General features: G+C 41.9%; 3 protein-coding genes across 4 annotated transcripts; 1 reads left to right on the top strand and 2 right to left on the bottom strand.

The window, feature by feature from the left end:
• The first annotated feature begins 14,635 nt into the window (after nt 1-14,635).
• LOC120739421 (uncharacterized protein KIAA0895-like) lies at nt 14,636-32,408 on the top strand. 2 transcript variants are annotated; one of them, XM_040041166.1, is made up of 7 exons: nt 14,636-14,945; nt 15,528-16,283; nt 16,373-16,516; nt 16,799-16,931; nt 19,108-19,413; nt 28,428-28,525; nt 30,173-32,408. In XM_040041166.1, exons 2-7 carry the CDS (start codon nt 15,576-15,578, stop codon nt 30,332-30,334), a joined length of 1,551 nt encoding a protein of 516 aa, XP_039897100.1. In that variant the 5' UTR covers nt 14,636-14,945; nt 15,528-15,575; the 3' UTR covers nt 30,335-32,408. The 2 variants fall into 2 exon arrangements, with proteins under 2 accessions (XP_039897100.1, XP_039897105.1); XM_040041171.1 differs by having other exon boundaries at nt 15,531-16,283.
• Nucleotides 32,409-36,152: 3,744 nt separating this feature from the next.
• On the bottom strand, nt 36,153-53,816 carry LOC120739439 (casein kinase II subunit alpha'-like). The gene is made up of 13 exons (XM_040041178.1): nt 53,549-53,816; nt 46,853-47,229; nt 46,641-46,752; nt 41,573-41,674; nt 41,401-41,451; nt 41,177-41,236; nt 40,509-40,592; nt 39,834-39,944; nt 39,648-39,749; nt 39,051-39,151; nt 38,795-38,943; nt 37,660-37,747; nt 36,153-36,598 (listed from the first exon to the last, which is right to left on the bottom strand). Exons 2-12 carry the CDS (start codon nt 46,957-46,959, stop codon nt 37,674-37,676), a joined length of 1,053 nt encoding a protein of 350 aa, XP_039897112.1. The 5' UTR covers nt 46,960-47,229; nt 53,549-53,816; the 3' UTR covers nt 36,153-36,598; nt 37,660-37,673.
• A 1,500-nt stretch (nt 53,817-55,316) lies between these two features.
• Nucleotides 55,317-60,329, bottom strand: LOC120739410 (zinc finger protein 319-like). The gene is made up of 2 exons (XM_040041159.1): nt 59,776-60,329; nt 55,317-58,789 (listed from the first exon to the last, which is right to left on the bottom strand). The coding sequence occupies exon 2, from the start codon at nt 58,619-58,621 to the stop codon at nt 56,861-56,863; it is 1,761 nt and encodes a 586-aa protein (XP_039897093.1). The 5' UTR covers nt 58,622-58,789; nt 59,776-60,329; the 3' UTR covers nt 55,317-56,860.
• Between the last annotated feature and the right edge of the window lie 4,101 nt (nt 60,330-64,430).

Consider the following 64,430-nt stretch of genomic DNA (forward strand, 5'->3'; position numbering starts at 1 on the left):
GTTTCTATGAAAATTGAGCGCCAGATATTTGTTTAAAATTTTGACAGAACAGTAGCAGCATAATGTCCTTGTAAGTGGATATCAGGCCCTTGTAGAGCAAAATTCAGTATTTTGGTCTAAATAACCCAAAATGTGATTTCCACATATGTGGACGCCAGGTCCTAGGAGGTTAATATTACTTTGTACACCAGGATCCTTTTCTACGTAACTGACGGCTGGTAACTGTGCAGGGGCGGATCTAGCAAAGTTTAGCCAGGGGGGCAGGTAGGGCATTAACAGGAAAAGGGGGCACAAAGACATACGTTTCTTTCTTATTCTCATTTAAAATGTCTAGCTTTTATTAAATAATTATCTGAATCTTACACCCAAAGTTTTAATCTCATGTAAAAGGTATAGAAGTCCATTACTGTATATAGTAACTGTTAAGTCTAATATACCCTAGTAAGCTATAGTACTTTTTCCATCTGTGCAGTCTGTAATTTTGTTGAAGATGTTGAATCTATTTAATTATTCTTGAAAAATATTTTATTTCTGTGCATTTTTTCCCCACACTGCATCAAATTAAAGTTGATTACGTCGATTAAGCATCATGAGGTGGAGGGTGGGGGGTGGTTCCCTATTTTTTTTTTTTTGCTGGGAGTTTGCAGCCCTATTAGTTAGGTTGCTTAATATTAATAAAAACCAGAATAGGGAGGATGGAGTAGGTTTAAGTTTATTAGATTGATCAGTATTGTTGAACTATGAAATATTTTGGGTGCAGTGTGTTTTTTACATACAGATATAACAGAATAGCTTTAGTGTTGTTGTTTATTTAAACTTGAGCATGAACTTATACAAAATGCAGCAATATATTAAAAGAACAGTTTTATTGATTAAAAAATACACTATATCAGATTCATATCGGTATCGGCAGATATCCAAATTTATGATATCGGAAATAAAAAAAGTGGTATCGTGCCATCTCTAGTGGTGCCTGTGTAAACTGTAACTGTATTCAATAAAAAGGCTGCAAGGAAGGCTGTTTATTTGAAGTTGGCTAGGAAACAGGTGAGGCGCACTCAGCTCCAAGAGCCTGGTTCTGACCAGCCTCCCTTGCTAGCAAGTAAAATCGATCGATTGCTGTTCGTCTTGCTTCGTTAACGGGAATAAGTCTCTAAACCAGCGGGGCCTGTGGAAGCACAGTGGGGTTTAGTGGGGGGGTTTAAACTTGAGTATGAACTTACACAAAATGCAGCAATATATTAAAAAAACCGTTTTATTGATTAAAAAATACACTATATCGGATTCATATCGGTATCGGCAGATATCCAAATTTATGATATCGGTATCTGTATCAGACATAAAAAATGTCCATCTCTAGTACACACACACACACACACATACACATAGACACACATAAGAATACGGACATAGTTTCAGCTGTGCAAGTTGCATATAATAATCAGAGAAAACCCTGCAGACGGAAGTAAGATACCTATTTAAAAGGTTTTTACTTTTCTTTCTTTGTAAATGTTATTTTAAATCAAGATCAACAAGATTTAAACCTTAAAGTCAGTTATGATTGTTAATTATGTGGCTACAACTAGCTTTATTTAGCGTTTCCTCTCCAGCTAACACAGTTAGTGTTCTTGTTATTTGCATGAAGTCTACCTGTTGTAAACACATAGAGATACAAACCCTGTTCACTGTGTCACCTTAAGCAAAACAGAAAACAAATTTCAAATTTGTTGACTTTGTTCAGTTTCATTTGGAATATATACATTTTCTGAGGCAGAGTAGTGTTTATCAGTGAAAGGCACACATTGGAGAACAGGTTGCAAAGTGCTTGTAAGCAATACAAGGAAAAGTCTCGAAGTCAGTGTGAGAGTGGTCTGAGTGATGGGGCTTACTCAGATCGTGGCTCAGATTGGTGAGGTTGGTGGGCAGGGGTGGGATAGTGTTTATTCTGAATAGCCCAGAGGAAGAAGCTGTTTGTGAATCTGGAGGTGATTGACCTCCAGAAGGCTGCCCTCAGGTCAGCGTCTGCGTAATGGTGGCACGCACAGATGCAGCAGCTTACAGCAGCTCTCCCTATTTGTGCTATTTTTGTCTATTTGTGTGTTTATCGTGTGTTGTACGTTCGTCTACCTACACTACTGTACGTTACAGTTGTCTGGACATATTGGACATCGGTTCCCAAATGAACATGACCATCTTCTGAGACTTTCATCGCACACACAACATTCCGGACAAGATAGCGAGACCAACGGGATCTCCATGGATTGTTGTCGGGTCGAACAGGCGACGCAGATGGTGAAGAGAGAGGAAACAAAAGCGAGGCTGCAGGGCTGGACTACTGGCTAGGCTGAGGAAGCAGCTAGAGGAGGGCGATATCACCTAAAATATTTATTACGATATACATTTGAAAATTTGCGATTATATTGTCTAGTGACGACATAATTGACACGAGACAAAATACTTTACAATTCCACAACTTTATTAGTGCAAAAACGCATCATGTATTTTCACTTAAATAAGCAGCTGTTTATGTGCATTAAAGTTATATAAAAATTTAACAGTGCAAATGCAAATTCCTTGCTGACAGTTTAACCAAAAGGCATTTCCAGTGGAAACTGGCCGACAGCATAACCATGTATAATATCCACAAAACTTAAAAAGAGGTTATACACACACAATACGGTAATATTATGTTGAAGCACAGTACGTATCACTCCGCAAGGCTCCTGCCTACGATAGCCGTAATGCTCCGACAATCCATCAAGCGGTGCGGCTTCGTAGCTTAGCAAAGTTGTACTAAAACGTTTGACAGATTTTTGTGCGCCGTGTACATAAAATCGTTTCGAGGTCAGTAAACACAACCAGAATTCATACATAAAGCACACGGGATTATAAGGGGCACTGTCGACTTTCAGAAAAATCAAAGGATTGATTTTAAGTGTGCCGTATTTTCCAAAAAACACGGTAATAACGACGGCCCGCTAGCATGCGCTACCAAAAATAGTGCTTTGTGGTGTATCTGACGGACGAAAGCTAAACCAGTTCCACACCACTAAAGTTGCAGCATTTTTACAAACCAGTACTGGTTCATCCGTTTCATTCAACGATCCACTTTCGCTCTTCTCATTCTGCGTCGCCGCCATGTGCATATGTAAACAAAGGCACTGTGCATGCGTGTTTTACCCATATTCTATCGCGATATTTCATTTTCCTATCGTTGCCCAACATTACACCGGTATTACCGTGAACGGTATGATATAGCCCAGCCCTAGAAGGAGCCACTCAAACCCCCGCTGCCGAGCCTCTACTTACAAACACTAGGTCCATGGTACACAAGACAGACGATTTAGATATACAGCTACGATTAGATATGCAGCTCGTTATGTTTGGGACTGCTGCGTCCTTATCATCACAGAGACATGGCTACCTACACAAATCCCAGATGCCACGTTGCAGCTTGCAGGCCACATACTACACAGATGGGACAGGAATGGTGACTTCGGGAAGAATAGAGGAGGGAGGGCTATGCATCTACGAGAAGGTTGGTATAACAACACTCTCCTGACCTGGAGTTCATGATGGTGAGGTGCAGACACTTTTTCTTGCCCAGAGAGCTAAGAGCTGCAATAATCACGGCAGTCTATATAGCACTGGACGCTAACATAAACACAGCTTTCCCTCTGCTGCTAAATGCCATCACTTTTCACCAGCGTGTCCACCCTAATGGCGTCCACATCATAGCAGGGGATTTTAATAAGGCAGACCGGAAGAGACTGCAGAGGGTGGTGAACACAGCACAAAGAATCATCGGCTGCCCCCTGCCCTCCTTGTCTGCCATCTACAACTCTCAGCAGGGCCACAAACATCTTGAAGGACATTAACTTCCAGCGCCGCTCCGAGCTGGCAGCCAGTATCAGCGGCTCCGACCTGACCGAGTCCTTTTTCTCTTTCTTTGTTGTTATTGTGTTTCTTGTTCTTGTTTTTCTGTTGTGGACTGTACTACTCCACAATGGACAATTTTGTTTTTTATCACATTTTTTACAGCATCTGTGTCCGGAGAGTGCGTGAAGGTCCGACCTCCCATTGTTTACAGCAGGGATCAACTGTTAGCCCTCGGGGCCTTCACTGTTCTGCCTACCGCCGAGTGAGCCAACATCCCCCACGAGGTGAGGAGGAAGAGAGGTGGCACTCGGGCTGGGATCGGGCGTTGCAGTAAGGTTAGGAGGTACCAGCCAGCGATTCCATCTGTTATTATGGGCAACGTGAGATCTCTCCCCAATAAAGTGGCTGAATTCGCAGCTCTAACCCGACATCAGAGGAGATACAGGGAGTGCAGCGTGATGTGCTTCACCGAGTCGTGGCTAACTGCGCTATCTCCAGACTCACACATAAACATCGACGGTTTACATTTGATCCGGGCCGACAGAACAACGGAGAGTGGTACGAAGAGAGGAGGGGGTCTGGCTGTGTTTGTGAATGATAGATGGTGTAACTCTGGGCATTTATCTATCAAAGAGACGCTATGCTGTAAGGACATTGAGCTGCTAGCAGTTAGCATGAGACCGTACTATCTACCGCGAGAGTTTACACACGTGATTATGATAGCTGTGTATGTCCCGCCCTCTGCTAACGCTGCAGCTGCCTGTGAGGTCCTGCGCACTGTAACCAGCAGACTCCAAACACAGCACCCTCAGGCCCTTTTCCTGATCTCTGGGGACTTTAATCACATCTCCTTGTCCTCCACTCTCCCCACCTTCACCCAGTACATCACCTGCCACACCAGAGACAATAAAACATTGGACTTATTGTATGCCAACAGCAAGGAGGCATACAACTCATCACCTCTACCTCCCCTGGGGGGCTCAGATCACAACTAGGGATGGTATCGTTTAGGTTTTATCCGATACCGGTGTCAAACCGGTACTTTAGAACTGGTGCCGGTGCTTAAACAGTGCTTGAACCAGTGCTTAAAGAATGGAGAACACAAACTTTGTCCAAAAACCTCTTATGTTTTTATTTTTAGCAGTCTCTTTATTTCTGCAACACGATAACCAAGTTAGCCTTTTCTGTTGATGCAACATACCTCCTTTGGTTGGAACCGGTGCTTTAACAATGGGAAACACAAACTTTATCCTAAAACCTCTCATGTTTAGCTGTTTTTTTTGTAAAAAGTTAACAATGTTAGCCTTTTCTGCAGCTATAGGGCATAGATGATATCACTCTTGGCTGGAATCAGTGCTTAAACAATGGAAAAAACACAAACTTTGTCCAAAAACCTCTCATGTTTAGCTGTTTTTTTGCAAAAAGGTAATCATATTAGCCTTCTCTGGAGCGGCATCGCTCTTGGCTGATGGCATGCCCAGCACAAGAGAAAACTCTTTCAGAAGGCGTTGAGGCTGGGACACACAAGTATTTTTCTGATAGGGCAGATAATTTGGGGAGTGTGTCCCTCTTATTCCACCACCAGGCCACAGGGTCTTGTCCAGAGGGAATTCCTGGCAGTGCTTTGTATATTTCAAGCTCCTTCTGTACCTGCTCTGTGATGGAGGGGACTCTACCTGCTTGAGAAGCAGCCTGTTGAAACTCTGTCCTGTTTCTGGACCTTTCTTAGCTGAAAAACGAAAAAAGAAGTGTGAGGTTTGCAAAATAAATAAAGATCAATTTTAGAATGTAGTGGTAGTGGTTGTGTTAGAAAAACTCTGAAATTACATATTTTTCTGGCTTGTCCATGTCAGCATCATCCACCTCGCTGTGTGCTTTGGGGTCCTCGGTGGGAGGCTATGGACACACAGATAGTAAAAGAGCATTCCTTCAACATAGAAACTACGTCATGATGCAAAAGGACAAGATTGTACACATGCAGTGAAAATACTGTGCAACTGCTGCTGTGGCATTTGCAACTGCTGCTTTCTCCAACCTGTCCCAGATGTCAGTAGCTGCCTCACCATCTAGCCTGCCTTTAAAACGTGGGTCCATCATCGTGGCCTCCTTCAGAAATTTCTGAAGGTTTTCATCCTTTAAGTAAAACAAGATATAACATAGGAGCTGATACTGAAAAAGGTGCCCCTATTTTTCATGCGCATTGATATTGTCTGCAAATACCTGATATCTGTTCTGCAGAATACCCCAGACTTTCTCTTTTATTGAAGAGGTGAAAACACTGTCTTCATCACATCGTCTGAAATGTGCCTCCAGCTTGGCCAGGATGGGGATGATTTGGCTGCATGTGGGAGACTTGTCACTTGGCACACACATGGTTGACGTGTACAGGACTTTCATGCACTTAATAAACTTCTCTGCCTTGAAAAATATTCACAATGTTAAAGGTAACTGACGTAATTTAGCTCTTACAAGTGATGCTGATGTCATTCACTCACTTGTCCTTCTCCATAGGCTTCCTCAGCCGGTGATCCAGAGCAGCTGCCTGGATTGCATCAAACTGCTCCATAAATCTCTCCACCATCAAGAAGAGAGAATTCCAGCGTGTCTTAACTTCAAGAATGATATTATGCTCTGGCAAATCTAAAGCACAGATAGACACAAACATATTTTAAATTACTAAAAAAAAGGTCATATGAATAACAATACTTCTTGATATGTAACTGCATGTGCTACTTACTCGGGATTGTGTGGCAGCAATTATTTTCCCTCCCAAGTGAAATTGCTCCACAACGTTTGATATTTCTTTAGCCACAACTGGACCTGTTTGTGACTCATAAACTGCTTCAGTGCTGAGCACATTCTGCTTCATTTTGCCTTTGTAGATGTAGTGAACAGTGACTGTGAGGAAATGGTCCTGAGCAACACTGGTCCATCCATCACAGGTGATAGCGACCTTGTGCCAAATTCTGGATGAGGTTGCTTTTCTCCACGGAATACCAAGCAGGTATAAGTGTGTTGGATAGATCATCCCTGGATGGGGGCTGATACCTGGGATTAAGGGCAGTGGACATCTCCCTGAATTAAAAAAAATAAAAACTAAATTTATAAAAAGAAAGTGTTTTTGACTTGAAATTTAATTCTTTTTTCCACATAAAATAAATAAAACATATAACCCATCTCCCTGAATAAACAGAAAATACATTTGAATTTGAATTCAATTTTTTTTCTTCCAGATAAAAAAGAAAAAGTAAAAACATATAGCTCACACTTTATTCAAATATAGTTTACCTATAAACACCTACATCAGTCTGCCCCAGGGCAGCTGTGGCTACAACTGTAGCTTGCCTCCACCAGTGTGTGAATGTGTGTGTGAATGGGTTGATGACTGGGTGTGTAAAGCGCTTTGGGGTCCCTAGGGGGGCTAGTAAAAGCGCTATACAAATAAAGGCCATTTACCATTTACTGACATATTTACACCAATAATTTAGAAAAGACTTACAAAGCTAAGCAGCTATGAACATATTAACTTATACAGTATTATACAGTCTAGAAGATACTATTTTTTATGTCAGAGTAATACAACATTTTTCACCTGAATGATGGTGACTACTCCGTTGAAAATGGATGGGGATCTTTGACTATAAATTTTGTCACTGCCCTATGAATTTTATCCACTTTTTCTTTGGTCATTTTAGCCTTTTTGGCCAGGGTGAAGGGAGCATCTGCCATCAAACAAGAAGACAGCCGCATGTAACTATGACGGTGTTTGCTAGTTCACCTTACGTGCATTAATTTAATAACGTGGTTAGCCTACTCAACGTAAATTACACATGAACAACATTAAGCTACTCACCCAGAGAAGAACGGCTGCTGCTGCTGCCATCTTCATCCGTCATCATTTCTGCTACACTGGCAGGGCTAGGGGCCAGGACTCTACTCTTCAGGTTCTTGGGGGATGTTGCTAACTCCGGGTCCGATAACCAAAGATGGACCAGTCTGTCGGATCAAAGCAGTCCTGTAGCTGGAGGATAGCATCATCTGGAGGGGTTTGTTTCCTTCCTTAGGGTAGGGAGGGATGAGGAGCAGGTGAGGTGGTCATATTGTCTCAGGTGGGGGAGGGGTGTTGCTCTGTAGGTCTGTTTGATGTTGCACATGGTCCAGTGTCCTGTCCCCCCTGATAGAACATGTTGGTGGAATTTGGGGAGTCCCCAGCAATAATATGGACTTCCTCCAGGAGCTTTCTCTGCTGTTTACTAATGGACGTGGCCTCTAGATCTGGTGGCCTTTAGGTCTGATTAGGGATGGGTATTGATAAGATTTTCACGATTCCGATTCTATTTTCGATTCTGTTTAACGATTCGATTCTTTATCGATTCTCTTATCGATTCTTTTGAAAAAAGGAGAACACTAAGGTCGAAAAGCTTAGAACTTTGTTTTATATCTTCTCTTTGAACAAGATAGAAATTTAGGAGTAACATGACCTTACAAACCCAACAGTGAGATCTTAAGAGATCCAGCCTACGGCTCTTCAATGGGGTGTTACAGGGTCCCCAGGAAAAGAAATTGTAAATGTAAAATAATAAAATAAATATTCTTCTGTAGCAATAACAAAGTATAACATAAATTATTCTGTAGCAATTACACAAGAATATCCAGTAATGTCCCTGCCTACAATTAAACACATTCACTTACCGAAAATCGGGGCATCTGCTGTGGCAAATGGGTGCAAGCCTTTTACCACAAACTTAGTCACTGCTCGTGACATTTGTCTATCCTGGCCTGAGAGGAGACGCTACCGGTAGACTGCAGCGAGAACTGCCAGCATCTGAGCCAGACTCTGTCTGTCTCTCTCATCATGGTCACCTAAACGCACAGTAATGGCAGGTTTTGTAATAAGGCAGATCGCGCTAACATAATATGCACTGTTAGTTAGTTACCGCTGCTGCTGGGTTGAGATTCACGAGTCCGGAGCGGAATTAAAAACACGACATTCATTTAAGGTCATCGTGTGTTTTGTGAGCAAATGCTTTTGCATATTCGTAGTGTTTCCTCCCTTAAATGAAATATCTACTTTGCAAGTATTGCAAGTTGCCCTGTTGTCATCCGTTCTCGTAAAGTATAATCAAACTTTTGAGCGTTTGAGCCGCCATGTTTCCTGCCAGGTAAATGATGCTCCGCAACGTGGTGACGTCTTTCGGGGTGACTGGAATCGATAAGGGAATCGTTTGCAAAAATGGCAAACAATTCCAAGGAATTGAAACAGTGGGAACCGGTTCTCAACAAGAACCGGTTTTCGATACCCATCCCTAGGTTTGGTGAGCAGTGACTGTCTATAATTCTACTGTTATGGGACCTGTCCTGAAGCACATAAGCACAGAGCCCACCACCGTTTTCCTTATGGCAGGGGTGGGCAACTCCATTCCTCAAGGGCCAGTGTCCTGCAGGTTCTAGATATCACCCTGGGTTAACAGGGTTAACCTGAATCACCTGAATTATTTTATTACCAGGCCTCTGGAGAACTTCAAGACGTGTTGAGGAGGTAATTTAGCCATTTAAATCAGCTGTGTTGGACCAAGGACACATCTAAAACCTGCAGGACTCCAGGACACTGGCGAGTTGGCCACCCTTGCCTTACAGAGACTTTTGGAGTCCTGCTAACTCCACTGAGGCATCAGGGATGTTTGGATGGAGCCAGGATTCAGTAACAATCAGTAGACAACACCGCTGTCTGCATCGCTTGCTGATCAAAGCGTTGCAGGAAGACACAACGAAAAAGAATAAAAAGCACAAAAAAGATGCACCGTAGTTGGAAGCGCTGTGCTGCCTCATGTGTCCATACGCATCACTATCTTATAAAAATAAATAAATAAAAACAAATAACAAAGTTTTACAGTTGAGAGAAAAATTATCATCATTTATGATTAATTTCTGTAATATTCTGGATATTTATAATTGAGCTATTTGTATATATTAAAGCAATTTCTTACATTTTGTAACTCTGTAATATATTTGCTTAATTTAAATTAGTTCAGTCTGTTACTGTTCTTAATGTCTTGGAGCTTGTGTAACCTTACTTAGGGAACTTAGGGAATAGTAAACCTGGTGTTACTATTGACTTTGGACGCTCATGTTAAATCTCTGGTCCACTCCTGTTTTTATCACTTGAGAAACATTGCTAAGCTGAGTTCCATTGTATCGCGCTCCGAATTAGAAATTGTCATTCATGCATTTGTTTCACCTCGTCTGGATTATTATAATTCTTTATTTACTTGTTTATGTAAAGCCTCTTTGAAACATCTGCAAGTTGTTCAGAATGCTGCTGCAACGCTTCTGACCAAGTCAATGTTCCCTCTAATTTTTCACGTGTCTGAGCGAACACACAAACTCCCTGAGTGGTCCCTTTGACCACTGTGAGCGACATCAGACGTGTGCACTGTGGTCACGCCGGCATCTTATCCAAACATGGTTTATTAAAATAATCAAATTACAGTATTTACATTTATGTTAGACTACTTTTAATGCTTTAGCCCACTTACAGTAAAAATTAATAAATAAATCTTGTTCATGAGCTGTGTAGTATGTTAACACTATTGGAAGTAAAAATAACTGAACTCCAATTTCGAAAACACAACTTACTTTTTTTTATTATTTTTTTTTATAAAGCTCTGACTTGTTTTATGATGATAATAATAATAATAATGGATTGCGTTTATATAGTGCTTTTCAAGAACCTCTCACATTCACACACTGGTGGAGGCAGCTACAGTTGTAGCCACAGCTGCCCTGGGGCAGACTGACAGAGGCGAGGCTGCCATATCGCGCCATCGGCCACTCTGGCCATCACCAGTAGGCGGTAGGTGAAGTGTCTTGCCCAAGGACACAATGACTGAGCAGGGCTCTAGACTAACTTTTTGCCATGGGCGTACCGGTACGCCTAACTTTTTAAAGTTAGGCGTACCGGCACAAAAGTTAGGCGCACACAAATTTTATAATAATTTATATAATATAATGTGTTTTTCTGGATACACTGTGCTTTTTCAGCATTCAAAGATTGATGACACCGTGTCAGAGCACTGGCTATGAATTTCAGAAGGATCAGGCCTTAACAGAAAAGTTAGCAATAGTTCTTTTCCTATTACAGCTACATCCACTTCTGTCGTGCCTAGGCTGCTCACTAGGGCTGGGTATCATCACTGATTTCTATAATCCATTCGATTCCGGTTTTCAAAGTCCCGATTCGATTCAACTTAGCCTCAGACAGTCAGAAATATTATAATTCTGATCATTTATCAGTACTGACTTCATCAGAATTGTGAACATCACAGCAGAGGCCTTTGTGTGAAAGTAACTGAGAATAAAACACAGAAAAACATGAAGGAGATTTTCCTGGTCTGGCTTTTTATAGCAGATAACCTTAAAAATATTCTACAATGTTCTGCATATAAAGTTTAAATTTCTTCAGTATTGAACAACAGAAAAAAATAGGCTTTCTTGTCCGAGGTCATTTAAGTGAAAAAAAGAAAAGAAAAAGACAGCAGCCGACAGCGCTGTAAACAACGGTAGACTGGTGGGTAATAAGTGAATGAATAATACAGAAAACAGAGATAGGAGACGGGAAACTGTTCTTGAAGTACAGAGAGAGAGAGAGAGAGAGCTAGCTGTGCATGAAGTGTGATTTTAATAGTCGTGGAAGCAAAACAGCAAAATTCATGACGACATTGATCAAATGTGAAGCGCAGTTTGCTGCTTCTTTTGCTGCTGGCTCAGCGAAATTTGGTTGGAGAGAGACAAAACCTGCAGCTCAGAATCAGCACAAAAAGACGCAATCACAGCGCGGACCGGACGCATCAGGATCGCTAAGCTCCGACAGCGTGTCCGTCTACGGGCCGTCGGGTGAGAAAGCCGAGAAAGACAAAGTTGATTCTGATGCGTCGGTCCATTCTGTGTTTACGTCTTTGTGTGGAATCTGTGTACCTGCTCTCATTTGCTGTTTGGTTGTTGTTGAAATGGTTTTGTGAGCTTTAATCTGAGAATCTGGCGTTTCTGGCAAAACACAGTTATATTTAAAAGTCGATTCAGGATTTAATGAATTGATATCGCTTTATTCAAGCTACTCACCTCCCACTTCCACCTGCACTTTCAACTGGACCACGGCCAATCAGAGAGGTCCCGCCCCATACTATCTCTGATTGGTTTAGTCCACGATAGGGGCATAATGTGTGTCTGTTGTTGACCACAGGGAAGGTTGCAGATTTTTTTTTTTTTTTTTTTTTGCTACCCGAACAGTTGGTCGCACAGGTGCAACCAAATATTTTTTTTTAGTCGCACCACTGAAAAATTTGGTCGCATTTGCGACCAAATTGGTCGCACTCTAGAGCCCTGCCGAGACTGTCCAAGCCGGGGCTCGAACTGGCAACCATACAATCGTATGAGTATGAGTCTGTGGTCTGGGAGAGAGTCTGTAACTCTCTGTCTGCAAAACACAGTATATAATGACCAATTTTGGGCAATTAATTATATAGTTACTTCTTCAAAAAAGTAACTCAGTTTGGCAAATAAAGTTTTTTGCAGCTATTTTTTTAAACGCAGCCAATGCGTTTTTAAATAAACATTTCAAACTATTTATAGAACAATCAGCTGTTCTGCATCAAATTTGATGTCACACAAATTATTTGTGCCACTCCAAAAAATATTTCTGTCCACTATGAGATAAAGGAGAGCAACAGCCTGATACCTGCAGGCCTGACAACAGGAGATGTATCACTGCTGTAACACCTGTAACATTCAGAAATTGCCTCATTGTTCTGACGCACACAACAAAACTATTGCCTACACTACACACTGACTACACAAGATTTGCGCTAAATGTCTCAAATCTCTCACATCTCAAAACACCGCCGTCACTCCTAAAACTTCCCCCCGTTTCTTAACAATTAGATGCCACGTCACCATATCATTTTTTGATTTGTTGACATGGTACTTTTTTTGGACCAATAGGAAAGGTGGGGGGTGGGGTTTGTTTTTGCTCACAGGCTTTCGAGCCTTTTTTCTTATAAAACGCCATTTTTACCGTTTCTTCCTGCAGTAAATATAAACAACGACAGTATTCAGGAAGAAAACCAAACATTGCATATTTTTATCACAACTCTGGTTTTACGTGGCCGATCAACACAATTTAAAAGCTGGTATAAAGTCCACACTTTTTCCGTCAATTGTTACGTCTGTCCTGCTCACATCTCCAATGGTTGTACACGTTGTCATTAACGTGGCTTCACTCCACATCAGGCACGCCACTTTGCTAGCTAAAACACCGGTGTCGGCACATAAGGACGCTGTCATAGCCTGTCAATGACGTTGATTCGCTGTGTATATATGCATCGGCTGAACTATGGGAAAAGGTGGCATCATTCTAATCGCATATGGGAGCAGCCAGTCACTTACTGACTAACACTGCAAAACATGATTGTTGAAGTATTAATTTTAATTTCAATTCAGGTTAGATTTTTTTTGTGTGCAACGCAGATTTTCTGTGCCCAGAAACCGTGCCAACAGTGCGCAATTGCGCACGTGCGCAGCTTAGAGGGAAAATTGGACCAAGTCCTCCAAGTACTCCCATGTCACACCCCTGCTGATCCAGCTGCACTGGCTCCCTACTAAATTCAGAATCCACTTAAAGGTTTTGACCTTGACTTTTAGGGCTCTGCATTGACAAGCACCACCATACATCAGTGAACTTTTACATCCATACATTCCCAGCAGGTCCCTGAGGTCATGTAATCAGGGCTTGCTGGTTGTCCAACACACGAGGCTGAAAACAAAAGGCGACAGAGCTTTGGCAACTGTGGCCCCCAGACTGTGGAACTCTCTCCCTGTGAGCCTGAGATCTGTGGACTCAGTGGTCGCTTTTAAAAAACAGCTAAAAACTCATCTTTTTAAACTTGCATTTGGTTGATTTTGATTTTTATGTTTTAGCTTCTGTGAAGCACTTTGTGATTTTTATCTTGAAAGGTGCTATATAAATCACATTTTACTTACTTACATACTTTAAAGTATTCTGATTAAGATTCTTCTCTGGAATAGGAGTGTGACAACTGATTTTTCCTCAAATCTATTATCAAGTTCTTGCTGTTTTTTCTTTTTTATAGGACGAGTATATATTTTCTCTGATTTTAATCTAATTAATTAGGTGCTTCCAAAAGTCTTCCTTTGTTTAAAAGGCTTTGGGATGGCCTGTTGGGCTGTGTTTAAATCCATTCAGTAGTGGCTGTAGCAGTAATTGATATAATCCTCCTGTTGTGTTAATTCCTCCAATATATTAGATATAGTAGATTATAGACAAACTCCAGTATTTACTTGTCAAAAATTACATATAGTTTAGTTTTCTCTCAGTGCCTTGATGAATCTCCTCCTCAGAGTAACATCTTAGGATGCCTCTGATCCAATGTGGATCAAACGTCCAAAACAAAAAGCTGCACCTCCACAGAGCCCCTGGAAGTCTTGGAAAGTGGCAGTTTTCCTTACATTATCTTTTTGAAGGACTTTACTATCTAATTTGTGAGGTCACAGTGCCTGTCACCATCTTTCATATACAGTCTATGGATAAGTAGCTTTGTTTTTGCTTGTTGTTGTATTTTCACTTATTCTTCGTTGTTATTGTTTTTAAACTGAATACCGTTATTATTTGTGTGAAGACAGCTTTCGCTATGTAGCTCATGGCTAAGGCTAATGGTGCTTAGTTGTCATAGTTGAGGTAGCTTGATAGCTAATTTGTCAGTGGATTCCATCTGGTTCCCGTCCCGTCCCTCTCCGCTTTGTACGTAATGACGCAGGAGAGCGTCATGGACGGCGTACACTGCGTGACGCGTCAAATCTTCCAACTCAACCGCCGCTTCCTGGCCGGCCCAGGCAGCCGCCTCAGGCCCCGCTCCTCACTGAACCGCTATCCGCTTATTATTGTTATCACACCGACTGAAGAGAGCTCCGCTCCGGCTGCGTGGAGCTGCCGCCGGGATGAGTGGACGGAAAGGCTAAAATTTGCACATCCTCCGCAGAAGTCTCGCCGCTTGGTTAGTGTTTGACTTCTTTTTATTTGTTTGGGTAGTTAAAGGCTTGCAGGGAACTGATTTTTTGTATTTGTCTTCCTCCAATAAGAAACGTTACTGTAAAACTCTAATGGCAGCTAACTCCACGGAGAAGCTCTAAACTGCTTATCACAAGTTTTATTGTCGCAGGAGCTGAGCGCTGCCGTTTTCTGTTTTTATTTTTTGTGTGTGCACGGATATCATCTGCTGCCACTCATTGGATCAACTCTCACAGCCCCATTTTCCTGTCCTTTCACACCCAGCAACATGAACACACAGTGGTACACTCACACATTTATCAGTCTCAATGAAGAAGCTGGAAACCTTCGTTACATTTGTTTTAAAGGAGTTTAGATACATGATGATGGGATTTTTGAGTGGTTGGTTTATTGGCTCTTAGTAATAAAATTGGGAATTTATGTTATTTCATTTCATGTTTCCAAATATTATTTTTCCATATATATGGATTTATATGTCCGTATATAGGCTTTATTATATGCTTGTCTATAATAAGAATAATACGTCTAATAAAATGAGTGGTGTGCATTAATCTTGCTATTGTTACAGCAGCGCGGGGCTGAGCGAGGTGCAGCCTGAGGAGCAGCTGCTGTGGTGATGGTGTTGGACTTGGGCGCAGTCTTCATGGATCGGGTCGAGGGTGAAAGAAGTGCTGGGGACCTGTTGAAAACAGACGCTCGAGAAGATCCACCCAAAGCTGTTAAAAGGTGCGGCGTCACAAAAAGGGAGACTGTGTCACACAACGGGCTCGCAGCCCCGACGAGCTGCAGCAGCCAGGTAGTACAGAGAAGATCATCAACATCATCGTCTTCAAAATGTGGGACTGCATCCAGAACGCCACTCCGGAGGCCCCTCAGCCTGGAGGTGACATCCCAGCGCATGAGAGGGTCTCAGGAGCAGATGGTGGACCGGAGGATCCTACAGCCTCCTTGGCGCAGTGGTACGGCTGCCCCCTCCCCCCCGGCTCGTAGCCTGACCAGCCCCAGCCTGGGAGTGAGTGGCTGGATGCGCCGTAGTGAAAGCACCTGCTCCGTGAACTACTCCCTGGGGCTGCGGGGCAGTAAGGGGCAAATGCGACCGGCCACCTCCCTCCCTCATATTGCTAAAGGAGTGGGTGGTTCAACACTCCCTACAGCCACCAGGCCCTGCCTGCTCGTTGCCCTCAGACCTCTAAACTTGGAGCAGGAGAAGCAGGCTTTCTTCCAGTCTGACTACAAGTATGAGCCTCAGTTTGAGTATGCGCAGCCTGAGCCCAGGAGCGTGCTGGACAAGTACAGAGAAGGCTCGGGTCTCTTTCTTGAACAGGTGTGTCACATTCAACCAGTCTAACAGTCAGCTCTGAGCTCATGAGATCATGAGGATGATGATAATGATGATGATGTGTTTAACTGCAGGCAGTTGGGATCATGGAGTGCGTCCTGAGGAAGTTTGGCTCCTATGAGAACTTTGAGGAGGTGACTGGTGGCAGCGTTCTGCCTAAAAGTCAGGTGTGGGCTGCTGTGCGCAAATACCTGCAGAAAGAGGGCTGTGTGGGGGAGGTGAGTGCAGTAGCCAGATTTCAGTATATCTCTGCAGGAAAGACTATAATGTGTCCATTGGCTGAATGCTGAAAATGCTGAAAAAGCAAACAACCCCCCCCCCCCCAGAAGTGTTTTTGGTGAGACAGTAATGTGACAGAACAGCTGCAGAAGTGACAAGCTAACAGTAAACCTACATCTACAGGATTACTTGAACCCTGTGACTGATTTAGCTGAATGACTTTCCACAAAGCAACCGATGAGCAAAATCTGATGATTTTGTGTGCGTGTTTGTGTCTCCAGGTTGTTGTGCGTCTATCTGAAGAGCTGCTGTCTCAGGCTGTGATGGTGGTGGAAAGCTGTCGTCCTACTCTGACCATTAACCTATCTGGGGCTCGACAGCACTGGCTGGAGGGAATGCTGAGACATGAGATCGGTGAGCAGATAATAATACGTAAGCTTGGTAGGAGTCTTTCCACATGGTTTCTATTCCCCATAGCAGTTGTGACACAAAGAGGTAATTGATTATTATTATTGTTATTGTTAATATGGCTGACATCATTTATGGTTTATAACAGTGGTCCCCAAATCCCGAGCCATGGAACAGTACCGGGTCTCTGAGTAGTTTGGTACCGGTCCGCGAGAGTTGAGGCTCGGGTGTGAAATTTATGGTTTTCAAACTTTTCATGGTTTTTATCGTTAACTCGGTTTCCCTGGGTCTTTCCCGTGTTGTAGCTGTGCATCTTATTTTGAAAGAAATATTTATGCGTTACCATAGCGACCGGAGAACATTAAGGCGCAGAGAGGAGGATGTAACTCTCAGTGTTGTTGTCAGGAGGACGCTGCTAATAAAGTTACACATTTACACAGTGAATTCATGTTTATTATTATATTTACAAACTACCACAAGTTTTTGTCTCGGTCGTATCATTTTATTTTGCTGTATTTATCTGCCACACCGGTCCGTGGCACAAAAAAGGTTGGGGACCGCTGGTTTATTATAAGCTCTAGTCAAATGATTTGATTGAGCTTGAGTTGCAGCTCCCAGAGCAGAAAAATGAAGACTGTTCTAACGTGTCAGAAACTGCCACCAGAGCCTAGCCACGAAAGTGAGTCGGTCCTTAAAGACTCCTGTGTTAAAACACCCAGCCTTACAGGAGAATTAAACATGTGTACACCAATCTATATTTTGGTGTTTATAACAAATTTTCAACTTCATGACAACAGCACGGGGCTGCGTTTTCATACAGTTAGCCTGGCGGTGTCAGAATGGTAGACAACAAACTGACAAATGGTGTCATGCTGGCTATACTTTAATAAATGTCTGTGGTTGAATCAGCAGTCAGTTGCTAAACTTCAAGTGGCCTTGAGGTTTCCATTGATGAAGAATGGACCCACTATCTGTGTACCCCATATACCACACCAAACCATCACTTTTGTTGTTCCAACAGTCTTGGAGGGATCCATCCAATGTGGGTTAGTGTCAGACCAATAGCGGTGGTTTTGTTGGTTAACTTCACCATTCACATAAAAGTTTGCCTCATCACTGAACAAAATCTTTTGCGTGAACTGAGGGTCCTGTTCCAATTTTTGTTTTACCCATTCTGCAAATTCTGTGCGCCGACAGTTTTCTTGCGTCCACATTTTGGCAAATCCAACACTGAACCAGTTTCACGAAACTTAGCAAGCAGTTTGCTAACTGTAGCATGGGAGATGGGTGGTCTCGTAGGGTGTCTTGTATTGAAATCTGCTGCAATGACCCGGTTACTGCGTTCACCAGATATCAACACAATTTCGATCCGCTCCTCACGTGTTAACCTCTTCGACATGTCAATGACTGTGAACAAAGAGAAACTTGTAAATAACTCATGAAAGAATAAAGTTACGTTGAAACCGAGCACACCATTGTTTTTCTTGTGACATTACCAATAAGTTTGATGTGTCACATGGCCCTCTTCCTATTGGAAAAAACAAAAGTTGTATCCAAGATGGCCGACTTCTAAATGGCCACCATGGTCACCACCCATCTTGAGGAGTTTGCCCCCTCACATATACTAATGTGCCACAAACAGGACTTTAATATCACCAACCATTCCCATGTTATTACGGTGTATCCATATAAATAGCCCACCCTGTATATGTATACAAGTGTGCACATAGCACTGCAGCAGACTGCTGAGGATCTGATTGTTAATAAAGTTGTATGTTCTCTATGTCAAATAAAGTTTGAATTGATGGAGCCTGTGATATTGGGAGTTACAGTGTGCCTGCTCCATACCCACCCATGTCTGTTCAGAGATTTCCTGCTGTTATGAGAATCTGTTCTTCTCACCGGTCTGCACCTTCGTGCTGATTCCTGAAAGAACCAGATTTTTGCCAGATTACAAATTAATCTGCGGGAGAGTTCAGTGTAATGCCCTCATCAGCCCTGGGCTAAAAAAATCACTGTTACTGTATGCCAGTTAGCATGCTGATAGCATTTGGGTCAAACCACAGTGGTACATCTGACAGAGTGGTTTTTAGATATGTGTTTTATCAAACTACAGTGTGAAGCATGTGCAGACAGCATGGAGGGGCAGCAAAGTGACTGCAGCCGCTTTCCTTCCTCTCAGGCACACATTATCTGCGAGGTGTGAACAACAGCGTGCAGCCATGGGCCACCGCCGAAGGCAGGAAGCAGTTTGGACTTAAACCAGCTAATCCCACAGAGGAGGGCCTGGCCAGCCTGCACAGTGTGCTGCTACGGAAACAGCCCTACCTGTGGCGCGCGGCTCTGCTCTACTACACAGTGTACCACGCCACCAGCATGAGCTTCAGCCAGCTCTTCAGCCACATAGCACGGTTCGTCCAGGACCCGGACGTCCGCTGGGAGTACTGCCTGCGAGCCAAGAGGGGACAGACGGACACCTCGCAGCCCGGTGAGCGTGCACGCACAAACACACACAAAAAACATGCAAAATTAATAGACTTGGCATTTTCCTAGGCAAAACCTATAAGATTGAATGCAATGAAATGTAACAGTATCAGGTTAGGATTTCATGCAGTGATTAACTTTGACTATTTAGGATTTTTTTTCTTCTATAATGAGTCTCTCCTGAGTGGGGAAAAAGTCTAAAATAACCTGTAATATAATAATATGAACACCGAAACATAAAGCCTGTAATCCAAAAAATGATCCCAGCGAAAAACTGTGAAAACGTATTTTCATGATGTTTGTCATATTGAAATGTTTCAGATGATCAAACAAATTTAAATAGTAGACAAAGATAACACAAATAAACACAAATTACAACATCAAGTAACTGTGGTGTATCGCATCTTTGGAAGCATTTACGAGTTCAGTTTCCCAGCCACACCCAGGCCTGATTATCGCCACACCTGTTCACAAACAAGCCCGGCTATAAAAGGTTATAAAGCCACGTCTAAAGCTGCCAGATAACATTCTGCTGATCCCCGAGACTTTTGGGAAAATTACTCTGTAGACTGATGAGACAAAAGCATGAATTTTGCTGTTTGCCAAAAAATACTCGTAAATACTCTAGGAATTACAAGTAAGCTTGCAGTCTGAGAGCAAAGAGCTCTAACGGGGTGGCACGGTTAGATACGGCCTGATTATTCAAGACCTTGTATGTGGGAAGCCAATACAGGAGAAATCTGCTCTCTCTTTCTAGTCCCTGTCAGGACTCTTGCTGCAGCATTTTGGATTAACTGAAGGCTTTTCAGGGAGTTTGTAGGACTTCCTGATAGTATAAATGCACAAACTAGTTTTTTAACATCACTCTGAGACAGGAAGTTTCTAATTTTACATGTTACAAGAAAAATGTTTTTATTTCTTTCAGTGCCACTCCCTATATAGGTTTGGACTTTCCCCTTGATAATAAACACGTTCATTTAGGAACTACATTTAGTGTTTACTTGTGTTAGCATTGTCTAATATTTAAATTTGTCTGATTATCTGAAACATTTAAGTGTGACAAACATACAAAAAAAATAGGAAATCAGAAAGGGAGCGCACACTTTTTTTACACCACTGTAACTTAACACAGCTAATTACTAGTGCTGTCAGCGTTACTCTCGTTAAAATGACGTTAATGCCATAACCGCATTAACGCGGCAAATCTCCGTTAGCGAGTCGCCCCGTGCTGCATGCTGTCAACGCGTTAGTGTGGTTAGCTTGTTAATGCGGTTATGGCGTTAAGATCTTTTTAACAAGAGTAACGCTGACAGCACTAGTGATTAGCTGTCAAGTGTCAGTGTAGCACTCAAATACACCATGCCTCTGTGGACTGTGGTGGTGGTTTTTTGGTTTCATTAATATCAGTTTAGGGTTCTTTTTCAGCAGAGATAAATGATAAAATGAGAATTATGAAAACCTCAACTTCAATGTTCAGATTGTTCACATTTAAATTTTGGAAATATGTGCAAATTGGCTAATATGTAGATATTATTAAAATCCTATTTCTGAAAACCTAATATCCCATAATAGTCTTAACTCTTTAGTCCTTGAAAGGCATCCATCCATTTGCTTCCGCTTATCCTTTTTAGGGTCGTGGGGGGGCTGGAGCATATCCCAGCGGTCTTAGGGAGAGGCGGGGCACACCCTGGATAGGTCGCCAGTCTGTCACAGGGCTAACACACAGACAACCAATCACACTCACATTTACACCTATGGGCAATTAACCTATCCACACTAACTGCATGTCTTTGGACTGTGGGAGGAAACCAGAGCACCAGGGGAGAACCCACGCAAACACGCGGCGAACATGCAAACCTCACACAGAAACATGCCGGCCTGATGGTGGAATTGAACCCAGGAGCTTCTTGCTGTGAGGCAACAGTGCTAACCACCAAGCCTACTTGGAATAACCCTTGAAGTAGAGCAGGGCGATATGACCAAAAATATTTATCACGATATACATTTGAAAATTTGCGATAACGATATAACTGGCGATATAATTGACACGAGACAAAATACTTTACAACTCCACAACTTTATTAGTGTGAAAAACCCCATCAATGTATTTTCACTTAAACAAGCAGCTGTTTTTTATGTGCATTAAAGTTATATAAAAATTTAACAGTGCAAATGCAAATTCCTTGCTGACAGTTTAACCAAAAGGCATTTCCAGTGGAAACTGGCTGACATATCCTCAGCGTAACCATGTATAATATGTATAAAAAACAATAATTGCTATAAGAAATTTAATTTGTAGTAAATTCTAAATGCATTTAGGACATTTTTTACTCACTTTGTCTCTTCAACGATGTTATTTCTATCTCCAACAACGTAGGTTACAATTACATTAGCATGACCTATTATGCAAATTAGGCAATTACGTCATTTGGCGACTTCTAGCGACTTTTTGGACAGCCAATAGCGATTTTCCTTACTGAGGAGTTGCCAACACTCTAGACTACGGTAGCCGTAATGCTCTGGCAATCCATCAAGCAGTGCGCCTTCATAGCTTACCAAAGTCGTACTAAAACATTTTTTGACAGATTTCTGTGCGCCATGTACCACATAAAATCGGTTCGCGGTCAGTAAGCACAACCAGAATTCATACACAAGGCACTCTCGATTTTTGAGAAAATTAAAGGATTTTAAGTGCACCTTGTAGTGTGTAAAATACATTATACAGAAGAAAAGAATATATCGCGATATATATCGTTACCGCACATGCTTCAAATTATACCGTGATATGGATTTTAAGCCATATCGCCCAGCCCTAGTGCCATAGGGCTCCTTCCATTTCTGAATGATCGCTTGAACAGTGCTCCGTGGGATGTTCAAGGCTTGGGAAATCTTTTTGTAGCCGAAGCCTGCTTTAAATTTCTCAATAACTTTATCCCTGACCTGTCTGGTGTGTTCTTTGGACTTCATGGTCCAAAGAATGTTGCTCCCAATATTCTCTTTGGCAACCTCTGAGGCCGTGACAGAGCAGCTGTATTTGTACTGACATTAGATTACACACAGGTGCACTCTATTTAGTCATTAGTACTCATCAGGCAATGTCTATGGGCAACTGACTGCACTCAGTCCAAAGGGGCCTGAATAATTACGCACACCCCACTTTGCAGTTATTTATTTGTAAAAAATGTTTGGAATCATGTAGGGCAGGGCGATATGGCCAAAAATATATATCATACGGTGGCCCTGAGAGGCCAAACGGACTGCAACTTCAGAAAACACTTGCAAAAAGAAAAACGCTGCAAAAAGAAAAACGCTGCAAAAGCACACACAACACAATGGAAATGTTTCTGGGGAGACAATAACCGGACGGACCAGTTGCACGAACCAAAACATGTATGTACGGCTGTATCAAAATTCAGCCTTCTGCAGCCTTAAAGTACGCAGCCTTAACGGTCCTCAAGGGCCGCGTACTCAAAGACCGCTGAGGCCGGAAGTGCGAGGCTTGTAGGCTTGTGAAATGGGATGGTCTAGCCTCCGTCGCGCTGCCCAGGTTGCCTAGCAACCATGATACTAACAGCTGGAAACGTTTTATACAGCTTTGTTTGACAGAAATGAAGGAGAACATATTTTGTACATTTGTTTCTACATGAGCTCTGTGTGATTTGATAAGTATCTGAGGCTGAGACCACAGGACTGTAAAACATGATTTTTGGGCTTCATTTCTGTACTGAACAGTCATTTAAGATTAGCTAGTAAATAACAATTAGCTAATGTTGTTCATGAGACTAAAGTCATCTCACTTTGGTAATGTAAATATAATATGGCCAATATGATAGTTATTATATTAATCATTATTAGTTATTACAGCAGTGAACATGAACTCTGAGCTTCAGTAAAGATTCAAGTTGCATTTATTTATATTTCCTATCACCTTAAATCTTCACTTAAAGACAAGTGTATCTATAGATGTATTATATATAAGAGACAAATATTGTTCTTTTAATATGTTGGCATTATTAAATTTGGCTCAATGCTTATATATGTGTGGAAAAAGCAAATGTGCGAGCTGTGATAACTGTTTCTGATAACATGAAGAGTAGACTGATATATGAAATATTCCTTTATTGGGTGAGAAAATCAGACCATGTCATAACTGCTTTAAGTCATACAGAATAGATGTCAGAGCCTTAAACAGGCTGACTTCTGCCAAACACATAACATCCTTATAGAATATGATGTAACACTATAGATCAACTTACCTCAAAATATATAAAGCATATAAACAATTACAGCAATATGATGCAACAAACACAGCAGTGCTACTGATCCAAAATACTCAAAGCTTCATAGAACTGAAACAAACATTTATTTTTAGCTCCATTCTGCTGCTGATACATACTTTAGGTTTCTGAACATTAAACTTGTTGCTGCCTTTCATAGTGTGTAACTTGAAGGCCCTGAGTACTTTCTCCCACACTGAAAACACTGGGATGATAAAATTATTTGAACATTACCTAATAAGACTGATTCAGGACAGACAATTAGTTATGTTAAACTTTCCTAGCAGTCCTTCACAAACAGGGAACAGTCTGTCTATTCTCTCCATCTGTCAGCTGCTGCTGGCTCTTCCTCCTCCTCTTCCTCACACACTGCTGAGTTTGTCGTGGTGGATCATCAGGGGTGCAAAGCCTCACACATGATGTGCAGCAGTGGGTCCCTCAGTCTGTCCTCACTCTGGACACTTGCAGTTGTCACACATGGAAATCAAGTGTGTGATAAGCTGCAGGATTCAAACACAAGTGTAACTTATAAACACATGTTCATACTTTTATTACACAATCAGAGAGAAAGAAAAAGAGAGAGAGTGCAGGACAGACAGACAGGTGACAGTCTCAGGTGTACACACTGCTACACAACAGCACCAGAGAAGCAGGATTTAGTGTTTGTGTTATTACGAGTGCTAAACAAGAAGAGTCCCCAGATGGTGCAGTGGACACACGTGTGACTCCTGTGATTAAAGCATCTTTCTTTCAGCTTAACGAGTGAACCGTCAGCTCATTCAAACACACGTTAAAGTCCGTTTGGCTCGACACCACCGAACAGAGGCAGCAATATAACATAGCTAACATTAACAGTGCAGTGAATCCTGCTTGTGCCGTGATATTCAGGACTGCAAACCGAGCAGCATTCACTGACTTTCAGCTTGTTGTGTTTGTGGATATATGACTGACTCCACAAAATCATCAGATTCTCTGTAAGATTAAGGTCGACTATCTAACGGCGTATAAAGTAAAGGCTTTAAAACAAAGTAAACACTGAAAGTACAAACATCGCTAATGTCACATAACTTTGCCGGCATGTGGCCAACAGTAATGTTTTAATGTTCTTCATTATTAAACATTTGCACATAAATAAGTGACATCATATTCAGAACTTACTTTTGAAAGTTTACTCTTTGGCCGCTCCACTTCCACTTTGAAGTGTCTCCCAGTCCCAGTGCACTTGTTAGCATGTTTTGGTTCGTGCAACTGGTCCGTCCGGTTATTGTCTCCCCAGAAACATTTCTGTTGTGTTGTGTGTGCTTTTGCAGCGTTTTTCTTTTTGCGGCGTTTTTCTTTTTGCAAGTGTTTTTCTTTTTGCAGGTGTTTTTCTTTTTGCAAGTGTTTTCTGAAGTTGCAGTCTGTTTGGCCTCTCAGGGCCACCGTAATATCACGATATATATTTGAAAATTTGTGATAACGATATAACTGACGATATAATTTCTGCGAGACAAAATACAACTCCACAACTTTACTAGCACAAAAAATCACATTTCTTTTTGTTGCATGTTGAAGCTGTACTTGGAACCTTGTTAAGATCTAAACATGCAAAATATGATTTTTTTTAAAATATTTTTTCTACATTTTTCAAGTGTGAATTGAATTGGGACTGTATTACAGGTACTGCGCTGCAGTGGTTTGTATCATATCTATCTAATAGACTCCAATTTGTTCATGTAAATGGAGAGTCCTCTTCACTCACTGAGGTTAATTATGGAGTTCCACAGGGTTCAGTGCTAGGACCAGTTCTGTTTACACTACACATGCTTCCCTTAGGCAGCATCATTAGAAGACATAGCATACATTTACACAGCTATGCAGATGACACCCAGCTCCATCTATCCATGAAGCCAGGTAACACACACCAATTAGTTAAACTGCAGGAATGTCTTAAAGACATAAAGACCTGGGTGGCCTCAAAGTTTTGGTCATCTTTGCTGCTAAATTCAGATAAAACTGTGTAGGGCTGCAACAATTTGAGTAATTCAAATTATTTAAGTTAAAAAAATTCTCCACCCAAATTCTTAGCTTCAATGCTTCGTTAAATCCGCGGCTGTGTAGTGCACCATTGTGTTAAACACAAGTGAGACCTGCAATAGAAACATATTTAGGAGCAACACATGAATAAAAAGTTTGACAACATTAAGTCCACGCAGCCCTCAGTTTTAAACAAGCAGCAGCTTTCCTGTAACCACCATTAAAACTTTACTGGGAAAAAGCTCGAAGGAGTTCTTTGTTATTTTACTCAGCCCTAAAAAATCTCTGAAATATGGTGCTTTTAATGGGGCTTACACTGGATAGCATTACTTTGTCCCCCAGTAACACTGCGAAGGATCAATCAATCAATCAATCAATCAATCTTTATTTATAAAGCACTTTTCATACAAAAAAAAATGTAGTACAAAGTGCTTTACATGGTTAAAAGCAGCCCACCCCACCTTCCAACTCACTCCCCACACTCTCATTAACATAAACGATGTGAATACACGCATAATCCCCCCCCCCCACACACACACACACACGCACACGCACACGCACACTTAAAGAGTAAAATTGGGCTGGGTTCGCATGTGCCAAGTGAAGAAACACTATAACAGGGAGCCGTCTGCACCGGGAGCCGGTCACAGACCGCAGCCTCCAGGCTGGGCACACAGCAGGAGGGAGGCAAAGAAGCCCCCCAACCAGGCTGAGAGGACCCCCAGAGCCCCAGCAGCCACGGTCGATCACAGCCCCGGTGCAGAGAGCGCCCTCCGAGGAAACACTGGAGATATGACACAATAGGATATGTACAGGGTAAAACGATAAAATAAATAAGAACGGGATACAATATAAATAGAGTAAGAAGATTAAAAAATTAATAAGAATAAAATCAATAAACATTAGGTAAAGCCTAAATTAATAATAGAATAACCGGATAGAATAAATAAGCATAAAATAAATAAACGTTAAGTAAAAGCTAAATTAAAAACGTGGGTCTTGAGCCTGTTCTTAAAAACATGTACGTTCTCTGTGGCCCTGAGCTCCTCCGGCAGGCTGTTCCACAGACGAGGACCATACCACTGAAAAGCTGCCTCTCCGTGAGTATGTGTCCTGACTTTAGGGGCAATCAAAAGGCCAGTACCAGAGGACCTCAGGGTCCGCGAGGGTTCATATGGTAAAAGCAGATCTGAGAGATAAGAAGGCCCAAGACCATTAAGACATTTAAAAACCAATAAAAGAACTTTAAAATCGATCCTGAAACACACGGGGAGCCAATGCAGCGATTCTAAAACCGGTGTAATGTGGGCCCGCCCTCTGGTCTTCGTCAGCACACGAGCTGCCGAGTTTTGTAAAAGTTGTAAAGTTGAAATATTCTTTTTAGGAAGACCAGAGAGCAGGGCATTACAGTAATCAATGCGACTGGTAATAAAAGCATGCATCAACATCTCCGTGTTGGCCCGAGAGAGAATAGGGCGGACTCTGGCTATATTTTTTAGATGATAAAATCCAATTTTGGTTACATGTTTAATATGTGGGATAAAACCAAGCTCAGAGTCAAAAATAACACCCAGGTTTTTCACTTGTAGCGAAGGACATAGTGAAAATGCCTCTAATTTAGACAAGAGTTTCTCTCTCTGAGCCTCAGGACCGACGATTAAAACTTCAGTTTTGTCCTGGTTAAGCTGTAAAAAGTTTTCTGCCATCCAAGATCGTATATCTAAGATACAGTTAAAAAGGGCATCCATTGGTCCGGTGTCATCAGGAGACACAGAGATGTACAGCTGCGTGTCATCAGCGTAACTGTGGAAGTTCACTCCATGCCTCCTGATGACACTACCGAGAGGGAGCATATACAAATTAAAAAGTACGGGGACGTGGTGTGCCCTTGAGGCACACCACATGTCATTTTATGGATCTTAGAGGAGCATGTATCCATACTCACCATAAAAGTTCTGTCTGAGAGATAGAAAGTGAACCAGTTGTGTACATCACCAGAGAGGCCCACCATGTGTTTCAGTCTGTTTAAAAGAATAGCGTGGTCTACTGTATCAAAGGCTGCGCTTAGATCCAGTTGCACCAGGACTGAGAGCTTTTGGGAGTCCCAGTTACATCTAAGATCATTTAAAACCTTTAGGAGAGCAGTCTCTGTGCTGTGGTTCACCCTAAATCCAGACTGGAATATCTCCAGGATCTGTCTATCATTGAGAAAATCAGTAATCTGAGTAAAAACAAGTTTTTCCAAGATTTTACTTAAAAAAATCTTAGAAAAACTTGGAAAAACTTAGAAAATCTTAGAACTCTTGGAGTTCTTTCTGACCAGGATATTTTCTCAAGTGTGTGTATCAAACAAATATGTAACTGCTTTCTTCCATTTTATGGAATATCTCTAAAATGAGAAACATCCTGTCTCAGAGTGACGCTAAGTCTTTACCTTACAATATAAGTACGTTGAGGCAACTGTTGTGGTTTGGTGCTATATAAACAAAATTGAATTGAATTGGAAAAAATATTTAATTGTGCAACATGACAAATAATCGTAATTGAAAAGTTAGAGGCTATTTAAATCCTGTAAGCATCATTTTACAAGCTCTTCTGTTAATCTCGCTAAATTAAAGAGCTAAACAATCAGAAGTGTCAGTTGACCTTTAAATGAGCAAATCAAAGTGAACTCAAAACTGTAATCTGTAACTTTGATTATTATTTTTGTATATTTCTGTCTTAGGTTGCTTCAGCAAAGATCAGGTGTATCTGGACGGGATCCTGCGGATTCTTCGGCATCGAAGGACAATTGACTTCAAAATGTTAACTTCTTTAGGCAAGGTCAGTCAGACTACCCACAAAAAAGACTTAGAATTAGATTTAGAAGTATTAAATTAAATCATAGATGGCATTGAGCTCCCTTCATTGTGTTGCAATATGTGATAATATGTACACTCTCTGCCCTCCACATGGTTTCTACAGTTTGGTCAGAAGTATTGAATAAATGTAAAACTCAAGGACTGGGTACATGAGTTGGAGTTTATGTTGAATGTGGTTCCCCATCTGTTTTGGGGATAACCACCTCAACAGCTACCAACCACCATGCTCCTTGCAGCAGCCTGGAACCCTGCAGAACTAGGCACCAACTCTTTATCCTCTCAAGGATATTTGAGGGTGCATGGCAGTTTGCACATTCAGTTCACATATGTTCTGTGGACTTGGAGAAAGCATTCAACCACATCCCTCGGAGTGTCCTGTGGGGGGTTCTTTGGGAGTATGGGGTGTCTGGCCCGATGCTTTGAGCCATTTGTTCTCTGTATAACCATTGCTCCCCTTTGTCACTGATTCTGTTCATAGTTTTTATGGACATAATCTTTAGGCACAGCAAGGTGTTTGAAGGTTTCTGCTTTGGTGGCTTGGGCAGTACGGTGGCATGGTGGTTAGCACTGTTGCCTCACAGAAGGGCGTGAGTTCGGTTCTACTATCAGGCCGGGAGCTTTCTGTGTGGAGTTTGCATGTTTCTTCCCCGTGTTTGTGTGGGTTTTCCCGGGTACTCCGGCTTCCTCCCACAGTCCAAAGTGGGGATAGGTTAATTGGTAACTCTAAATTGCCCATAGGTGTGAATGGTTGTCTGTGTCTATGTGTTAGCCCTGCAACAGACTGGCGACCTGTCCAGAGTGCACCCTGCCTCTCACCTTTAGACAGCCGGGATGGGCTTTAGCCCTCCCACAACCCTGAAATAGATGCTATGGTGCCTTCAGAATCTCATGTCTGCTTTTTGCAAGTGATGTGGTGCTGTTGGCTTCATCAGGTGGTGGCCTCCAGCTCACACTGCAGCGGTTCAAAGTCTTAGGCCATGGTTCTCAGTTACAAAAGGGTGGAGTGTCTACTCATTGCAGGGATAAATTGCTGCCCCAAATGGAGTAAGCTTTTTATCCATTGAACAACCAGCTTTGATGCATGGTTGGGATCATTGTTTTGTGGAACATCCTGTTGTTTACAAGAGTCAATCACGTAGCTGCAGATCTGAGGTGAAGTTCAAGAAGTGGGTGGTAGTCCTACTCCTTCATTATATCATCCTCTTTATGCAGTGTACCACTGTCAGCAAAATAGCTCCAGAGCATAATGCTACCACCACCCAGTGCAATGTTCTTAGGTTTGAAAGCCTCGCTTTGCTCTTCCAAATATATCTCTCGTCATTGTTGGCAAATAACTCGGTCTTTGTATCGTCTGACCATAAAACGTTTCCCCAGTAGGTATTTGGCTCGTCCATGTGGGCAGCTGCAAATTTCTATGTAAAACTTGCTTCACTGTGGACAGCGATCCTGGTTTTCCACCAGTTTCCAGTTAATGGTAGGCTTGAGCCTGTGTTGTTCATGAACATACTAACCAGTTTTCAGTCATTTGAGGGTACATATTGAAAAAAGTGTGGGAGCAGTGCTTTATGTTTGGACGGTTCATGAGTCCTTTCTCCCTTGACATTTGTAGGTGTCTTATGAAGATGTGGAGAGACTCCGACATCTGGCAGTGCTCTCCAAAACTAGAATCCCGCATTTCATGCGAGACCAGGAGCGGTACCTGCAACATCTGGACCACATCATCACCATCAATGAGCTCGAGGATTCAACTCTGGAGCACCTTCTACCGTGACCATCCCACCCAAAGAGAAGAGGAACTGGAGGATCTTCAGACTCTACCATGTGGTGACCCAATTCTTGCTTAAGAGATCCAGTATTACTGATGCTTTATTGGAGCAATTTTGTTTTCTTAAAACTTGAATGACATGAACAAAAGGGACATACACACTAACACCTCTATCTACATTTCACCTGTGTCCAATGCATGTTTGTGTGGCTTTTCCACAGAGCCAAGTACAGTTTCTGTGCGCCGTCGCCTTTACTGCTATTATGAAATTACCTCAGTACTAAAACTTTATGATGTAATCAACTTTATATATGTAAACTCACTCATAATCACAGAAATGTTCACAATCACATGCTTTATTTATGCAATTATTTAAGTTTTTCTTTTTTTTACTTTGAGAAAACAGACTGAATGTTTCTGGTATTAGCTTTATACGTTCTTTTTTTAGACTGCGTTGTTTTTATGCCTTTGATTATTTGCATTTTAAAAAGAAGACACCAAGGACACATTTCAAAACTGAGACCATGAATCTTAAAGATATCAAGTGCCAGCAGACTCAGTCTGACCTTCCACCAGGGATAATTAAAATATCAGTGTTATTAAGAAGATAATCAGCTCTTTTATCACTGTCTTAACAGTGTCCTTGGTGGTCTTTGATTATCAGTATGCTACTGTGATGTGTGCCTGAGACCCTGACCCCAACTCCACCCCACTGCGCAACAACCAAATTTTCCTTTGAAATGTCGGAGGAACGGTTGAACATTTTGGGTTGCTTACGTTTATTGAATAACTTGCAGAGTTATATTACGATTTATAGGATTGTCATGTCTTTGTAGTTAAACCGCTTCTATGCTTGTGTTAAAGAAGGCAAATAAGGGTTTGCTTACCCTGAGCTGAGTCTGTCTAAAAATACTTTATTTCATTACTTGGCACATCAGCCTCGTCAGTCTGGTTTTTGCTATGTGCTAAAATTACAGTCTTTTCTAAACAAACAGTAAAAACGTCCTGGCTGGAAAAATGAAGTCACTGCAGAACTTGTGACAATAGGTCTCTGTTTTGACCTCTGCAAACACTTTGCTGCTGAGCTGATGGGCTCAGTCACTCGTTTGGGGTCATAAATGCAAACTAATTAGGTCTGTAAATCTTGGTCATACCATAAAAATCTATATCAAGTGAGTCATGACAACAAAGTCCCTGATATTTCAGTTGAGCTTTGCAATGCTGCTTAATACCTTAATGACTCATAGTTAGTCCTGTGGCCAGGAATCACGATCTTTATTCCCGTTGTAGCAGTGAAACTGAAGCTCAGTTCTCTCGGTGCAAACAAAGAGTCACACAAAAAATTACATTTAAGTTACAGTTCCAGCCAGGCTAAACGTTCCCTGATTAGTGTGTCGCTGTTGGTGGCCTTTAGCTGTGGCTTTATATTTAACTGAGTCTTTTCTGTGATGGAATCAGTCTCTTATGACTCTGCAAGAGAGCAAATGTAGGTATTTCCCCTAAAAGTCTGTCTTTATTGGAAAATGTGCTGAAGTAACATTTTTAATACTGTGTTGGGCTTTTTGAGACAGTCTCATCCAGACTGAGTCTCTTGTTAAGGAGGAAACAGGGGTGTAGTGGGTGTGCCTTTAATGGGTGTAGCGCTCATCTGCTGTAGCTAGCCATGTGTTTTGTAAGCTGCTTTTATTGTGTTTGACACTTCAAACTTTAGATGTGAGTCATTTTGGGCCAAGCTGTCAGTCAGCACAGAGAAACCAGAAGAACCAGGTCACAGCAGCATCACGACACTAGCCTTGAGTTTTTAACTTGAAGATGAAAAGACCGGGCCAACATGTGAACTCTACGAACACGGTGCATTTTAAACACTTGGATTTGAAGATCAACATGTAACCCAATTATATTCTGCTGTGTTTACGGTTTTAGCCACGTGATAAGCTGATATTTAAGATCTGACCTTAACGGCAGCCTGGTTTCACCTAAACGAATGCACCGATTTATAAACGCACGAATGTTGCAGAAGTGTTATTTTGTGGAAAACAACTTGAATTTCCAGTTTATTTATTAAAATGTACATACACTGTTTCTGGTCTGTTTCATGTTGCACATCACTCACCAGGACAAACCAAACTCTAATCAGGATTTTTAATTCAATTCAATTCAATTCAATTCAATTTCTTTATTGTCCCACAAGGGGAAATTAGTTTAGCAGCAGGATATAAATAAACAGAACAATACTATAAAATAATAATGACAATAATAGTGATAGAAATCCAAGGACAGTTATTTGCCATTGAGGAGACAAGATGCAGTGGGGATAAAAGAGACCTGGAGTCTTTTAGTCTTCCTCACAGGTACTCTAAAACGGCGGCCGGAAGGCAACAACTCAAACTCACTGTGAAGTGGATGGTTCAAACAATTAATAATAGAATGAGCCTTTCTAAGCACATTTCTATTGTAAATGGCCAAAAGTCCATCTTGCCAGCGCCCTGAAATTTTGCTAGCAGTTTTTAGCAGAAGTCCCAACCGATTCTTATTCTTCACCGTCAGGTTACCAAACCAGGCAGCGATACAAAAGGACATCACAGATTCGATAAAACTTCTATAAAACAAGGACAACATCTCAGATGAGACATTAAAAGATCTCATTTTCCTTAAAAAGAACAGTCTTTGTTGAACTTTTTTAGTAGTGGCATCAGCATGAGATTCAAAACACAGTTTATGGTCAAGTACCACACCTAGATATTTATAACTCTCAACGATCCCAATATCAGCGGTTTTAATTATAGTGGGTGATGAGCTATAAGAGGACTTCCTAAAATCAATAATCATGTCTTTAGTTTTTGACACATTAAGTGAAAGGAAGGACTCATCACACCAATTCACAAAATCATCTACAACCTGTCCATGGCCTGACTCGCCCCCACAAGAAGACTGACGATTACTGTGTCATCACCAAACTTCAGGATGTGTCTGTTCGTGAAATTGCTGCAACACTCACTCGTGTACAGAATGAACAGAAGGGCAGAGAGGCAGCATGCTGGGGTGATGCAGTAGAGGAGGAGAGCACATCAGAAAACACATGATTCACCATCACGCATTGTGACCTATTAGTCAGAAAGTCTGTCACCCAGCCGACCAGACTAGTGTCAAGCTTGAAATGATTGTAAAGCCTGTCAGCAAGTAAGAAGGGTTGAATTGTATTGAATGCCGATGAAAAGTCAGCAAATAATAATCTTGCATGGGTGTGAGGGGCCTCAAGATGCTTATACAAGAGATGCAGGAGTGTGACAGCAGCATCCTCCACACCTCTCCCTGCTCTACAGGCGAACTGGAAGGGGTCAAGATGGTGTTCAACATGCATTAAAATCTCCTTCTTAATTATCTTCTCAAATGACTTCATCACTAAAGAAGTCAGAGCCACGGGCCTGAAATCATTCAGTACCTTAGGAGAACTGCCCTCAGCAACAGGAACAATGACAGCATGTTTCCAAATCTTAGGTACCGTCTGTAGCTCTAAAGAAAGTGAGAAGATATGGTGAAAAATCCCACTCAGCTGATCAGCACAAGTTCTCAGTACCTGTCCACAGATGTTGTCAGGTCCAGGACTCTTACTTTTAGTGTGTCTAAAGAGATTAGCTACCCCCTCTCATCAATACAAATAGATGGGGGAGTGATAGTCTTTTCCCTCAGTGTGCTGGTCTGCCTAGAACAGTCAAAGTTCTCAAAATGAAGGTTAAAAACTGTTAAGACTGTCTGCCAGATGTTTGTCAGAGGTAAACCCCTCTAAGGTAATATTACTTTTACCTTTCGTCTGTAGCCTTGCCATTGTTTTCATACCAACCCAAGCTCTTTTGAGGTTTTTACTGCTGAGTTCTGCCTCAATCTTATTTCTATACCTCATCTTGGCAATCTTTATTGCAGCCCTCACCTCCTTCCTCAATATTCTCATAGTGGGAACGTCTCCCTCGTTAAAAGCAATTTTCCTTTTAAGAATCAGATCCTTAATATCTTTAGAGAGCCACGGTTTGTTATTAGGGAAAGTCTTAAATTCTCTGACTGGAACCACAGAGTCTTTGCAAAAAGAGATGTAGCTACACACCACATCAGTGAGTTCATCCAAATCAGAAGTGCTCTCTTGAAACAAGGACCAATCAGTGCAATCAAAACACCCCTGAAGGGCAACACAACTGTCTTTTGTCCAGACATTAGTCCGCTTCACACAGGCCTTCTCCCTCCTAATCACAGATCTGTAAGCAGGGAGGAGGTGAATAACATTGTGATCCGAAGAACCTAGCGCAGGTCCGGCCACAGACTTGTATGCCCCCTTAATTGGTCCATAACACAAATCCAGCGTTTTGTTTTGCCTTGTAGGACAAGTGACATATTGAAAGAAATTGTTCAGTGATTTCTTAAGATTACAATTGTTAAAATCACCAAGAATAAAATTAGGAGCATCCGGTGAGAGTCTGCAGATTGTGTACCACTTTAAAAATGGCATCGGCAGCAACTTTAACGTCAGCTTTAGGATGAATGTAAACAACAGTGGCAAAAATTTGAGGGAACTCCCTCGGTAAGTAAAATAGCCTGACAGATACTGAAAGTCGGGAAGACACAACCGCTCCCGCACAGTAAAGTTATTACACCAGCCCTGGTTGATATACAAACATAGCCCTCCTCCGTGGGATTTGCGTGTTACTCCACAGTTCCGATCCAATCTGACAGGGGTCCCAAAGCTGCTGATTTGCAGTGAAGTGTCACTGTCCATATCGGTCAGCCACGTCTTGGTAAGCGCCATCAGACAAGCCTCCCTGTATTCCCGTACATGAAGCACATTTCCTTGTAATTCATCCGTTTTGTTTCTAAGAGATTGGACATTGGCCAGAATCATAGAAGGCAGAGGAACACGATTCTTCCTCTTCGGAGGAAGAATCGGGACTAACTTTTTAGTTAGTCAAGATTAGTCTTAGCGTTTCTTATAAACAGTTATTTTAGTTGTCACGTCAGGACTCTGTGCAGTCCTGTGAGAAACAAAAATAAGGTACAGTAGCCTCCAAGGACTGAGTTAGTTACTGGCTACTGGGGCTGTTCGATATAACGATATATATCGGATGATGATATAAAAACGTCTATCGTTTCATTTTATGCTATCGTTTGTTTCGTGGTGTCATAAAATAAACTGTTTACAGCAATATTTTTTCATGGTTTTGATGGTCACTGTACTGGCTATATTAATTTATTAAAGTTCTCTCTTTCTCTTATATTTAATATAACCACACTATGGACGACAAGCGCTAGTCATTGTTGCGTTAGCGTGGCTCTGCTGTCCGCTTGTTTGTTTTCCATGTAAACCTTTCACAATAAAGCTCAAGATCCTGTTGACTTTTCAAAATAAACTGAATCAAGTGAAAGAGTATGCAGAGAGTTTATGGATGAGAAGAGAAAAAAAAAGAGCCGTCAGGTGCTAAAAAATAAACCTTAGACTCAAAATTTGTAACGGCCACCGTTTTCTTTCAACTTACGTCTAAAAATGTATAGTTTCATGCATCGGTTAAAACACTAGAGTCCAGCTACACGACGCCCAGCTGGAAACACTTCACGCAAGGTAAGTTGCCCAAGATTCATAGAATTGACAGAAAATATTACATTTTGTGATTTATATCGTTGTCAGGACGATAAATGTCTTATATCGGGATATTAGATTTTTGTCATATCGCACAGCCCTACTGGCTACACTAAACTTTAGAAACCAGGTCTGAGCGATGTGGACCATAGTGTTTGAAGATAAATTTCTGTTCAGAGACAATAAAAGTCCAAAAGACACACCTTTAAATAAAAATGGTTTATTCTCTTTTAATATAGCTTTTGTTCTATCCATAGCAGAAAAGAGCCTCCACGCCACTCAGTGCTTAAAACCTGCAACTGGATCTGAAGTCGTCGCTGCAATAACCGACAAAGGTCTTCACAGCAATAACACCAGCTTGATACCCATCCAACAAGTCACGTTGCTCATTTTAAAAACAAGTGGAGATGTTGGCAGGTAGGAAGAGGAGGAGGAAGAGGAGGGTGAAGGGGTCAGATCTGATTCCAGATCTGATTTATTTGTGACTCAGACCAAGCAGCGCAGATTCCCAGGGTTTTGTTGGGAGGAGTTTATTCCGTGCGTGTTTGTTTGTGCTGCAAAATTGACATCTTGCTCCAGTATGGCTGTTGATGTGGAGGCAGAGGTTTCTGCCACGAAAAGGTCACAAGTTGAGGTAATAAAGATTCTTCCTGAATGGACAGAAAAACAAATACTGAAAACTCATCCTGTAATCACAGAGGTGTGAGCAAGCAGAACACAAGCAAAAGGATACTATTTGATATTCATAACAGGCCGGCTTTGTCCAAGCAGGTTCTGTTGCAGCAAATATTTCATACTGAGCCTGTCTACAAATGCTGATGCACAGCTGCTGCTTTTTATTTTAAGGAACAATAACTTTGGCTCGTGAAGGATTTTATTTTGAGTCAGGTAGTTTAAAGTCACCCTAAAATTTTCCAGTAATGTTCCGCAGTCTTTCCCGGGTCACCACAGGGTGTCTGAGTAAATAAAGAAGCTCCATTTAAGACCACCAGAGTTGTCTCAAATTTGAGACAACTCTGGTTGTCTTAAATGGAGTGCGTGAAGGTGCCGGGTGAAGAGGAAAGATAACAGTGATGGTCAACATGAGGAGCAAGAGGTGAACGAAATCATCAGATTTCAAAACAACAGTGTAGACAGGCTGTTGGCTGCAGTTTCAGTTTACAGTGTTTGAATCTTGGTCTCAGGCCTTATGCCAGCTCACAGAGTGAACAGGCTGAGGTGCACCTTCCTCCACTGCTTCCTTTCTACTCTTCACTGCGCTCGCTGATTAAAATGTCTCTGTGGCGGGGCGTGGCCTGCGGTGCCGTGCAGATGAGGCGGACGCACCTACACGGCACCGCAGGCCACGCCCCGCCACAGTCTCCAAAAATAAAAAACATTAGTTGTACATCACCCCAAAGTAGTTGTTTTGTCTTTATTGATTACTGTGCTCACTGTGGTAGGAAATAAACTAAAGGAACACAAGAACATACATCGGCACCCCTGGTGATGCAACATGTTCTAATACTGCCCCCTGGTGACAACAAACTGCTACCACATGCAGAAAACAGCCTGAAGCACAAATGCACGACCACGTTACGTGCTGCTAGATAAAAATTCAGGTCCCTTCATTCGCACACGCATTGGCATGGCATGTAAAGTGGCACATCCAAGCTTTTGCATACCTCTACATCTCTACATATTATAAATAGAGTATTGTTGTGTGTCTTACCTGTTCTCTGGGTATCATGTTGCATTGGAGCTGCTTATTGCCTTTGAGCCATCTGTGTTGGCATTTGCTTGTTCCTTCACCACAGGATCTGAGACATAAACACAAAATGTTTTCCGTGAGCTTTCTTGTCGTTTGTTTAGGCCGTCTTCAGGCAGGAGGACAGAGAGAGGGAGAGAAAGCAGACGCAGATGTGGCCAAACACAACTTTCTGACATGACTTCTGTAAACTCTGCTGATGAGTGCACGGGCTGTCACTTGTTATGGGTCACGTTAAATTTTTAAAAATGACGTCATGTTTAAAAACAGCACTTCCTCATCACAACCTGATTACCAGTGGCCAAAATACCTGGAACAACATCAATCTTTTATCCTGCCTACAGACACAGAAAGAGCAGAAGCTGAGAGACGGAAAGAGACGTGAGAGAAACCATAACTCTAAGTCACTGTAGCTTTCTGTGTTGATGGATTTTTCTAACCCAGTTATTATTCTCTTTTTTACTTTTGTCCTTGTTTTCAAATTGCACCATCTTTCTTAATGTTTTTATAATGAATTCAGATGATGTCACCCCTTATTTATCCCCCCCCCCCCTTTTTATGTATAATTTATGACCCAGGTAAGAGTGCAGATGTGTAAGGATGAAAAAGGAAACCCTGGATGTGAAAAGCTGTACTAATAATCACGCAGTGCACATGCATCTGTAGTCAGTACACATAACAGACAGCTTTGATGTGGACTGAGACATTTTGCTTTTTATCTTTTAAAAAGCAAACTGAAAAGTGAATTTCTACATGATCAAAAAAAGAATTCTCCTGATTTTAAGCAATGATTCTGGAGGACGAGTAAAGTATTTTAATATAAATGTTGCTTTGTCAGCATCATAAGGAGTATCAGCTGATCGAGTGAAAATATCAGATCAGGTCTACAAGGCTGAAGACGAACGGCCTGCTGGTGCTTCAGGTTACTGTGTGTTTGGCCACTGTGGTCACACATCGCTGCTTTATATTTGGTGAATGGAGTTAACTGATAAAATGGAAGAAGAGCTTGTATAATCTTGAGAGTGAAATCAGATTTGTGACTCATTATTTCAGCAGGCAGCTGTTGTTGCAGACGTGCTGCGGCTCGCGCGGTACTAACAGAAGTACGGGTGCTGCATGGCCTCGGCCGCCGTCAGCCTCTGCTGGTGGTCGTAGCGCAGCAGCTTGTCCAGCAGGTCCAGAGCCTCTGGACTCACCAGGTGCTGGTTCTCTGATTGGATGAACTGCTCCCAGCGTTTCCGTGTTTGCCTGGAAACAAGTGACTATTAACATCTAGTTAAGCTGCCTGGGTGTGAGCTGCTTTCAATACATTTGAATATGTTTCAGCAGTTTTACGGGAAGTCAGCGATACTCACTGCCCCAGCATGTCTTTGAAGCGAGTGTCCAGTTCTATGTGATATTTGTGCAGGTAGCCAAAGAGCTCATCGGTGCCGAGAACCTTAGCGATGCGGACCAGCTGGAAAACAAGATGTATACCACGTCAGTGCGCCCCCTAATGGCTCAAATATGTCAGTGCACTGTCACAGCAGAAGACACTGTTTATGAAAGCAGAAACAAAGACAACACAGTCAGTCAGTGGCTTTTTACATCACTGTTCATCGAGACCTGAACTCTGACCTTTTAAAAATAAAATGTTATCTGTTGGCCGTTTTATCCTAATTGAGTGAACTGTTGTTACAGTTAGTGTAGAAGTTTGAGTTACAGCTTTCAGAGCATGAAGTGGAGGCTGACACAACAAGCTGTCACTCCTTTTAAAGCAGCTCCTTCGACTCACTGCTGTCTGGATTTTTCTTAGAAAACACACGGCTTATATTCAGGTCACTACTATGTATTATTATTGGCTTACAATTTATTATAGTTCAAAAGCATAAGTATAACCCACCAAAGCATTTTTGTGTCTGACCTGCAGGATCACACATTTCTGAAAAACCACTTCATGTTGTCTCTCTCACCTGGTCATAGTTGTCCTGGCCATGAAAAAACGGTTCCTTCAGGAAAATCATACTGGCCAACATGCAGCCGAGACTCCACATGTCCAAACTGTAATCATACATCTGAAAGAACAACACACAACTAAAAATGAGCTCAGAGAAAGCTGAGACGGGCAGGTGACCGTGTTCTGCTGAGTGGAAGCATACCTGATAGTCCACTAGCAGCTCGGGGCCTTTGAAATAGCGCGAGGCCACCCTGACGTTATATTCCTGAGCGGGATGGTAAAATTCAGCCAAACCCCAATCTATAAGACGCAGCTGTCACACACAAACAGAAATGACAACATTACACACAGTGTCTTGTTGAACCATTCTGAAGGTTCACATTGTGGTTTGACAAAGTTACAGCTCAAGTATTAGCCGTTCTCCCACTAGTACCTACTCACTTCAGCTCGGCAGTGCTCGACATGGTTTTTAGGGTTTTCTATTAGGGGCCAGTATCTGGTACTTTTATAGTACCCACTTGGCCGGGGTTCCAAGCGATCAACAGACAGCATGTGTTTGACTGGTTGGTCAGTTATGTCACTCGACGGGGTATGGGAGTGTTTCCTTCACGAAAATGAAAACCGCCATTTTTTTAAGGACTCGGAAACGATGGAAAGCCTCACAAAAATGAACCCGTCACCCAAAAACTCCACAGACTGAGCAGCAGGTGTAACATCGCCTAGACTACAAATGACGTCTTGTGGCTAGCACTCGATTGTAATGGAAAATGAGTTGAGCCGAGTACGTCCTAATGGAAAAAGGGCTACAAGTGTTTGCAGACACACAACTCGCCAACATTCCAGCATACAAAACAACCCATAGAAGCGTCAGTAGCACCTTCCTCAGCTGGTGGTCAATCATCACATTGTGCGGCTTCACGTCCCTGTGCATGATCCCCATACTGTGACAGAAGTCCAGAGCCTGGAAGAACACACAGAACAGGCTTAGTGAGCTGCTTATCGTGGTGGCGTTCCATTCAAATGTACCTCCAAAAGTCACTTTTCCCCTCCAGGTCCGTCCCATTCAAATGCAAAGGTTGTGCGCATTCAACATTTTCATAGATAGCATTAATAAAAGCACTGAGGCCACTGCTTTGTCTGCTAATGCTCAGGACAGCTTATCTGAATGAATGTTTAACGACGTTCTATCATCAGTGAGTATTCCCGGAGCAGTCCATATGGACTCGTATGTTATCATGTGACGGTGCAGGCTGTTTAACACTTACAAACTTTGCTTTCGTTTTTATTAAACTAAAGTGTTCAGCAGTCGTTTTATAACTTTACTTAAAACGTCCTGCATAAACTGTCCCAAGGATGCTTTCATATTTGACTCGTGCTGTGTCATTAGATATAATCCTGGCTCTGCTGCTGGCCCCTTGTGGCGACAGATTCACACTCTGAATTAGGAAGTCCCTCAGTGACCGCAGCACATTTGAAGAGTGGTACTCTGCACTTCCACTTTGAAAAGTGAGGATCAGTTTACATGTGAAAACAAAGTAATATTACCTTTAGAAGCTCATACATGTAGTAACGGATATCGTAGTCTGTCAGCTTCTGGTAAAGCTCCTGTGGACCGCACGAGAGACATCAATGTATAAAAAGTGTTCTGATGTGAGCAGCTGGCCTCTACACATGTGGAGCAATAACTGGAGGGTTATGCATGTTATTAATAATGGACATCAACGTGTTTGCATGGATGGTAACCCTGCTGGTAGTCCAAACTTGAGTACCTTAAAATCTGTGTTATTGATGTACTCAAAGACTAGCGCTGGTGTTCTGGACTGCAAAGAGAGGACAACACATGGCTTCACTGAGGAGAACAGCAGGTATCACTGAGTTACAAGCATGACTGGATTACATGGCTCACACGCACGCATGCAGCTGCCGGTTTTCACAACTCACCACCGGGTCTTTGACCGTGTCCACCAGGCGGATGATGTTGGTTCCTCCTCGCAAGTTTTCAAGAATTTTGATTTCCCGTTTGATCTTCTTCTTCTTGACAGGCTGAGTAGAGATGGACACTCACAGTCAGCACAATGGAAATAAGTGGAAATGAAAATAGGGCGCTGCTGAGAGAATCCATCTTTGGGCATCCAAACACACACACACACACACACACACACACACACACACACACACACACACACACACACACACACACACACACACACACCAACAGTATTTCCAACATTATGCTGCTCATTTAAAATGTTTAAATGTTCTGTGGATGACAGAAATAGTTACAATAAAGCTGCTACAATAACCATAAAGTGATACCACATAAACACTAAACTTACCTTCATTTGCATCATGTGTTAATAAAAGCTTGTCACGGCACAAAAATATCTACTTATTAAATATTCCTGCTGATTTTTTCTAGATCTTCAACAGCTTCTTTATGTTCTTTAGCTTCTTTACCTTTATATTCTACTTAAGGGTTTCTGTAGCATTAACTGCATAGTTATTTGGTAGGGGTGCAACAATACTCGTATCGATATTGAACCGTTCGATACAGTGCTTTCGGTTCGGTACGCATATGTATCGAACAATACAACATTTTTAATTTATTTGATCAACTTTCCTTCTGACGATGCTGTCTGTGTTGAGAGCTCAGTGGATCTGCATTCGACTACTCCGCCTAGGCTGCACTGTCGAGCACAGATCCACTGAGCACAGCGCAAGCTAGCAAGACAGAAGCTAAGCTTGTTGCAACATGGCAAATTGAACCTCCCCCACCCTCATTCAGATCTGGCCTTTGGAACTATTTTGGTTTTCATGTGACGTATGACCCTGAAGGTAAGCGCGTCATGGACAAAAGTAAAACAGTATGTTGGATGTGCCACGCAATGCTCAATTACATGGGTGGGAACTAGAGATGGCACGATACCACTTTTTTATGTCCGATACCGATACCGATATCATAAATTTGGATATCTGCCGATACCGATATGAATCCGATATAGTGTTTTTTAATCAACAAAACTGTTTTTTAAATATCTTGCTGCATTTTGTATAAGTTCATACTCAAGTTTAAAACAACAACTACACTAAAGCTATTCTGTTATACCTGTATGCAAAAAAAAAAAAAAATTTCATAGTTCAGCAATACTGATCAATCTAATAAACTTAAACCTACACCATCCTCCCTATTCTGGTATTTTAAAGAGTACTTAGCATAAATATTAAGCAACCTAACTAACAGGGTTCCAACTCCCAGCAACAACAAAAATAAATAAATAAAAAATAGGGAACCACCCCTCACGCTCCACCTCATGATGCTTAATCGACGTAATCAACCTTAATTTGATGCAGTGTGAAAAAAAATGCACAGAAATCAATTATTTTTCAAGAAATATTAAATAGATTCAACATCTTTCTTCAACAAAATTGCAGACTGCACAGATGGTACCTTCCCAAAGGAAAAAGTACTACAGCTTACTAGGGTATATTAGACTTAACAGTTACTATATACAGTAATGGACTTCTATTCATTTTGCATCAAATTAAAACTTTGGGTGTCAGATAATTATTTATTAAAAGCTAGACATTTTAAATGAGAATAAGAAAGAAAAGTATGTCTTTGTGCCCCCTTTTCCCTGTTAATGCCCTATCGGCCCCCCTGGCTAAACTTTGCTAGATCCGCCCCTGCACAGTTACCAGCCGTCAGCTACGTAGAAAAAGATCCTCGAGTAGAAAGTAATATTAAATAAATTCTAACAACAGCTGATCAAGCTTGAACGTGCTGCTGTTGTTCAGCTGCTGGTTTCCTCTTTCTGGTGCAAAGTGGGCCAAAGACAAACAAGAAAGACTGACTCGTGACAGAAAAGCCGATCAGCTGATCGTTAAGCAGTTTCATGATTGAAGTAGCAGCAAGAAGAGGCAGTCGCTCCATATATCGTTTGTTAAGCTTAACAAACATTCAGAGATGGACTTACACACTTGCTTTACTTCTCTCGGGGATAACTTTGTCGGAGATGAAATACCGGGTTGCTAGCGAAGCTCCAAATGCTATCCAGACCACCGACAGGTCCCGCATGCCACAGCCGCTCTATCACGTGATGCATACTGCTCCTACGTGCTAACGTTCTGAGGTGAGTTACGGCGTGTTGCAAGTTTTGTGAGGTGCTTTCGTGATATTTAATGGATCGGATTACATTTTTTATTTTTCTCCGATATCCGATCCAGTAATTTAGGTCAGTATCGGACCGATACCGATACGTAATATCGGATCGGTCCATCTCTAGTGGGAACTAGTGCGTTAGCGCAGTTAGCTCATTAACGTGTTGACGCCGTCCAGCCCCACGCACGGGACGATCCGCGGTAGCTCGTTAACGGAGATTTGCCGTGTTGTGGCGTTAACATCATTTAAGATTAACGCTGACAGCACTAGTGAGAACACAACGAATATGACTGCACGTTTATGCCGACATCATACTAGTGCAAAGACAAGTGGAAGCAGACAAAAGCAACAAGCACGCATGCTACAAACTTTACCCGAGTCATTTAGACAGCCGTTAGCACATGATTCTCCTTATGGGGACCTGATATGTTTAATATGCTGCTGAGAATATAGCCCAGAAGAAGCGTATAGTATAGCTTTTATTTTGGAAAGAGCCATTTCTCTGTAATAAACTCTCTTTTCCAAAGATGAGTGATTTCTCGATCAGATAGATTTATTATTTTATCCCTTTGTTGTTTCAGCAACATTAAATTTAAAAACTGTACGTTTGAGTTAAAATATATATTTATAATTTTAATAAATGACAAATTAAAAAAGCATGAACATTTTTTGTATCGAAAGTATTGAACCGAACCGAACCGTGAATTTTGTGTATCGTTGCACCCCTATTATTTGGTAAAGTGTTGGGTATCTCATTCACTTGGCTGTTGATGCCACAGCCTTTTTTTTTTTGTTAACTCCTGTCCTGTCTGGCAGCTTATGCAACCAGAGTTATGATCTGAATGCACTGTTGAGCCAAACAACTTGTTTTTCCAAGATCAGCTCTATAAATTCTCTATAGGCTCCTCTGGTATACAGTTTGATAATGTATAAGACAGGACAGGTAGTAGAAAGGGAAAAAAATGGGGTGGGGTGTAATAAAACGACAGGGTACAAACAGAAATGCACAATGCATCGCCAGTTAATGCACCTTAAAACAAAAACAATAATACAGCACCTGGAACAAAATCTTGAAAATCCACAGGTAAATGGTAAATGGCCTGTATTTGTATAGCGCTTTACTAGTCCCTAAGGACCCCAAAGCGCTTTACACAACCAGTCATCCACACATTCACACACTGGTGATGGCAAGCTACATTGTAGCCACAGCCACCCTGGGGCGCACTGACAGAGGCGAGGCTGCCGGACACTGGCGCCACCGGGCCCTCTGACCACCACCAGTAGGCAACGGGTGAAGTGTCTTGCCCAAGGACACAACGACCGAGACTGTCCAAGCCGGGGCTCAAACCGGCAACCTTCCGATTACAAGGCGAACTCCCAACTCTTGAGCCACCATCACCCCGGTACATAAATCAATCTTTCTTTGGTGTGTGTGTGTGTGTGTGTGTGTGTGTGTGTGTGTGTGTGTGTGTGTGTGTGTGTATAAGAGCGTGAAAGTTTGTGAGTGCGTATGTGTCACAAAATACACTTGAAAAGAGTGTGAGAAGCAATACTACCCCCCAGCAGGGGTGGGAGTCCAGGACCAGAGGCGATGGGCAGCCAATCCCACTAGAGGCCTGCCACCCCGGTGTGAGTTCAGGATCCCAAAGCAACAGCAACGTCCAGTGGAGAGTGGTAGGGGAGGTGAACCCCTTCCTCCATGACCAGGCTCAGCAAATCCACCCATATGACTGCTCTACTCACTGTGACACTGTATGAACAATGTGCCGTATGAGGGAGTGCTGGGATATGCAAGACCACGAAGGACTAGAGCACTAGCCCAGAAGGAGAGAAGCAGCAAACAAGTGGCTCAGTGTGCACCCCATTTCCCACGCCCCACCACAGGGGTGTGCAGATGAGCCCAAAGAGATCACTCAATTACAACAGACACACAGCAAAAGGGACATGGCAAACTCTCATCTGGGTCTTGGACGAGCTGCACCCAGCAACGGTTGCTCCCCTCACACCTGGACACCCTACCCCACCCAATGGGCTTGTAGTTACCCACGAGCCCCATGGTGCAGACCGGACATCCCAACGTGTGCTAACACACACTACACTGCAAGGCAGTCAACGGGGTGCAGACCAACCCTGTGCAAGAAGGTACTCAGCCGGACACCAGGCAACCCCGGACACCTGGGCAGCCACCCAGCCTGGGATCAGGACCCGCCACCACAAGGACCCCAGGCCCCATACCCTAAGATTGCTAGGCAGCACCCACCCCAGTCCCCACCGCTACCAACTGAGGCAGAGACCCAGACACCCCAAAACAGCAACTGCAGCTCCCAGGGAGATGCCAGATCCCAGTAGTCCCAGAGACCGCCTTCATCCTGCTGCAAGTCATACAGGGAAACAGGACTACAACCGACCATCCCCACTAAGTAATGGAACTGATCAGTGGGAACCAGAGAGAAACACATTCATCCAGCTGGTTTTCTGAGGGGGAGGCATTCTCTCCAGACTGATGGGATCCAGAAGTAAATTGATGCCACAGTCTGTTCATAAACCATTTGACCAATAGATGATGCCAGAGTACAATGTAAGGTTTGACAGGATTAAAGAAAGTAATCTGACAAAGAAAAGTCAGCAAGTGCCAAGAAAAGCTTTAACAGAAGACATTTTAAAAATGTTTGTGGATTTGATGAGGTTTTCAGAAATGGATAACTGCCAAAGCGAGAAGACTCATGTTACCACAATACAAATTAGAGATTGTAGGTATAAAAGGTAAAAAACAGACACACACACACACACACACACACACACACACACACACACACACAGCCCTAGCAAAAAAGTCAGTCTAGTGCTTACCTTGAGGATTTTCACCACCACTTTCTCGTTATTGGTCACATTTATGGCCTCAAACACTTCACTGTACTTCCCTCTGCCCAGTTTACGCACCAGCTGATAGTTGTCTTGATTACTGAGAAAAGCAAAAACGCAAAAAAGCAAAAACACTTTGGCAGTGATTAAAAATTCATTAAAAAATCATGCTCTCACGAAGAAAACATGTATATATATACCTCCAGTTTGGCACATGAGCATCATAGTCCCAGTACTCTCTGTTCTTCTGTGTATTAACGTCGGTGTAAACCCGAGCTTTGCTGAGGGTCGGTGTGGGGCCAGGCATTGCTAGCTTTGAGGATCCGAGTCGAGGACCTTCACCTCCTTCTAAATACTTGCTGGCTCGATACTGGAAGGCAGCGCACCGACTCTCCAGAATATGCGGCTCTAAGGTCCCCGAGCCGTGCTTACCATTGGCTTTGGCTGCTCGTGGCCTCTGATGAAAGCTGTCAGGCTGGTCTGACACAGTCGCCGTGCAGACTGACAGAGCTACAATGACTGACTGAGTGAAGCCCCTGAGCAAGGTGTTCAGTAGGATGGGATGAAGAGCCGCCAGCTGCAGGAAGACAGGAGAGGAGCATAACTATGGGTCAATGTCTTTCTTCAAAGTAAAGCTCAGACTCTTTGGAAATGTATGAACATTTCCATGTGGTGGCAGATAGCTGCATAACATTAAGAACACAATAATACAGGTCAACAGGTCAAAGTCATCAGAGATAAGTTTATGTGGGTTTTTCATGCCGATTTCAAATCTGTGTTTAGTTTTTTTTAAGCGCGTAGCTTCTGTGATGATAGTTGGAATAATTAACCATAAGCGTATTGCCAGATTTAATGACAGTTCCCTGTGTTTTATGTTACAGACTGAATTAACTGTGATTGATTTCAGTTGTTACCATGCATAGAAATTGTATCAATCATCCAGACAGTTTCTGTTACGTGCAGTTCATTCACAACGTCGCCCAATTACCACAGACCTTAAGAAGATGTACAAGTTGTACTTTATCCACTGGGTGACCAGGATAAATCTTGGGCTCCACATGTCATCTGCAACAGTTATTCCAATGGACTGCGTGACAGCCTAAATCTGCGAAATGCCACTTGCAATCCCGATGGTGTGGCGGGAACAGTGAGATCATCTCAGCGATTCCTATCTTTGCCGCGTGAATACAACAGGATTCTCAAAAAATTGTATATCCCAGTCTGGAATCTGCAATAAGCCTGTTCCTCATGATGACTTACTGCCTGTTCCTGTACTGGCATATGATGGATTAGCTTCTGTAGAAGGTGACGAGGAACACGGTCAAGCTGGATCTGGTTACAATCCAGAGTCATCAGCTCCTGATTACATGGCCAGCGATTCTTTTACACAAGAAGAGCTGAACGATCTTGTTTGTGCTCTAAACCTGTCGAAAGACAAAGCAGAACTTCTTGCTTCGAGGTTTAAGCAGAAGGATTTGCTTAAACCTTTGTGGACCCGGCCCACGTAGACCGCGAAGGCCGGGTCCTCCGAAGGATGCAGCCGACATTTTGGGACACAGCTATAATGTTGTGCTACGTGATTGCTAGCGACACAGCTATGTTAGCATAACATTAGCACAGTGAAGCTGGAGGATGAACGCCAACTTTTTTTCCACTCGATAAAAGTTAACGTGAGGGATTGTGGTGGTTAGGGACAAATGCAATCGCATAGCAGGATGCATGTTTGCAGCGGGCCAAACTTCAGTCAGGAGAACAACTGAGATTATTCATCCACTATAGAGATTGACAGACCACGTGACTTTCGCGCATTGCATGCCGGGAACTCAGCACCGCAAAACGTTCATTCTCTGGCTCCAATACCTTCTTGGTTTTTCTTTGCCCCCCAAAAAAGGAATGTACAAAACGAAGGAGAACAATGCCGGTCCATACAAAGACAGACTTGATGAAAAGTCAAAGAAAATATACGAGGACAAAATCAAAGGAGTGAAAGGGTCAGACCCTTACGAGCACACAGAGTGGACAAAAGACGTTAGCGTGCTGCCCAACTTTCACCACGCTCATATTTATAATTATACGGTTCTTGGAGTGAGTGCATACACTCATGAAGGTTAGGAACTTCAGGTCACTGCGACAAGCCCAGGTACAGTTTACCGACGGATGGGTGCAGGACCTTGAAATGCACCGTGTAGAACGAAAGACCATCGTACGTATCATAAGTTTATCAGTCTCACAAATCGTCTTCATAAATACACATTTGTTAACCATTTATTAATAGAACCTTTGAGCTCAACGGTAATTAATTAGCAGTGGAAATAATTTCTGGTTTGCATTACAGAAATTTAGCGGTGACAATAATATTGTATGCTGTAATCGTACTGGGCAATTAGTGATACAAAAAAAAACGTTTTACCCTGTGAATAAAAGTATATGTTTTTATCAATGTACCATGGTAATAAATGAAGCGAAACGCAATATTGTGTCAGGACAATTCACTATTTATGCACAATAAACACAATAAATAAAGGAGCATAGCGCGACAATTTCTGTTCAGCGCCAGACTTGCTTGTAACCTATATCACCAATTACGTTATGAAAAATGACGTATTAACTACTACAAAACACTGACCTTTGTGGAAATGCTTGGAGCAGACTAACATGTGAGCTTGAGTGTTCTGGGATGTTATATTTGGTCTTTGAATGGCTGCAATCCAGACCATCCGTCGGCTCTTTGTTACTTTGGAAACATGACTTGAACGATTTCTCTTCAACGACGTAATCCGATAACAACCGATCTCTTCCCGTGGCTGACATGCGACTGGCTATTGCAGTTAATAATACAACAGCTTCTTGCCATTTTTTGTGTTTCTTTTTATCGCTGTGTAACTGATTTCAATTTAAAGCCTGCGTGCGCTAGTACCTCTTGCCACGAGTTCCCAGAATTCTTTGCGGTTTTGCCCCTGAATGACGTCACATTTTCAATCTCTATACAAGGTTAGTTATTAATATACTGCAACAACATGGGAATAGAGCAGCTGCGAGAGAATTCAACATTAATGAATCAATGTTACGGAAGTGGAGGAAGCGCAGTTTTTGGCTTTCCCCATATTTCAAAAGTGCTTCATCTCTTTGCTATGACTTTCGGCATAATTTGCAGATGATAATGGTTGTAGCCACTGCGATGCTTTCGACCAAAACAGGCGCAGCTTGATGGCATCATCAACATGCGCTATCGCGATAGAGCGGTATAGTCAAAATCTCTATTGTTGGCCAAATTTATATCGTTTCTATCGTATATCGTTTCTATCGCCCACCCCTACCACCAACCTTCCGATTAGGGGTGGGGGAAAAATCGATACTGTGTAGTATCGTGATATTTTGTTTGCTAATAATGTATCGATACAGGGACAGCAGAAATCGATATTTTGTTACAAAAAAAGTTTTTGTGGACTCTGACTTCAGAGCATGTTGATCAGCTCCTTTTTCTGAGCAAGAATCCTGACATTCCTTCACTGTCCAAATGTGTTTAACTTTTTTTTGGCAGCAATAAACATGACAGTTTACCTATTTTAATTTAAGACAAGTTTTATTTTAATTAAGTTTAAAACTTTTTTATTTAATGTAAAATTATATTTTGTTTTAATTTACTTTCAAATTCTTCAGTTGCTGAATGGGCTTCATAGTTTTCAGAAATTGCATAGTTCAGAATAGCTATAATTGTACCAGATGGTTGCATTCAGTCAAGTTGGACTAGACTGTAATACAAACTGTTCAGTTTGTCAACAATAAAACTGACTGAAATGAGAGAAAGACTGAGTGTGAGACTTTGATATTAGATATGAATATTGATAAAGTTTATCTTTATGTACAGAATCTGAATATCACAAAATATTTTTAAAAATTGCAATAATATCGTATCGTGGGATGTATGGTGATTCCCACCTCTACTTCCGATCAGTATATGACCTGCTCTACCACCTGAGCTACAGCCACCCCATCAGCTTCTATGGCTTTGGGGATCTCAGCTGGGCTCGGTGGGACCAGCTCCACTCGGGCGTAGTGCCAGAAAGTCGCTAGCTGGGGTTTGGAGTATGTAAGAGCGGCGCCGACTAATGCAGGAACTTTATTCACAACTTTCTTAACTGCCTGCGCCATGATGAGAACTTCCCAGGAGGTCACCAGAAGAAGAAAGCAAGTCTGTTTTGCAGGATGAAAGGTACAAACAAACTCTCTCAACAGTTGAGTTTGAAGCTTGGGTGGTGTTCAAGTGGCTCTGCGAAAGCTTTCTGGACATCCACAAGTCTCCTGGATACAAGGAAGGAGTTCAGCATCTGCTCAATTCCTACCAGAAGCTGGGCTGTCGCATGTCATTGAAAATACACATCCTGCACTCACAATTTGAGTTCTTTCCAGAAAATGTTGGCATGGTGAGCGATGAACAGGGAGAGGGTTTTCATCAGGATATTCAGTTAATAGAGCGTCACTACCAAGGTTTCAGGAATTGTAGCATGATGGCCGACTACTGCTGGATGCTGTACCACAACAATCCAGACACAGTATACACAAGAAAAATCACATGCTAAGCGTTTTTGAAGAAACTGTGGTACACATATTATTTGATCTTTGCATTTACCAATTTTAGATGTCTTATGTGCACCCCCTCCCTTCTTTTTTATAAAGTTTGATATAAAAGTAAACGAGTGGTTTCTTTTTTTAAATTTTGGCAGTTTCAGTCATCCACAGAGGAAGAAAATCACCTGGACTAGATTAAAGCAGCGACTACAGCTCCATGATTATGGCCAAAATATAAACATAAGAATTTTAACATATAAATGCTTCCACATCCACGTCACGCTACATTCCAACTAATATACAAATCATTACTTCAAAATAAAATTCATCCTCCATCACGTGAATATCTTAAAAAAAATTTATGTATATGTGACAAAAAAGTTTATCACAAAGGCTTCCAATTTTATATTCTGCTGCATTCGTGATAATTTCTTTACAGACATATAAGGTGTTTATTCACCTGTTTCAAGCAGATCTTCACAAAGCAAAGGTGAAAGATTTTCACTCCCTTCACTGTACCTGCCTGATGTGAATAAAACTTGCAGAAAAGTACTCAACAGCTTTGAGTTCCTTCTACAGTTCCCCATGTTTTGCGCAGTAACAAAACCTGCACAAGACTTTCACATATCTTTAGGCAATAAATCTTTGTTACCTGGTGTTTATTGGACACGTCTTTGGCCAAATAAAATCCGAAAGCACTGTTGACTTCAGTATATCTTTGGCATTAATTTAAGAACCACATGATTATCTTTTGCTTTGCATTATATTGGTGAAGTATGCATTTTCAATATCGGTTAATCAAGTTAATTTAATGCTGGGAGGCCAAAATTGTGATTGAAATTAAAGCTGATTAACAATGGAACCCTATTAAAGACTTATCAACGTGCTATTGAAAGTGATTTTCAGAAAAAGTCTGTACAATTCAGGTTCAATCAGGTCAAATAATTGTGTGCAGTTGCCTTTTCTCACATGTAACACATGACAGGACAGCGCAATGCAGGTGCACTGTAAAGAACTGGAAATGCCACATTTGCTTTAGGGGAAAGTGCTGCCTGAGTAAAACACGCAGGAGGAAGGACTTCACCAGACTGTGACCTGCTCTAATTTCACATGCAAGTACATTGTGTGATACATACAAATGTTCAGTGCTGCAGTGTGTGTGTGTGAGAAAAGATATTCCCGTCAGCATCTCTCAGGAGTAAGAGCAGTTTATAGTCATTTTCTGACTACTGGTCATTTTGTGCCCTTTTGTATTATCACTGTGTATCCATTTGTGGTTTTGGGGGTGATTTTTACATCTTACTTTAGTTGTTTTTAATTTATTTATTTAAATCTTTAGTAGTTTTGGTTAATTTCTTTGTGGTTGTTAACATTTTGCTTCTCTTCACTAAGAACAGCAACAAGAACTGGTCTTAAGAATTTCAAGAATGAGAAACATGCCTCCCAGCCTGTCAGTCCCAGCATGCATTTCTGACAGTTGTGCATTGCTAAACAATGATGTCACGCTCATAGCAATGGAACCTTTTTCTCCTTGTTATGTTTCTCCCCTGCATTCAGAGTCACAGATAATAACATAATTGTACTGATGTGAATCTGTGCAGACCTTTGTTGTCTCTGTTCATTTTTGAGTATCTGTTGCAGTGTAATCTTTTTGGGGGGTGTTTCTTTCCTTTTCACCATGTTCGCACTTTTTGTGTTTGTGTAGCTGCTCTCTCTGCAGTGGGCAAAGGTTTCGATTGAGTATTGGGAGAAACACAATTTAAGATGGGGAAATGAGGGTCCTGCCTCAGAAATGATTGAACATCAGACGATTTCAGGAGATTTTTGTAGATATTTTACTTACTGGGGGTACAGGTCTCCCGCGTTCCCCCTTTAAATCTACAGCTATTTGCGATTTTGCAGGTGCAGTGCTGGGGACCCTCGCATCCCTTGGGCTCATGCCCAAAAGGCCTGTTTTTAATAATCCATCTCTGCCTGTTTTGAACCAGCGCCATAAACACCTTCCTCTTAAAGACAAACCCTGTGGATTTTTCACCAACCACATTTACACTGTATAACAGAAACTGTAGCATCCAGTCCAGCTGGTCACCACTAAACTACCGTAGCATATCTGAAACATACGCCTAACGCGAACTAGCAACGTTTACCTAGCTAGCTTCCTTAGCATAAAATCTTAAAACGTCAACAATAATGGAGCAAGACAAAGACGATGGATGATGATTGTTCTGTCTTTATGCATAAGGGACACATACACGCCACAGGCTGTGTGTCAGTGTGACATTTCTGTGACGAGAAATCAATAACGGGGCTAAAGTTAGCTTGCTAACCTCGTCGTAGAAATATCCGAGCTCGGAGGAAGTCCGCCCAACATCAGAGTTAGCTCGCTGGCTCCGGTTATACGTCGCTCTTCGTGGACCGAAGCCGCTGCTGCACGTCTGAAGTTATTGAAATGGGTGTGATAGTCACACTGTCAATGATGTGATAGTTATTTCACTGGAGGGGTGGTGGTGATGATGGGGGTACATCTAGCAGCGGTTCGTTAGCAGAAATAGGATGATCTTCCCTTAGACAGTCAATGTCACCCGGAAGTAAAGCAAGCCTTAAACGACATAATTTAGATGTGAAAAATAAGACCCCGTTTAAACGAGTAATTATTACTAAATATTTTCCCACGTATTATTTTCCGTTAGTAACTTTTGAAAGCTGCTTAACATTTACCTGCATTTATTTATGTTTGTTTTTAGTAGCAGATTAGGCAAGTACTGCAGCACAAATCTGCTGCAATTTTACTTTCTTCTTGCAATCAACATCAACTATTTTGTCAGTCTTTACTAAACGTTATTTTACAAATACATGTTAATATAATATGTGCATCTAAAATAAAGCAGCGGATGGTGTGACAGCAGAGTATCTGCTTTTTCGTCCTCTTCTTCTCCTGCCTGGCATCTCCATGTTCAACATGCTTTGTCCAATAAAGTCACTATCCCTCATCTCCAAACCATCGCAGCTTCGCCTCAGTTTCTCCAAACTGCTCAACCCCCATGTCTCCCTAACATCTCTCTCCATAACTCCCAACTACAATCTTCACATCTTCAGCAATGCTGCTGAATTGCTTTTTGTCAGAGCCACTGTCCCCAAACGACACATCAAGTTCAAACCACCATCTTGTAAATTTATCCAAACTACAAGTGAAATGATTTTCAGTTACCAGATTACTAGTACAAGTTGATCTAATCAAATTTATAATAATAATAAATAACTAGTAGGGATTTACTGTTGATTGTACTGCAGAATTTTCCAAATTACATTAAAAACAGCTACAATTACAATTCCTACAATACCTAAAAAGAATGCGCTGCTCAACTAAGTTTAGTAAATATTAGCTATTTTATGTAAACCCTCATATCCCAATTTGTTCAGTGGTTAAAAAAAATAAATGGAGTTCTCCCGTGTATTTGTTTATACCCAGTTATTCTTTCCCTACTGACAGACAACCTGGCGTTTGGCTTGTGTACTCTAAACATATTCAACTTCAGGACATTTATGTTAGTACACGAGGAAGAACAAGACTGCCAAGACACATAAACAGCAAATAAACAAAAAACAAAATGACAGAATATCATGTCAATTTTATTTTTTCATATTTAATCTGAGGAATGTAATGGGATATATCTCTTTTCAGTGAGCTACTGTAAAGGCTTACCTGTCTTAATAGCAGGTCAATTATAAATTAGTAACAGTTGCACCTTTGTCCCTAAAAACTCACCTCAATGTCCACGTACAACCATCAACGCAAACTTGACAGTACAAAGCAAATTCAGTTTACATTGGAGCTGGAATATTATGATTCAGTTTTATGGTAAATGGACTGATTCTTATAGCGCTTTTCTACTCTGAGCACTCAACCTCCTTTCAAACGCCAAACGCTGCCGTATTTATTCAAATAAATCTGATTATAAGTAGAATGTACGTTAACCTGCCTTATGTATGGTTGGCTTGAAAGGTCACACCATCCCTGATGTCTATCCTCTTTAACCTTCATCATCATCATCCATTCATTCTCCTGATAATACAGCTGATGAAAACACTGTACACTTTAACTGTCATAAGGGTGGTTTATTTTAATTGTCTGTATACAGTATGAACAGGAGCCTATATTTGATATCCATATGTGTAAATCAGTGCTCCATTACAATTGCTAACCCCATACTGCAGCGTGAGGCAGACTCACCAGGATCTTTTAACCATGGCACACAATCCATCCATCTCACTTTCCCATTGCTAATCCCAGTTTGTGATCTTTTAAACCCCCAAATCCTTCTTTTAAATATACTGCAAAGATTGTACAGAATATAGAAATCCACACAGTAAACTAAAGGTACACACACTTTTTTTTTTTTTAAACTTTATCCCTGGTACAAACCAACACATAAGTGGCAACTTTGAGGCTAGTCATATTAATCTGCTGAACATCTGATCTGGACCAAGGGGAGGCTACAATCCCATGAAAACATTACAAGGCCAATTCTTGAAAAATAATAATAATAATAATAATAATAATAACAATAAAAATAATAATACTTTTGTTAGATCTATCATACAGTAACTAATGCAGCTAATTTGTGGCAAGTGAGCAACATAATGCTTTGAAGTCCTGTTGGGTTAAACATCCTTCTGGAAATGGAACTAAGGTGCTTGCAAAATACAGCAAGCTCATTCATAGTAAATAGAAAAGCAGGTAACGTAAGCACTATACAGTTCTCAATGTTTACATAGCGTATACACACAATCTATAATATAACAGAGTAGACTATGCCATTAATCAGTAGTCATAAATATTACATTGTGCATGTTCTATTGCACATGTCAAGTGTTCGTATGACATAATAGGTATAGGTTAGTTACCTACATGTCATCTGTTTTAATACAAAGATGCAACAACACACATTTCATAGGACACTGGCTATACATTTTCACAATCCACTTGTATTTTTTTCCTTCTTCTTGGATGTTTTTCTAAATAAATCAAACCTATAATACAACAGTGATATTAAAGTGTGATAAATATTCATGCACAAACAGATGATACTACCTAAGACCTAGCATGTGAAAAGATACTGCAGCTCAAGCCAACTGCTGGAAGGGAGGACTTTTCTTTGCGTTATACTGGACATAAAATTAAACACCACAAAATGATTGATTGATTTTAAAAAAAATAAACGAAAAGAAAACAGAAAAAACAAACAACAGAAAATGAAGGCACACGGATTGCAGAGGAGCCTACACATGTACTGGAAACAACTATCGGGACGTTCCTGCCATCTTTCTTAACAGAATCAAACGGGTACAAAACCGACGACCACATGCAACCACAGGATAAGGTTCCACACAGTATTAAACAAAATCAAGATCTTTCCACGTTTGACATTACACATCTTTCTCTTGCATTAAAAAAAAAGAAAAGGAAAGGAGAAGAGGGAGCCTAACCCCCTCTGGCGATTTACCTTTTACTCAGAGGATGAATCAAGTCTTAACATTACTGATGCTAAAACTCATAGTTAATGGGGGCATGTTCTAAAATACAAATGAGCAAGTGGAGGCTGGCACATTTCCTGCCCAGGGCTTGGCAGCAGCTCAGCTCACGGGATGCAGGGAGCTTCAGGAAAACTCTCGCCCTCTGCGGTGTGCTGGACCGTGTGCTCCTGCAGGGCTGTGAGGTCAACAAAACGCTCGCCACACCACACGCACTTAAACTGCGTCTCACGCGAGTGCACACTCTGGTGCTTGGCCAGGTGCTCACGCTGCTTGAAGCTCTTGTCGCAGCTTGCGCACTTGAAGGGCTTCTCCCCCGTGTGAACGCGGCGATGGCGTTGCAACTCGGACGAGTACCTGAAGCGCTTTTCACAGTCGGGGCATTTGAGCGGCTTCTCCCGAGTCGGGTCACAGCGGTGCTGGACAAACTCGGAGGATGACACGAAACGCTTGTCGCATAGCGAGCACTTTAGCGGCTTCTCTGTGCAGTGAGAGTTCTGGTGGCGCTGCAGCGTTGAATTCTTTTTGTAACCTTTGCCGCACACATCGCACTTGTAGGGTTTCTCCACTTCGCCGCCGCATTTGTGCCGCAAAAGTTCTCCCGACTGACTGAACGACTTCTGGCAGGAGGCGCACTTAAAGAGGCTTTCCATGCCATGAACCTGCTGGTGGTACAGCAGGTGGGATGGCTGGAGAAAGCCCTTATCGCAGAGGTTGCACTTGAAAGGGCGGTCAGCTGGGTTCTTGTGAGTGCGACGGTGGCGAACGAGGGCATACTGCTGTTTGAAGCTCATCTGGCACTCCTCGCACTGGAAAGGTCGCTCCTCAGAGTGGGTGCGCTCGTGTTGTCGCAGGTCAGACGGCCGCTTAAAGCTCTTTCCACATGACCCACAGCGGAAAGGCCTCTCGCCTTCTGGCTGGCATTGATGGTGCAGAAGCTCAGATGACTCCTTAAAGTGCATCTCGCACAAATTGCACTTGAAAAGGTGCTCGCCTGAATGAGCGTACATGTGCCGCACGAGGTGGGAGCGGTGTTTAAAGCTCTTCTCGCATACAGCACATTTATATGGTCTCTCTGAGCTGTGCGTACGCTGGTGGTGTGCCAGGTGTGAAGACTGACTGAAGCTTTTATCGCACGTGTCACATTTGTATGGCTTTTCGCCAGTGTGTATCCTTTCGTGACGTGTCAACTCTGACAAATGGCGAAAGGACTTGTGGCACACGGAGCACTTATATGGCCTGTCTGGTGCAGAAGCCTCAAATGCAGGAGGAGACGAGGCACTGATTGCTGCGCCTCCACCGGATGTCTCCCCGGTGGAGGGCTGCTGAGGGTTGGCAGCTGACGAGGTGGGGGTTGCGTTCCCAGAACCTGGCCGGTAGGTTTTCTCACAGATGGAACATTTCATTGGATTGTTTCCGTTGCCATGTGAGTTGTGATGCTGAGCCAAGGAGGTGAGTAATGAGAAACCCATCTTACATACACCACACACAAAAGGCTTCTGTTCCACCTGCACACACTGATGCTCTAAAAGGTCTGTCGCCTGACTGAAGATCTTCATGCACTGCGTGCACTGGAAGGATCTGTCTTGAGTTACCATACACTGGTGCTCATGAGGGTTGGCCAGGTGAGATATGTCGTGGCCACAGGCTCCGCACTTGTGCCCTCTCTCGCCCCCTACCTGCAGCGAAGGCTGCTGAGCTTGAACAGCATGCTGCTGGCCATGCTGGGGCTGCTGCAGGGAGGTGTCTGGCTGCAGGACGACTCCATACACAGCGCAACCCAGAGGGTTGTCAGTCCCTTGGGGAAGCGTGTGCACAACAGAGGGTGGAGCCACTGCATGCTGTTGCTGTTGCCACGCCTCCGTCATCTTCCACTTCGCATGCAAGGGCTCAGCACTCGGGAGATGACAGGGGAATTTCAGTCCCAAACTGAGAGAATGGTGGATGTGGTTTTCAAAAATGGAAATGAGCTCACTGACAAGAGCTCAGTGCAGTATCTCTGTTTACACGTGTCCTCTGAGACTAGGAGAGAAAACCTGTTTGGATAGAAGAACATAGATTTAAGTATGATTGGCCAGCGAACACACAAAAGGGAGTGTAAAATATTAAAGCATGCAGTTACCACAGTATGTAACACTCAGTATCGACAACAATTTACAAAACTTACTATTGGCTACAAGAAAGTAATACAAGCCTGCCTGAATTTCAGGTTTAGACTGTGGTGAGGAAAAACTGAAAAATACCCCAAATTTGAGGCCTAAAACTTGTCCCATACTTATACTAGAGACAGAAGTCAAAGTACTTCGTACATTTAGTTAGCTAATGCAGATGTAGAGTGCATGTATGTACTTCTCCAGAAAACCCTAAAACCCTCAGCTAAGCTAGCTTTGAGCATTACCATAACCACAATTATTTGGCTCTGTCTAATTCCTGAAACGTAACTCGGGAAATTAACAGACGAGTTTTTCCAATTACAAGTATGTTTTAAATGCAAGTGGTTTACGATTCAAGGTTTTGTCTACTTGGCCCTGAAAATAAACGCTTTCTTACAACGTATTTCATTATTTTTTTCCCCTCGGTTCCAGGGAGTAGCTTGCTACCCGACATTAGCTTGTCAATTGCGAAAGCTAACAGCTAACCACTAGTAACAGCTAACGACACTAAACAACTGGACTTCCTTAGCAAATAATACCGGTTTTCTTTCACTAGAAAACCACTCTAACTTCCCAGATTTCTTGGTCATAAACTGCATATCGTGTCGTAAGTCAAACATTGCAAAAGCGACTCAAGTACCACGGGCTTTAAGCTATATTTTTTGGCTTCATAATACCGCTTCATGACAGGCCACAATAGCGTTTATACTGGTCTAACATTTGATATGAACCTTCACTGTATGCAGGACCGATATCAAACTAGGCCTCCCCGAAGCTGCGGGAGGAAATCCGCCTCCTGCAGCGGAGTCTCGCACGTTTGCAAAGAAAAAAAATCGCATTCAGAAAAAAATGAATTCACGATAACTTACTTGAGCTGCTTAGCATTGCTTTTCACGGCCGTCTTCGGCCTCTGGTCGAAAACCGTCGGTGTTTTCTGGACTCGGAGGACCAGCGGTGGTAGGGATGCGGTTGAAGCCGGACGCCATCCTCTAGCAGACGGACGGACACCGGAAACCGCCACGCAGCGAGCTGTCGTCGCTGTTACTGCGATACTATGTTAGAGAAGCACCGAGGAACCAAAACGCGCTCCGGTGGAGATAAAATAACTCTCGCTGATTGTTGGAAGAGTTTACAATCCACCACAAAGCTAAAAGGTGTTGTTAACGTATCAGAAAGTCTACTTCCCCGTTTTGACAGTAGGGGGAGTGTTTCAACTGTACGCTGTCTCACCAGCTCTGTCGTGTACACCACGAACCCCCACAGTCTCAACTGATACCATCGTTTTCAACCGACAGACAAAACCGCACAAGTTAGGTGAAATTCTCAGCAGCGATACTTTTGTCTAATATAAAGCTCATTTCACTTAATGTCTTCCCTCAAAAAGCACCGTTGCCCAAAATCAATATTAAAGGCAACAATTTTAATAACAATGTATTCATATTTTTCAACATTGTTGATATTGTTCACTCACCAACAGGAAGAACATGTTTCTGTGTGTCACAGGAAGCGAGAGGCAGCCTGTCTTTTTTTTACATTCTACATTTGCTCAAGTATTTTTAAAAATTAAAATCCACAGTTTTATTTCTAAAGTAATAACGTGGGGAAAAAACCTGTCTGTCTAGATAGATAAATAGACAGATGCGAGAAGCATTCTGTTTATTTAGTAAAATATGGTCTTTATTACCGCCAAAGAGGAAGATAAACATTGTTATAACGATGAGTTTGATGGGTTCCTTGGCATCACGGTGGGATCCGCATGCAGCACAGAATTATCACCTTCTGTGTCCTATGGGCTCAAAATGTGGTCATAAATATTTTGTACTTGTAAATCAGGATTTGTATGTGTAAAAAATATTTGTGTGTGGACTTAGCCAAAAAAAACCCTGCAAGTTACAAGTACGAATTTTGACCCCATTTTTCTTCCTTTCATCTGATTGGTCAATGTTATGTCAATCACAAATGTAACAATCCAATCAGAGAACAGATGGGTTTGGCAGTCCAGGGGCACTTTTTTTGAACTGCAGGTCTTTGAAGGGAATAAATGCCCTTTTATATGCCAACCCAGCGTTTTCCTTCATCACCACGAAGGAAAACAGTCTGTGGTCGTCTGACTTTGGTGATTTTTGTGTCACAGGTCTATGTGTTTAATACAGGGACTTCCACAGCCTTTTCAACAGCGCTGCGGACCGCGGGGTGGGGGCGGGCAGTGTTTTGGAAATGACAGTCTTCATTACAAAGCTTTCTTCGTTATGAATTAGCATAGATGTTTTTATTTAACATTTGAAGAACCAGCAAAAAAAACAGAAACTCTTGTAGAGGACATAAAGTCAGAGATAGAAATGACAAGGAGCAGGTGCATCTAGTACAGGTAGAGCTGCTGCAAAAACCCACAGAGCTCAGCAGCCAGCACAACAAATTCTGGATCCTTTGCTTGTAGTTAGCAGTTAGCATTAGCAGCACATCCTGCGTCCGATGTGAAAGGACTTTTATGCTGCGCACTGTGACTCACAGCAATGGTCCCAGGTCAGCCCTAACTTTGTGTTAAACTACTCTTAAGTAATAATGGTATTTCTAACCACTGATATACCACAACTTTATCCTTTCAACAGCTACTGAAAGTTAGGGGACCTAGCTGCTATCGGATATTTATATAGAGATCCTCCAGCTTCAAACTGCATTACCCTTCAAGGACCTGCAGTTCAAAAAAGCGCCCCTCTGACAGCCAAACCCATCTGTTCTCTGATTGGATTGTTACATTTGTGATTGACATGACATTGACCAATCAGATGAAAGGAAGAAAAATAGGGTCAAAATTCGTACTTGTAAATTGCAGGGGTTTTTTTTGGCTAAGTCCACGCACAAATCTTTTTTACGCACGCACACATTTTTTTTACACACACAAATCTTTTTTATGCACACAAATTCTTTTTACACATACAAATCTTTTTTTACACACACAAATCTTTTTTACACATACAAATCTTTGTTACGCACACACAAATTCTTTTTACACATACGAAACTGATTTACAAGTACAAAATATTTATGACCACATTTTGAGCCCATAGTGTCCTTTTATCAAAACTGAAAAAGATCATGTATTTTAGTTCAAAGGTGGCAGACTTTTTAACATGGGCTTCAGCTTCCTTAAGCACTTTTCAAACTGTTTCTTTGGATATAGGCGGCTCACTGGAAGCATGGCTGTCAGGAAGCAATCTGAAGGAAGTGAAGTGGCAAGAAAAGAGTGAGTTATGCCACATTATATAAGAACTGGACTGGAAATCGTTGGCAATAGGTTTTGTGGAGTGAGGAATCCAACTTTTAATTTAAATCATTACATTGTTCAGAGGAGGTCAGGACAGAGGTATGACTGTCTCCACCTTCTATAAAACATGATGGAGACTGTGTCATTTCAGCCAGTGGTGTTGGGGATGTTGTCATAATTGATGGGATTATAAATGATATTGATCTACCATTCAATACCATCTGGAAGGCAACAGCTTCATTCTTCAGCATGAACCCAAACACACCACCCATGCAGTAAAAGCATACTTGGGTAGAAAAACACTCCGGTGATGGAGTCGCCTCCTCAGAGCCCGTCCTTCAACACCGTGGAAGCGGTGTGGGAGCTTTGAAGCCTTGAGCTATGGAATTTGGTTGTTTTGGGGGGGTTTCTGACAAGAGTCGACCAGCATCCAAATACGAATGCTTCGAATGTACATCAGAAAGACTGGAGAAATATTCCTGAAGACAACTAAAAGAAATAACTGGAGAGGCTTCAGGTTCAGACTGTAGCGAAGCCTCAAAGTGGACACACCAATTATTAACGTTCAAGTCTGTTAGAACAACACAAACTGTTTGTGCCTTATATAATGTATTTTCACAGACTATTTCCCTGTTTCAATTAATCAGTTATTTAACATTTTCATAGCAAAATGTAATTAAAAAAACTGAATAAGTAAAATTAAATTAAATTAAATTAAATTAAATAAATAGGCTGCATAAGCTTCATTTGGGCCAAATGCAAAACAAAAACTTGCTCCACATAAAGATAAGTGTTGCTGGAGCTTTAGACTTAACATTTTTTGTACTGACTTTGAGCTCATTATTATTCAAAATCATTGTTTTAAAAACTTTTTATTATATCACCCACCATTATCATATGACCTTTTTACTTTAACTCTTAGGTGTCAAACTCTGGCCCGCGGGCCAAATTTGTCCCGCAGCCTAATTACATTTGGCCCGCGAAGCCATACCAAATTACTATTAGAGCTGGCCTACTGGTATTATACAGCTAATATATATATTGTTTAGTATTAAGCTTTGCTTGTTCCATATTCAGTTTTTCAGCAAAACGTGTTTGAGTCCATAAGAAAAGATTCATTCTTATATCTGGAGGAATAAATATATTTCAATAAATATTAACGTTAGCCCGCGACTTTGTTCTAGTTTTGAATTTTGGCCCACTGTGTATTTGAGTTTGACACCCCTGCTTTAACTGATCCAATACAGTGATAGCAAACTGGATAGCCGTATAGGCTAATGGTTCTGTTAAATGCTGGGTTTTTATTATATTTCACATATTGTATAATAAATATTGCCACCTGTGCTCCTACAGCTTTGAACTATGGAATTTGGTTGCATTTTATTTTCACCACATTTGGATGAGCGGGTTGAGTTGGGAGGTTATCAGACTAGCTAGCTAACTAACCTAACTAGCATTACTTACTGTCATATTAATGGAATGTTAATATTGACTAGAAAAAAAAAATACAAAAGCTTAAAACTCAATCAATAAACTGCAACACTGATTCTTCACAGTGTCTTTTCAGCCCATTTGCATCCCCAGGGCATGACAAATTTGGCTGTTTCAATTTGACACTTTCAAAAGTGTTACTGTTGTATGACAGTGCATTTTACACTAGAATCTGGTCTTCTCTTAAACTTAACCACTTACCTTTTAATGGCTAAGCCTAACAAAGCTCTTGCTAACAGATGAGCAAAGTTAAAGTAGTACCCCAAAAAGCAGATTCTGTTCATCTGGAGTGTTTTAAGTGGGAGAAATGTTTCGTCACTCATCCGTGTGACTACTTCAGTCTCATCTGACTGCAGGTTTCCCCAGCCGTAGCAAAGTAGTAAGTAAAAGTGAAAAAATAAAAGCGTGTCCCAATCAAATCTAAACCAAAGGCTTATATAAGGCTTTTATACCTGCAGCTTATTTCACTGCTTCACCTCTAAGGTCCAACCGTGGGCTCAGAAATGGAGAAGACTTCTCATGGCAGACAATAATGCTGCAGCAGTTGCATCAGGACAACAACACCAGAGGACACTTTGTGCATAACATGGCATTAAGGAGAACGTGTTGGTCTTTTAGTAGTCAGACAAAATACACCAACTTGTCAGAGCAGCCATGCCAAAGATTACAGCTGTAATATTCTTTAAAGAGGTGAGTTATCCTTAAATTGCCCCACACGCAGTTGGCATCGATGAGGATATGAACTCTATAGACTGACACTGTTCTAGA

This window comes from Simochromis diagramma, unplaced genomic scaffold (genome assembly GCF_900408965.1).
Source record: "Simochromis diagramma unplaced genomic scaffold, fSimDia1.1 OVJJ01000321.1, whole genome shotgun sequence".
NCBI lineage: Eukaryota > Metazoa > Chordata > Actinopteri > Cichliformes > Cichlidae > Simochromis > Simochromis diagramma.

Bases quoted from the DNA above. Each gene is read 5' to 3' on its own strand.
- LOC120739439 (XM_040041178.1), bottom strand. From the start codon at position 46,959: ATGCCTGGCCCCACACCGACCCTCAGCAAAGCTCGGGTTTACACCGAC. The intron at 39,750-39,833 runs GTATGCTTCCAC...TTGTTCTTTCAG, and splicing joins AGCTGCTAGTGGACTATCAG to ATGTATGATTACAGTTTGGA. The intron at 37,748-38,794 runs GTTAGTACCGCG...TTTATGTCTCAG, and splicing joins CATGCAGCACCCGTACTTCT to ATCCTGTGGTGAAGGAACAA.
- LOC120739421 (XM_040041166.1), top strand. From the start codon at position 15,576: ATGGTGTTGGACTTGGGCGCAGTCTTCATGGATCGGGTCGAGGGTGAA. The intron at 16,517-16,798 runs GTGAGTGCAGTA...TTGTGTCTCCAG, and splicing joins AAGAGGGCTGTGTGGGGGAG to GTTGTTGTGCGTCTATCTGA. The intron at 19,414-28,427 runs GTGAGCGTGCAC...TTTCTGTCTTAG, and splicing joins GACGGACACCTCGCAGCCCG to GTTGCTTCAGCAAAGATCAG.
- LOC120739410 (XM_040041159.1), bottom strand. From the start codon at position 58,621: ATGACGGAGGCGTGGCAACAGCAACAGCATGCAGTGGCTCCACCCTCT.